Below are 72,089 nucleotides of genomic sequence, written 5' to 3'. Positions count from 1 at the left end.
TCAAATGGATGTGAAAAGTGCATTCCTCAATGGTAAGCTTGAGGAAGAAGTATATGTTGCTCAGCCTCCAGGTTTTGAGGATCCAAAGAATCCAGACAAAGTCTTCAGACTCAAAAAGGCTCTGTATGGCCTCAAGCAAGCCCCTCGGGCATGGTATGATACATTGAAGGAATTCCTCATGAAGAAAGGCTTCAAACCTGGTTCACTCAATCCAACTCTTTTCACAAAATCCTATGATAATGAGCTGTTTGTATGTCAAATATATGTTGATGATATCATATTTGGCTGTACTGACAAAAGATACAGTGATGAATTTGCCAACATGATGAGTGAAGAATATAAGATGTCCATGATGGGGGAGCTGAAATTCTTCTTAGGTCTTCAAATTCGTCAACAAAGCAATGGAATCTTCATATCACAGGAGAAATACCTCAAGGATGTTCTGAGGAAATTCGACATGCACGAATGCAAAGGTGCCAAGACTCCAATGCCTACCAACGGCCACCTCGGCACTGATGAAAATGGTAAAGATTTCGATCAGCAGGTATACCGTTCTATGATTGGCTCCTTATTGTATCTATGTGCATCTAGGCCAGATATAATGCTTAGTGTTTGCATGTGTGCACGTTTTCAAGCAAAACCGAAGGAATCACACCATAAGGCTGTGAAACATATTCTTCGATACTTAGCTCACACACCAACACTAGGATTATGGTATCCCAAGGGCTCCAATCTTAATCTGGTAGGGTATTCTGATTCAGACTATGCTGGTGACCGTGTGGATCGCAAGTCAACTTCTGGCACATGCCATTTCCTCGGAAGATCACTAGTTTGCTGGTCCTCAAAGAAGCAGAACTGCGTATCACTCTCCACTGCCGAAGCTGAGTACATTGCTGCTGGTTCTTGCTGTGCTCAATTACTGTGGATGAAGCAAACTCTCAAGGACTACGGCATCAACATGAAGAATGTGCCTCTCTATTGTGACAATGAGAGTGCTATCAAGATTGCATACAACCCAGTACAGCACTCGAAGACCAAGCACATCCAGATTCGTCATCATTTTCTTCGGGACCATGTCCTCAAGGGCAATATCCACATCGACCATGTGAAGACTGATGATCAACTGGCAGATATCTTCACTAAGCCCTTGGATGAGAAAAGGTTTTGCAAGTTGCGGTGTGAGCTAAATATCTTAGAGTCTTCAAATGTTTTGTAAAAACATGCACACATCCTAACACTTATGCAAAGTTGATGACTTAGATGTGCAACACATGATGAAACGATTTTCTTCAACTAATGAAGAAAGTCACTCTGAATGTGAAGAAATTAACGAAGAAATTGATTCTCAGGGCCCTACGACAATTGTACGTGGCGTCTGTAATCAACATTCTTATATGGTGGGTAACGCCACCGCCCAATGTGAAATTCCTCAAGTTGATTTTCTTCAAATGATCAATTTCCTCACAATGCATTTTTCTTCAAAACAACTGTTCTTCATTGTGATGATCTATTACAAAAGCTTCAAAAACACTTGATGACTTTCATTTGCCTAGGTAGACTGTGATTTCTAGTCCTCAACAGCATTCACTTATTGCTATTTCTTCAAGTTGATGTTTCTGCTAAGTGAATGTGATCGGACCCTACTTTCCCTCTATGCTATACTTATCCAGTCTATTCAATTCTTCATATGCGTTCTACTTGAAACTTAGTTCAAAATCCTCACTGCATCCTTGTCAGCTGATGATTTTGTAACGAAAATCCTCAAATCTTCAAAATTTGTTTTCTTTAAAGGCACAGTAACTGAACCCCCACTTCCCATGATCGGATAACCACGATCTCCACTATCTGCACCGCATCGTACGGGAGCTACACGTGTCCTGCGGAGACATAGAGGCAGGGGCTATTTGGTCCGAAACTTTCGCGCCAAACAGTAACTTTCGGGCTATAAATATGTCCTTATCCCCCTCGGTATCCTCTTCTTCGCCTCATCGCTCTCCTGCCATCGCACACTCCACCAAACCCTAGCGCCACCGCTGGTAGTCTTGTCGCCGGTAAGTAAGAGCTTCACTGCCTCGACCTTTTCGTCGCCAGGATCACGCCGGAGTCGGACCATCTACGTCCGCCGCCGCCGTAGACGTCCTCTGCCTCCAAGTTAGGGTGCATTGGACACTCGACCGAAGAGCCTCTCCAACACTACTTTCTGTGTTCTTCGTTCGCACCTTCCAGGGTAAATATATCCCATTTTTACAGCAAATTAGATCTGAAATTTTACCTCTTCTATGTGAAATCTGTTTTTCCTCAAGATATGATGCGCACATGATTCCTCAAACACTACCTATCACCGCAATCATTGATGAACTAGCTAAGCATCTAAGATTTTCACGAGATTCCTCAATTGTGCGAATTTTCGGATCTGTACAACTCTGGAACCCAAGAACAGTATGCTTAGGCAAATTCCTCAAACCACTGGTTATATTCCTCAAACTGTCAAACTTTTTCATTTTCTTCAAATCTGAGAACGCATATGACCTCTCCAAATTCCTCGCAGATATACTCTGTTCACAGGTACACACATGTCAGCTGATGAATCTCTCGGTTCTCATCACATTAACTCATTTGTAGCGTTTCTGGAAGAAACTCTTCAAGGCTCATCAGAATCCTCAAGAGTTCAAAATCATCAGCAAAGTCCTCAACTGAAGAAAATGGAGGAAGAGAGAAAACAGAAGGGAGGAAAGAAACTGGAGCAGAACACAGCTGCTGATATTCCTGAGGACATATACTTGTACTATTGTACGCCTGATGAAGAACATGAGACAATGGCCAAGAGAAAGATAAGGATGCAGAAGATTGAACGCACATGGGCGAAGGAATGGAAGGAGTACAGATTTGTGACTCCAAAATATGTGAAGAAATTCGCTTTGAAGCCTCCTGGCAGAAGGGCCCCACTTGAGGATCATCAAGTAGCTCATCCATCTAGCCTCATGACAATTGATGACTAAGCAGATGAGAAAGAAAAACATCTGGCCAAGCTCAGGAAGCAAGCAGAAGCTGCAGTGAGGAAATTTAATGAATCCTCAGTTGCTGCCTCCGGTGCTGCAAATTCCTCAGCGGTAGAAACCTCAGGCTCAGAAATTCCTCACACGCAGTCTGTGCCAACAAAGAAAAGGGCTCCAAAGCCTCAAGAGAAGTCTGTTCAGGCTTCTGTCACAAAACACTCAGCTCCAAAACCCTCAGCTCCAAAACCCTCAGTTCCAAAACCTTCAACACCAAAACCATCAGCGCCAAAACCCTCAGCACCAATCTCCTCTGCACCAAAATCCTCAGCTCCACCTCCAAAGCCTCAAGAAAAACCAGTACAGAAGCATGTCGTGAAGCCGACGACCGCCAGCTCCAGCTCCTCACTCTCAGCTGCAACTAGCTCGGAGACAAAGTCTTCAACACCACTTGTGAAGACTTTGACAACTGCTCAACCTGCACCTCTGCCCAGCCCCAGCAAAATCATCGCATGCCCGTCTGCATCAGAGGGAAGTGATGACTATGATGATGAAACCCTGCAAGCCATCATCAGAAACAAGCAAGAAAGGGTAGCACAAGCATCAGGCAGTGCTATTCCTCTGGCCATGGACCCCAAGGTCCTCCTCGACTACATCAATATATGGTATGAGGACCCAAACACCCCCATTGATGATTTGAAACTTCCTCCTGGCATCAGCCACATGGTGGCCACCTTCATAAATGAAGCCAAGTGGAAGGAACAGCAGGCCAGGCAGGCAAAGGTTGCAAAGGCCAAAAAGGAGAAATTCCTCAAGCAGAATCTCCTCAAGCTGACTCCTGATGCATTGGTGCCAACCCAGGCAGAGCTGCAAGTACTAACTGACAAGTGTGACAAACTTTCAGATCGCAAAAGCATCAAGCGCAATTTCATCAAGCTAGCCACTAGTGCTGTTGATGACTACAACAAGAGAACCGCACAACCAGCACCAACTCCTCAGCCCCTGGTTGAGCAGCCTGCAGATGCATCTCCTGATGAGGAAGAAACTCCTCAAGCTGAGGAAGAACACCAAGAGCGTCGTGCTGATGAACCGGCCATTGAAGAAATCATCACGGAGACTGCAACTGATGAAATTGCAACCACTGATGAGACTGCTCCTCATCCAGCTGCTTCATCAAAGCAGGCTGATGACTCTGTTCCAGCTGGTACCTCACTATCAGCTGAAGAATCTGCAGAAAGAACACCTTCACCAAAAGCTTCAAAGGTGAAGAAGATAATTCCGTCTGCATCAGACGCGAAGAAGACAAGGGCTGCTGAAAAGGAAATGAAGGATGTCGCCTCTGAGGAACACACTGATGAGGAAATCCAGATTGATGACAGTCCTCAACCCCTCATTCCTCACACAGAGACCGCTCAAGCATCAGCTGCAGCAGCTGATGAGACTCCTTCTGCCACAAAGCCAGCTGAAGAAAAACAAGCTGAGGAAAATGTACATTCTGAGCAGACTCCTCAAGATGAGGAACAGGCTGACCCAACTCCTCAAGCTGAGAAAGAAGCAGAAATTCCTTAGCCTGAAGCTCAGCCAGAACAAGCATCATCTCCCTAGCAAGGAGCACTAGCTGATGAAATTCCTCAACTTGAAGAAAAAGTTGAAAAAAATGTACCCGCCCAAGACAATGAATTCATTGTGCTCAACCCAGAGACTGCCATGGTTGTCTCCCCTCCCATTCCTCAGCCGAATCTTAAGCCAGTTTAGCGCCAGCCATTCTCCAAGCGTCCAAAGTTTCAGAAAGAAGATTTCTTTGAAGAACGCATGTATTTCATCAGAGAGAATCCGTATGAAAAGCCTCAAATGAGGCATCTGAAGTTTTGGACAAGGACTCAGATGAACTACTATTCCTCAGTGCTCTGTGGCCGCAACAAGATATTCCAGCACAGGCACATTCCTCATGTTGAGCTTGAAGCAATACCCTGCCTGGAACCAGTCCTCAGTGTACTCCACGATGCAGGTTTGCTCCCTATGTGCTCAGACATATCAGACTGGAATAGTGAGCTCATTCTTCAGTTCTATGCAACTCTGCACATCTCTGGCAACGCTGATGACATCAACACTTGGGTGTTCGACTGGATGTCCCAAAATACTCACTACAAAGCTCCGGCTTCTGAACTCCTCAGAGAACTGCCCGTACCAATTCCCTCAGATGGGGCAGTGAAGCTTTATGGTGAGCGTGAGCTGCCAAATGGAATGATGGAAGTCCTCATGAAGCCTTTGGCTGCAGGAAAACCCTCAAGAACCACATTCCTCGTCCATGAGCTCAAGTACGCACCCAGGTCTGTCTACCGAATTCTCTGCAGTGTGCTCGCGCCAATCAAAGGCCATGACGATGAAGAAGATGTTGTAGGCCTCATGAAGAATATCCTCTTCAACATCATTCACGGTCCTATTAATATCCATGATTTCTTCTTGAGGACTTTGGCTGACAATGCCATGTGCCCCTATGATCACAAGATTTATGCCCCATGGATCATGAGATTCATCAGGACAAGGACACGCATCAACTTCCACACTGATTTCCAAAACCACATGGGTTATATGCCTCCTATCCGGGTAAACAAGAAGACTTTCGAGCCCATCGAAGGAAAAGGAAAACCTGTGATTGAAGAAGGCAGCAGGCCCCTTGATGGCCAGTTCAAAGAGCCAGAAGCATATTCTTCATGGGACGATACTGAGACTCGTCCAGCAAGCCCTGTTCCTCCTCGCGTGCTAACCACCAGAGAGCTTCTCCTCAGTCTTCACCAGAAGGTGGATCACAACCACAAATGGGTTAAACACCAGTTTGGTGCCATTGTGAAAACCCTCACTGAAACCCAGAACTCTGTGAAGATTAATCATCACTATCTGCATGAGGTTTTTGATCGCACCTGGGCTACACTTGCACATCTGAAGACTCAGACTGAGCATGAAGAAATGAACTTTGAGCAGGACTTTGACTGGTCGTGGCCTCCCAAGAGGAAGTTCAGGCCCATTCCAGTGCCAGACCTTGAAGATAGCTCATTTCTTCATTCCGCACTGCTGAATCTGATGAGGAACAACTCGACACAGCAACCGGCCCAAGGAAGAAGCGTCAAGGCTCTTCATCAACCGCCAAGAAATGAAGTCTTCACGGGCGTTAGTCCTCAGTTTGTCCCTTTTTGTCACTTGATGACAAACGGGGAGAAACTCGAGAGTTAGTCTTCAAGCGGGATATTTTTGGGCTTATGAACTATATTTAAGTTACAAACTCTTAGCTCTTCTGAAGTTTTTATGTAATGAGTTGTAACTTAAGCCCGATGGTACTCTGACGCTTTTGAACGTTTTTCTTCGCATGCTTATTCCTCAAGTTTTAATGCACGCATGATGGAATTCGTCAGATACCATTTGCCATCATGCATCTTCATATTCTTCATATTATATGTTATATGTATGCATGATTTACAAGACTCAGGGGGAGATCTCCATGATATAAATCATCAATGTGCATCTGCTATAAAAGCAAAATCCTCAAGGTATGCACATCTTCAGGGGGAGCCTCTCTGAATCTTGTTTTCAAATTCCTCAAATCAGTATTTACACTTCATATTTTTGATCCCTGTTGAAGACTTAACCTAATTGTCATCAACCACCAAAAAGGGGGAGATTGTAAGTGCATCTAGTGCCCCTTAGTGATTTTGGTGGTTTGAAGACTTATAGGTTAAGTATCTAATGTGTTTATAAGTGTACACAGGATCTATAAGTCATTGAGGAGATTGAGATATTTGAAGAATATCGACCCCTAAAATGTATATCTTCAGTTGAAGAAATTGGTCTGAAGCTGAAGAAATGAATCGCGAGGAATCTGCGATGAAATTGATATTCCTCGAAGATACTGATATTGAGAAGACCGGTGGTTCCTGAAGAAAATCATTCTGAAGAAATTGAAGCGTGAAGATTTAAGTTTTCTGTTTTACTTTCTTCGCATTTGATGAATAGGAACACCGTACTGTTAAAGGGGGTCAAAGTAACACTATGGAATGGATTTCCTCATGATGTTCAACCCAAGCCAAATCCTACCAAAAGCCTCAAGTGAGGAATATGAGTGACATGAGGACTCTCACAGTTGAGGGTCCCGGCCGTTTCAATAATCACGCCAAGTCACTGGTCTTATCCACTCCAACGGTCATATTATTTAAGCGCATTAGTGTCAAATCATGTCGGGATGCTCCCAGGCTATAAATAGCCGCCCCCCACAACCACTAGCTGGTTGGCTGCTCCGTTAGAAACTGACACTTGTCATAAGAGCGACCCAAATTCCTCAGAGCCTTCGAGAGTAATTCATCAGTGAGGAAATACACCACCCACCGAAACCACAAACCAAACCTGGTGATTGAGCATCACTGAAGAAGTTGTTCCTGTGTGGGACTGAAGCCTTTTACCTTTGAGGACTGTGCATCCTCCAGACAGTTAGGCGTCATGGTCTAGAGCAATCCAGCAGTCAATTGTGGATCGCCGGGTGACCGAGTTTGTGAGGGTTTGGAAGTCTGCCCTGAAGACTTACCACGAGTGTTGGGCGAGGACTGTGTGTCCTTAGCTCAAGGAGAATACGGTAGGGACTGTGTGTCCTGGGACTGGGTGTCCTTTGGTTTCAATACCAAGCCGCTCCAAACCAGATGTACAACTGTCACAGCAGTTGGAACTGGGTCATCAACGACTCTCGTCTCTGAGAATCGGGTTCTAATTCCTCAACTCTTTACTTTCTTTGTATTATGTGTTGATGACTTTCATTGTGACTGTTTGAAGAATTTGTTGAAGACTTTCTCTGAATTTCCTCAACCCCAAATTCTTCACAATAGTTAATCATCATCCTCAACCCCAAATTTGTTTGAAGAATTTGTTGAAGACTTATAATTAACCCCTCTCGCAAGAATTCTCTACTACGAAAGAAGAATTAAGACAAAGTCTAACCATAGCATTAAACTAGTGGATCCAAATCAGCCCCTTATGAAGCAACGCATAAACTATGGTTTAAGCTTCTATCACTCTAGCAACCCATCATCTACTTATTACTTCCCAATGCCTTCCTCTAGGCCCAAATAATGGTGAAGTGTCATCTAGTCGACGTTCACATAACACCAGTAGAGGAGAGACAACATACAACACATCAAAATATCGAACGAATACCAAATTCACATGACTACTTATAGCAAGACATATCCCATGTCCTCGGGAACAAAAGTGACTACTCACAAAGCATAATTATGTTCATGACCAGAGAGGTATTGAATAGCATCAAGGATCTGAACATATAATCTTCCACCGAGTAATCCAACTAGCATCAACTACAAAGAGTAATTAACACTACTAACAACCTTACAAGTACCAATCGGAGTCGTGAGACGGAGATTGGTTACAAGAGATGAACTAGGGTTTGGATATGAGATGGTGTTGATGAATATGTTGATGGTGATGAGTCCCCTACGATGAGAGGAGTGTTGGTGATGACGATGGCGATGATTTCCCCCTCCGGGAGGGAAGTTTCCCCGACAGGACGGCCCTGCCGGAGCTCTAGATTGGTTCTGCTCAAGTTCCACCTCGTGGCGGCGGCGATTCCTCCCGAAAGCCTCCTCCTGATTTTTTTTGTGGAACGAAACCCTCCTTATAGAAAAAGATGGGAGCCAGAGGGGCAACAGGGGCCCACAAGCCCCCTAGGCGCGGCAAGGGGGTAGGACGCGCCTAGCAGGCTTGTGGCCTCGTGGTGGCTCCCCTCTGGTACTTCTTCCGCCCAGTATTTTTTATAAATTCCAAAATAATTCCTCGTTGATTTTCATGGCTTTTGGAGTTGCGCATAATAGGTATCTCAAACTTGCTCCTTTTTCAGGCCAGAATTCCAACTGCCGGCATTCTCCCTCTTCATGTAAACCTTGTAAAATAGGAGAGAAAAGGCATAAGTATTGTACCGTGAAGTGTAATAACAGCTCATAAAGCGATAAATATCAACATAAAAGCATGATGCAAAATGGACATATCAGTGGACAAAGCCAAGGTTGATGCAATTTAAAAAATGCCATGTCCTAAAGATATCAAAGGTATTCGTAGTTTCCTTGGTCATGCTGGTTTCTATAGGAGGTTTATCAAAGACTTTTCTAAAATTTCTAGGCCTCTTACAAATATTTTGCAAAATAATATTCCTTTTGTGTTTGATGATGATTGTTTGGAAGCCTTCAAAACACTAAAGAAAGTCTTAGTTACTACACCTGTTGTTCAACCAGCTGATTGGAATTTGCCTTTTGAGACTATGTGTGATGCCAGTGATTATGTTGTTGGTTCTGTTCTAGGACAAAGAGTTGATAAGAAATTGAATGTTATCCATTATGCTAGTAAAACTCTGGATAGTGCTCATCAAAATTCTGCTACTACTGAAAAAGAATTCTTAGCAGTAGTGTTTGCTTGTGATAAATTCAGACCATATATTGTTGTTCTAAAGTTATTGTTCACAGTGATCATGTTATTATTAAATATCTTATGGAAAAGAAAGATGCTAAACCTAGACTCATTAGGTGGGTTCTTCTGTTACAAGAATTTGATTTGCATATCAATGATAGGAAAGGAGCAGAGAACCCCATAGCTGATAACTTGTCTAGGCTTGAAAATATTCTTGATGACCCACAACCTATTGATGATAGCTTTCCTGATGAATAATTAGCTGCAATAAATGTTTCTAATAGTACACCTTGGTATGCTGATTATGCTAATTATATTGCTGCTAAATACATACCACCTAGCTTCACATACCAACAAAACAAAAAAAAGGTTCTATGATTTAAGACATTACTTTTGGGATGACCCACATCTTTATAAAGGAGTAGGTGGTATTATTAGACGTTGTGTACCTGAGCATGAACAGGAACAAAGGCTACGGAAATGTCACTCCGAAGCTTATGGAGGGCATCACGCGGGAGACAGAACTGCTCATAAGGTATTGCAATCTGGTTTTTATTGGCCTACTCTCTTCAAGGATGCTCGTAAGTTTGTCTCATCTTGTGATGAATGTCAAAGAATAGGTAATATCGGTAAGCATCAAGAAATGCCTATGAATTATTCACTTGTTGTTGAACCATTTGATTTTGGGGATTTGATTTCATGGGACCTTTTCCTTCCTCTAATGGGTATACACATATTTTGGTTGTTGTTGATTATGTTACTAAGTGGGTAGAAGCTATTCCAACTAGTAGTGTTGATCACAACACCTCTATTAAAATGCTTAAGGAAGTTATTTTCCCAAGGTTTGGAGTCCCTAGATATTTAATGACTGATGGTGGTTCACACTTTATTCATGGTGATTTCCGTAAAATGCTTGCTAAGTATGATGTTGACCATAGAATTGCATCACCTTATCATCCTCAGTCTAGTGGTCAAGTTGAACTTAGCAATAGAGAAATAAAACTAATCTTACAAAAGACTGTCAATAGGTCCCGGAAGAATTGGTCTAAGAAATTAGATGATGCACTTTGGGATTATAGAACAACATATAAAAATCCTATGGGTATGTCTCCTTATAAAATGGTTTATGGAAAAGCTTGTCATTTGCCTCTTGAGTTAGAACATAAAGCATATTGGGCAATCAAAGAACTCAACTATGATTTCAAACATGCTGGTGAAAAGAGGTTATTTGATATTAGCTCATTAGATGAATGGAGAATCCAAGCTTATGAAAATGCAAAGTTATTTAAAGAAAAAGTTAAAAGATGGCATGACAAAAGAATCAAAAAGTGTGAGTTCAAAGTTGGAGAATATGTTCTTTTGTACAACTCTCATTTCAGATTCTTTGCAGGAAAACTCCTCTCCAAATGGGAAGGACCCTATGTTATGGAGGAGGTCTATCGATCTGGAGCTATCAAAATAAATAATGCCGAAGGTACTAACCCAAAGGTTGTCAATGGGAAACGAATAAAACATTATATCTCAGGTACGTCCATTAATGTTGAAAGTAATATTATCCAAACTATGACACCGGAAGAACACATAAAAGAAACCTTCTGTAGCACTCCAGAATCGTGAAAAAGGGAGGTACGTGATACGGTAAGTAAACGGACTCCGAAAAACCCGCAAAAAAATTGTCAGTTTTGGAATATTTAAAAAATTAGGAAAATAACAAACTTCCACGAAAGTGTCCCAGGTGGGCACGATACACCAGGGCACGTCTGGCTTGCCAGGCATGCCTCGGTGGGTTGTGCCCACCTCAATTACTTTTTGGACTCCGTTTATCTTCTGTTATGCTTGTTCCCCAAGATAAAAAAATCTTTATATACCCCCCGAACCTTTTGACCTCCGTATCACGGAGAAATCTCATGTTTTCTTTTCTTGTTGTTTTCTGTCAGATCCAATCCACCATGGCCGCTTCAAGCTCCTCCAAGGAAAAGTTCTTCGACAACGTCATCAACCCATATCTACAGTAAATGAGCAGCACCCTCAAACTATCCAGATGCACGATGGTGTGTTGCACATCCGCGATGTGCAAGGACCCAATGGGACTGGAAACGTGGAGGCCAGGCTTGAAGCTATGGAGAAGGAAGTCTTCCGATGCAAGGGGATGGTGGAACGTGGGATCAATGCCAATCACCTCATGATCGCGGACTACACCCATGATCTCAAGGTGGATGGCAAGTCCATGAAGGACATCGTCTTCACCCTCAACGAGAAAATCAACTTCCTCCATAGCCAGATCCACGACCTTCAAAGCCAAGTCTTTGAATATGAGGGAAGGTTTAAAGGTATGAGTTTGGCTGCGTGTTGTAGGATCCGAGAGACTCACTCTTCCTCTTATGATGGTGAGCCTCTGCCATGGAAACCGGAGGACAAGATTGCTTCTATTTCATCACCACCACCTCCTTCTTCATCATCAAAATAAAATTGAGTATCGGGTATGGGCACTCCCCTTGGCTTTCTCCAAGCTTGGGGGAGGTGCCCCAGTATCGTATCATCTCCACTACCTTTTGCCTTTACTTTTCTTAGTTCGATCCATGGTTATCTTTTGCTTTAGATGAATAAAAGTTTAGTTCGATCCTTCTTTCCAAGAGTTTGCTTAGTGATCAATTTATGCAATCGTGTGCGAGATATATATTAAAGTTTAGTTTGAGTTTTTTATTCTTTACTTTCTTGTTTCAATAAAAAAGAAAGGAAATAAATGAACAAGATCATATGCTAATCTTATGGTAAGTGATGACATTACACAAGGAAAAGTATAAGTAGAAAATTTTATTGTAGATTGACAAACATAGCATTGGTCAATGATGCAACTCATGAAAGAATTAATAAGGGATGAGAAGATTCACATGCAAATACACTATCCTGGAAATCTTTTGTGATTGTGAGCACCCATCAAAATATTATATGCCAAAATTGTTGACGTTGGACAAGGAAGACAACATAATGAATTATGTTTATTCATATTCACAGAGAAGTTATATTGTCATGGATCCTTCAACATGTGGTGCTTGCCCCTATCTTTGCTAGCCAAAAACTCCGCACTAAGTAGAGATACTACTTGTGCATCCAAAACCCTTAAACCCAAATCTTGTTTGAGAGCCCACCATACCTACCTATTGATTAAGATCCTTCAAGTAAGTTGTCATCGGTGCAAAAAGGGCAATAAAAATTGCTTCTAAAAGTGTAAGATCATTTAGTGTAAGGGAAAATTGAGTGTTGTACGAACTTGTGATGGTGAAGAATAAAAGCGACAGACTGCATAATAAAGGTTGCCATCATGTGATGTTCTCTTGCACTAAGGGGTTGAGCATACAAACAAAAAGTGCATGGCAACCTATGCTTGCCTCTGCGAACGGCCTATCATTTACTTTTTATGTATTTACTTTCATGCAAGAGTCAAAGTTTTTCTCTCTATTCCTTTTTATGTTCTCCTTTGGCAAGCATCATGTGGTGAGGAAAGATCTAGGCACATATATCCAGTTGAATATGGGTATCATGAGTTATTATTGTTGACATCACCCTTGAGGTGAATTCGTTGGGAGTCGAAACTATAAGCCCCTATTTTTCTATGTGTCCAGTTGAAACGTTTTGCTCATGTGTATAGTGTACGTGGTGAGTGTTAGCAATCAGAGAAGACTAAATGATGGTTGAGTATGTGGACTTACCTAAAGGCTCCGATATGTGACCCTTCGTGAAAAGATGATGAATTGTAGTTGCAAACTTGACTGAGAACTTAGTTTGTTGGTTTCCAATAGAGTTCATGCTTTATATTTCGATGTTGTGATGAATTATCACTTATTCATGAGAAGGCTATGATAAAAGTTTTATGTTAAAGTTTGTTGTTGTTATAATAAGTTAGATGATGCTACTATGTATGTATTTTTGTTTTTATCGACACCTCTCTCTCTAAGCATGTGGACATGTTTCTCGATTTTGGTTTTCGCTTGAGGACAAGCGAGGACTAAGCTTGGTGGAGTTGATATGTCCATTTTGCATCATGTTTACCTACTGTTATTTATGTTGTTTTATTGAATAATGATGCTTTTTGGACTAATTCTAATGCCTTTTCTCTCATAATATGCAAGGTATACACAAAGGGGGGAGAATTCTGGCAGCTGGAAATCTGGACCTGAAAAAGCTACGTCAGGCTACCTATTCTGCACAACTCCAAATGAGTTGAAACTTTACGAGGAAATTTTTATGGAATATTTGAGGAATATTCGAGAAAATAAGTACCATAGGGGGCCCACCGGGTGGGCACAACCCACGTGGGCGAGGCATGGAGCCCCGGCGCGCCCCGGTGGGTTGTGCTCACCCAGGCCCACCTCCGGTGCCCCTCTTCTGGTATATAAATCATTTTGACCTAGAAAAAAGTAGGAGAGGACTTCCGGGACTAAGCGCCACCGTCTCGAGGCGGAACTTGGGCAGGACCACTTTTGCCCTCCGATGGAGCGATTCCGCCGGGGGGACTTCCCTCACGGAGGGGGAAATCATCGTCATCATCATCACCAACAACTCTCCCATCTTGGGGAGGGCTATCTTCATCAACATCTTCAACAGCACCAACTCCTCTCAAACCCTAGTTCATCTCTTGTGTTCAATCTTTGTACCAGAACTATAGATTGGTGCTTGTGGGTGACTAGTAGTGTTAATTACATCTTGTAGTTGATTACTACATGGTTTATTTGGTAGAAGATCATAAGTTCAGATCCATTATGCTTTTTAATACCCCTCTGATCTTGAGCATGATTATCATTTGTGAGTAGTTACTTTTGTTCTTGAGGTCACGGGATAAATCATGTTGCAAGTAATCATGTGAACTTGATATGTGTTTGATATTTTGATGATATGTATGTTGTGATTCCCTTAGTGGTGTCATGTGAATGTCGACTACATGACACTTTACCATATTTGGGCCTAATGGAATGCATTGTGTAGTAGTTATTAGATGATGGGTTGCGAGAGTGACAGAAGCTTAAACCTTGTTTATGCGCTATTCCATAAGGGACCGATTGGATCCAAAAGTTTAATGCTATGGTTAGAATTTATTATTAATACTTTTCTTGTAGTTGCGGATGCTTGCGAGTGGGTTAATCATAAGTAGGAGGTTTGTTCAAGTAAGAACGGCACCTAATCACTGGTCCACCCACATACCAAATTATCAAAGTAGCGAACATGAATTAAGCCAACATGATCAAAGTGACTAGATGAAATTTCCATGTACCCTCAAGAACACTTTGCTTATCATAAGAGACAGTTTTGGTCAGTCCTTTTCCTCAAAATGATTGGGCTACCTTGCTGCACTTTTTTTACTACTTTTGTTACTTGCTCGATACAAATTATCTTGCTATCAAACTACTATGCTACTTACAATTTTAGCACTTGCACACATTACCTTGCTGAAAACCACTTGTCATTTCCTTTTGCTCCTCGTTGGGTTCGACACCCTTAATTATCAAAAATGCTACAATTGACCCCATATACTTGTGGGTCATCAGTGTGCGGTGTCTTCCCAGCAGGGAGCCAGTAATCTGCCACCTCTGTCTCGCAGCGCTTGACGTACCAATCTGCCTCTTGCTGGCGAACGAGCATGAATGATCTTGCCATTTGGTTGGACGCCCACATGAGCTCCTCGTCGGTGGCACGCTGGAGCTTATCGTCCCACCTCCATGCAGTGATGAGACACCTAGCGCCTTTGACTTTCCTTGCGAAGTACCCATCTGCGTACAGCTCCTCCGCTCGACGACGCGCCCATCGCCAGAGCTCCACCGCCTCCTTTTTCCATGCAGCCTCACGGGCTTCACATGCCGCCTCATACTTGACTTTATTCTCCACCATATCCTTCTTGAATGCCACTTGCTTGTCTTTCTCAGCCGGCGGTAGCGACTTCCACAGCCAAAGATCGTACCGGCCCCAAAACAACTCCAAAGTTGGGGGGTCCGATGCAACCTCATCCGACTGTCTGTAGGAGTCCTCCTCGTTGCTGCTCTTTGAGTGAACGTCCTCGGCACATGGGCATATAGGAGGCGCCATGGCATAGATTTTAGAGTGAGAGGGCAAGCGATGGGAGGATTTAGATGAGAATGCACGCGGGACGACATGAGCAAGGTAGTATTTACTAGTGGCCGGAATCTAGATCGATGGGATTAGCACACATGATGGTCGCCAAAATTTACAAGTACTATAGTTTGAATGGCACACAATTCCCGCAGAAAAAGGTGTATGCGAACTTAATAGCTAACGATTTCCAATACAGAACCGCATCTTATTAATAACCCGCGCCACACACCTTCAAAACCTCGAGGCACGAAATAGTGTCAATCCTGTGGGTCCCGGTTGTCTTGCCACATATTTACATTTTGTTTCCTCATATAAGGCACAAATTCTTATTTTCCGTTAGCATGGCACTCCATGCATGTGTCCAAGCCATGACACCAATATGTTTGAAAATTACTTCGAGTTTACTGCACGTGGAATTAACTCGCACACAATAAGCACACATATATGACTTTTTAAACTGTTATGGTTAGCTGTTGCATGTACATGTAATTCAAATTGGAATTAAGGTCATTAAATGGATAGAAAATCACTTAAATGTCTTAAAAGGTCAAATGACCCTTAAATTTTTCTAAATTTTGAGATGACAGTTGTATCACTACACATTAACTGTAAAACAATTGAAGGCCATAAGAGCAAGCTATCGTTAGTTCACCATCAAACATGCATTGTTCCCTCTCGAAACCACGAGCCTTCTAGTGAGTTGCTCCGGTTTGTGAGGGGTGTGTGTCCAAAATTTTGTCAAACGTGCCAAAAAATTTACCATAACATCTTGGTGGCATGCCATTACATAAAGTAAGTTTTCATGTATTTCCGATCATTTTTTTTTCATTTTTTGGAATTTAGATGACATGGCACTCGATGTGTCCAAGCCATGACACCAATATATTTGAAAGTCCTTCCAATTTACTGCACATGGAATCAACTCGCACACAAGTACACAAGATATGACTTTTCAAACCGTTATGGTTAGCTGTTGCATGTACATGTAGTTCAAATTTGAATTATTGTCATTAAATGGCTAGAAAATCACTTAAATGTCTTAGAAAGGTCAAATGACCCCTGAAATTTTCCAATTTTTACATGAAGTTGTATTAGTGCATGTTAATTCTTGAAAAAAATTGAAGGCCATAAGAGGAAGGTATCGTCGATTCCACATCAAACATGCATTATGCCCTCTCGAAACCACGAGCCTTTTAGTGAGTTTGCTCCGGTTTGTGAGGAGTGTGTGTCCGAACTTTTGTCAAACATGCCAATTTTTTTACCACGACATCTTGGTGGCATGCCACTACGTCAAGCAAGGTTTCATGTGTTTTTGATCATTTTTTTTTTGGAATTTAAATACCATGGCACTCGATGTGTCCAAGCCATGACACCAACATGTTTGAAAATCCTTTCAATTTACTGCACATGGAATTAACTCACACACAAGTACACAAATATAATTTTTCAAACCGTTATGGTTATCTGTTGTATGTACAAGTAGTTCAAATTTGAATTACTGTCATTAAATGGCTAGAAAATCACTTAAATGTCTTTAAAAGGTTAAATAGCCCGTGAAATTTTCCAATTTTTGACATGACAGTTGTATTAGTGCACGTTAACTGAAGAAAACTTTTGAAGGCCACAAGTGGAAGCTATCGTAGGTTCATCATCAAAGATGCATTGTGCCCTTTTGGAACCACAAGCCTTCTAGTGAGTAGCTCCGGTTTGTGAGGGGTGTGTGTCCAAAGTTTTGTCAAACACGCAAAAAATTTGCCACAACATCTTGACGGCATGACATTACGTCAAGCTAGGTTTCATGTATTTCTCATCATTACTGAATTTTTTAGAATTTAAATGTCATGTCACTCCTTGCTTTGTGTCCAAGCCATGACGCCAATATGTTTCAAAATTCCTTCTGATTTACTCCACATGGAAGTAACTCGCACACAAGTACACAAATATGATTTTTCAAACCATTATGGTTAGTTGTTGCATATACATGTAGCTCAAATTTGAATTGCGATCATTAGCTGGCTAGAAAATTAATTTAATGTCTTAAAAAGGTCAAATGACTCCTAGAATTTTCCAGAATTTGACATGACAGTTGTATCAATGCACGTTTATTGTAGAAACATTTTGAAGGCCATAAGGGGAAGCTAACGTTGGTTCATCATCATACATGCATTGTGCCCCCTCGGAACCACGAGCCTTCTAGTGAGTTGCTCCGATTCGTGAGGGGTGTGTGTCCAAACTTCTGTCAAATACACCATCTGCATGCCATGCCATTACGTCAAACAAGATTTCATGTGTTTCTGGTCATTTTTGAATTTTTTGGAATTTCAATGCCAGGGCATGCACTCAATGCTTTGTGTCCAGGCTGTGACACCAATATGTTTGAAAATCCTTCCAATTTACTACATATGAAATTAACTCGCACACAAGTATACAAATATGGTTTTCCAAACATTTATGGTTAGTTGTTGCATGTACATGTAGTTCAAATTTGAATTATAGTCATTAAATGGTTAGAAAATCACTTAAATGTCTTTAAAAGATCAAATGACCCCTGGAATTTTCCAAATTTGCCATGATAGTTGTATTAGTGCATGTTAACTGTAGAAAAAAATTGAAGACCATAACGGGAAGCTATAGCCGGTTCGTCATCAAACATGCATTATGCCCTCTCGAAACCACGAGCCTTCTAGTGAATAGCTTTGATTTGTGAGGGTATATGACCAAAGTTCCGTCAAACAGGCCAATTAGTTTTACCACGACATCTTGGTGGCATGCCATTATGTCAATTAAGGTTTCATATGCTTTTGATCATTTTTGAATTTTTTGGAATGTAAATGTCCTGGCACTCGATGCTTTGTGTCCAAGTCGTGACACCAATATGTTTGAAAATTTCGTCGAATTTACTGCACATGGAATTAACTCGCACACAAGTATACAAATAAGACTTTTCAAATCATTATGGTTAGCTAGTGCATTTACATGTGGTTCAAATTTGAATTATGGTAATTAAATAGCTAGAAAATCACTTAATTTTTTAAAAAGTTCAAATGACCCCTCAAATTTTCCAAATTTTTACATGGTAGTTGTATTAGTACTCCAAATTTGCTCATACATTTAAAACACCACCCGTTGCCATTATACTCCAAATTCGTCTTTCATGGCTAATACATAGTTTGTTGTAGGAACTGTTTGCGGTGAAAATTTGCGGATCTACTTAAGTCTTCTTCCATAAGCTTCACTAACTTCGTTTGCTCTCGTGTCGCTCACCGCCAAATCCACGAATCCCCGATCCCCATCGTAACCCCTTCTTGCAAAGAATGACGTTGTGGAAACGCTTTCTTGGGGGGGGCGTATGGTGGTCGCATCCTCCCTAAGTGACACCGACTACACCGAGAGCGCGGTCGTCTACGCCCAGAGTGCAGCCGCATCTGCATTGAGCATGGTCGCCTGCGCCGAGAGCGCGGCCGCATACGTCGAGAGGGTGGCCGCATCCGCATTGAGCACGGCCACATCCGCCGAGAGGGAACCTACAATAGCCGACAGGGCAGCTGCAGCAGCCGAGACGGCTGCAGCACTTGCTACTATGGTGGTTGCAAACGCTCAGAGCGCTCGAGGTGTCGTCCGTGCTGCCGATGTCACCCTCGTCGGGGTCGAGGCCATCCACGCCAAGATCGAGCATGCACATGCCAAGATATTCTGGGCCACCTCGGAATCCAGCATGCAACCCACGTCCGAAAAGGCGGCGGGGGCCATGGAGCACCTGCTTCCTCATTAGGTCGCCGAGCAGGAGCTAGAGTTGCAGGAGGCGGCGGAGATCGAGGAGCGCCGAGAGGACGACTTGCGTGTGGCTGAGGACCAGGTAGAGAAGAGCTTATCCGTCGAGGAATCGCCGGTGGAGTACCAACGCGAGCTCTGGCGCGACCACTACTACGAGTACTACAACCTTGACGGCGGCGTTGAGGACGAGGACGAGGACGACGATGCAGTCGACTTCAGCCGGTGGGACGTGCAGTCCATTAATGGCGGCATGTCTCCACGACAAGTCCTTGACGTCTCACCTTACACCGGTGAGGCATAGGGCGGCCCGACAGCGGCTTTAGTAAAACTATGCGTACTTAGCATTTGTTTATAATGCTGGTATTTTGTTAGAGCAATGTTTAGGTCAATTGGCTCTGTTTAATCACTAAAATTTCTCAATTCAGTAAGTGTGGTCTGTGTGTTGTAGGCTCTTTTGTGTGTCCAAATTAGCAAGCAATATTAAATTATGCAATGACGTGGATGAGGACAGTACCGAGGGAAATTTCCACCAAAATTTGAATGACCAAACTCATCGCATGTGCGTAAAGTAGAAGAATCGTTTGCGATTCACACATTCGTTCAAAGTGAATGGTGTCCGACAGCACCGCACGCAAAGTTTCCCTCCACCTTTCGAAATTTTTGGCCTACCTCCGAAATATCTAACTCCCCCTCCCCACCCCCCTTTTTCCCCAACCATAAGTCACATTTCCCCCCCTTTTCCTCCTTCCTTCTTTTCCAAGCTATAGCCGCTTCCTTGATTGTTTCCTCGGTTTTGCCGTCTCTCATCCGACCGTCGCGGTCTCCATGGTCTTCTTCAGTGACCTCGCCAGTGGTTCCTCCTCCGACGATGACTCTTTCACTACCGGGTGTGCCTCTCTTCTCTCTCTCGGGTTATGATTTGAAATGAAGGATTTTAACCGACGGCCGACTTGAGTCATGTCTTCCTCTTGTAGCTCCCTAGGACCATCAGTGGCAACGAATGGTGCGGGGTGGCTGAAGATCTGCATGCTTGTTGTCACCGTCAATCTCCATTTGCAAAGTTAGTTGCGTTTAAATCTATGGGCAGTGGGAGGAAGTTTCTAGCATGTGCAGAGAACGTTAGCCCCACTTTCGTTTACAAATCATTTGTTAGATGTGATTCACACACTGTCACTGTGCTATGTTATTCTGGAAATGATTAAGACAGTGTCACAGTTTCTACCTAGTATCTAAAAATGTTGCCATCTCATCAACGATGCCATTATAAAATTATTTGGTACCACTTCAGCAGTTTGTGCATCCAACTTTGGTCCACACATCCGAGACACCAAGTAGTAAAATACTAAAACTTTATGACACGATGGAACTAGGCATCGGAGCAACTAGGTGCTCCGGAGTCCGGTTCCCTGATTTTTCCTCTACATCGGCTTTCAAGTGCAGGGCACCGGTGCCAAATGTAGCACAGTTGTCTTGACACCGGTTTTGGCATACATAGTGGGTGGCCTTAGTGTTATTATTCTATGTTACTAAATTTGTGCATGTACACACATGTTAGTATCAATTTGATTTCATCCAAACACTATCGCTATGTTGTTGCAGTTATATTTAGCTTCCTCATAAAATGTTCAGTTTGTTATTTATAGTACATGACTAAGAACTTGTAGTGTTGTTGCGGTTAATTAAAGCTTCTGATGTTTCTGAATTTGGTTGTTGTCTCAATAACAATTAATTCATTTGCACATTGATCTTTTTGAGAAGATATGTCACAATTAACTTGTTTCTTCAGTTTTTCAAAATATGTATTTGGGGATTTTCTATGTTGCTAGAAACCCATTTTCCCTACAATTGTTACTGGTTTAGTTTTAAATATTATAGGATGAACGAAAGTGTTCTTACATGGAGTGGGTTGATCAAGAGTGGCCACGGTCTTTGAAGATGTGCCTAGCATAGCTCTGGAACATGTATGAGGAAGAGAAGAGAGATAGGCTTAGAGAAAGTGTTGCCGACACTGAAGAATATTTCAAGATGCGGGGAAAAAGAGGAAGATGGAGAATGAGCTCAGTTTTTTTAAATTAGACTATGCTAAGATGGTGTCGGTCAGTGCAAAACAGGTTCTTACTGAGCTGAAAGCACTGGTGGAGAAGATAAACCTGGCTGATCATGCATCGGTCGATTAGGAAAATGAATATATTGTTTTTATATATGAAGGTGAACTAGCTATATGTTGTATTGTGTTGTTTTCAAGTAGCTATCGTACTATGGTGTTAAAATATATTTATGTGCCTCATACAAAATTGAAAAACAGTTGTTAGATATGAAATGTGATACTGCAATTATTAATTATTTATTAATAAACCTGCTAAATGTGTCATGGAACTTTTCAACCGGTTCTAGTAGTAAAAGCGGTTGTGATGGATAGCCCAATGTCATACAGTTTTCTTCATCAAATCGTGTGTGGCATAGTTGAATAAGGCAAACGGTTAACAGAGGCACGACATGTGTGATCGTTACACCTATCAAACACGAGGCTATACATAAAACTGTGTGGGGTGTATATACGAACAGAAACGTTCGTCTAGGATTCACTGTGTGGGATGTGCACACGAACGAAAACATTTTTCTGGGATTCAATGTGTGGGAAGTACACACGAACGGAAACATTTCTCGTGGATTGGCTATGTGGGTTGTGCAGACGAAGGGAAACATTTCTCTTGGAATCACTGTGTGGGATGTACCTACGAACGGAAACGATGGCTAGCCCGATCGCACACGAGCTCATTTTATGCAGCGTGTGTGACCGGAGGGCCTATCCCCGACGGTTTCTGGGTCATGTGGGAAGGACCCCCCTATCACCCAAACTCACTAGGCGATAGATTAAAATATCACCGCGGAAAGGGGTGAAAACCGTTTGTATAACACATCGATGCACGAGTGATGATTTGATAGAGGCCATAGATTATGAAACTGTTCGCAGGATTCATCTATAATGGTTGCTGCCTAGGTGTCAACTGAATGAAGATGGTGCCAGGTTGCTATCAAATGATGAAGAAATAGAGAGCATTGTGAGAGTGGTAAAGAATGGGAACAGATTCTTATTGTTTTATGTGGATCATGAGGATAGCTACAATGATGATGGAGGAATAGATTGTGATGATGCAATTGCTAATCCCATAGCTTAGCTACCACTTGTTTTCGGTCCTAAGATGGCAAGCATTGGCACTGTTATTATTAAACAGGAAAGCACAACCGATTGCAGTTATGTTGAGGATAACGACGGGATTGCAAACATTGAACTTGAAAGCAATGAACAAGTGGGAGTTAGGGTTAGGCCAAGAGGAAAGAAGGACGAAACTGGTGAAAAAGAGGATTGGCACAATGATGATGATTCTGATGATAGTGACTATTTGTCGGAAATAGTGGACAATGACTTTGACATGGAGGCTGGGATGAGGACTCGCGCAAGATCAATTGTGTTATGTCAGTGACAAGAAAGGCAAGCAGGTTGTAGAAGATTGTAACGCTGCAGATGAAAAACAAGAAGCTCCAGATTCAGATGAATATGAAATGAAGTTCAATTTCAAAGCCTTTTCACCAGAAGATATGCATGACCCTAAATTTCATGTGGGGCAGTTGTTCTCATCGGTTGATCTTCTCAGAATGGGAATTGGAGAAATGGTGTTACGGAGAGAGTGGACATCACATTTCCGAAGATTGACCGAACAAGGCTTGGAGCTAAGTGTACAGAGCATGGATGCCCCTGGTATATGTATGCATCTTTGGACAATAGGACCATTTCAGTTATGGTGAAGACATTTAATGGTGTTCATAACTGTAGCAAGAAGTGGCACTAACATCAAACAACCTTGCCCAGAACAAGAGTGAATATGTATTACTATGTATGAACTGCGACCTTCACATCGCGTCAATTGCTCAGCTCCAACGATTGAACTGGATCCACTAGTGGAAACACTTCAATTTCACGGACACCTACAGAACACAGGTGCACTTCTCTGGAGTTCACAAACACAGCCACAGGTCATGAAGTGGGCACGCGACCTGGATGCACACTTCGGACGGAAGGACGCTTGATGACGACCAGGTGTGCGTCCGACGTCACCACATCACTGCCATCTCCGACCACCGTCGCCATCAGCACCTGCCTGTCTCCTCCATCACAACCATGGAGGGCGTCTGCGTGAGGAGCAGTTGCCCCGTCACCAGACGGAGACATGGTTCTCCCCGCCGCCACAATCCCTGCTGAAACCATTGCCGAAGCAAGCTGCGCCTCCGGACACCGGGCGCGACGGGAGGGGACAAGGGCGACTGGGATGCCACCGATGATGGGAGGGAGAGGCGCGATGGGAAGTGAAGAGGCGCTGATGCAGCCGCCGTCGCCGTTGACCGAACTGTCCGTCGCGCTCGCGCTGGCGGCACCCATCGTTCTCGATGCGGGGGTGTGAGGATGCGGGAGTGGGGTGGATTGCGATTTGGGGATTTTGACCAGGGGAGACGATCGACTTGTTTTTACTGCGGGGCCTCTATGTCGACGTGGCAGACATGGCCGTATGCCCAGGACTGGTTGTGTTAGAATTTAATTAATTATGTAATTAGTTAAGTAATTTCTACTACCTCCGTCCAAGTATATAGGGCATGCGTTTAGTTCTAGGTTATCAATTTAACTAATTTAATATATATTATATGCGATAAAAATTATATATTCAGGAACTACATCCCCACATGAATCTAATGGTATGTTATTTATTACATATAATACATATTTAAATAGTTAAATTAACAATCTAGAACTACGCGTATGCCCTATACACCTAGACAAAGGGAGTACTTGTAACCGCACGTGGATCCCTCCCACGATGCGGAACCGACATATCCTTCCTGAAGCGTCGCCTTCAGGAACCGCCTTTCCCCTGGCATATAAGTGTTCATCATCAAGGAATAAAACATACAGTTGATTCATTTGCATCTCCCTCTCGTTTAGATTACAACACGTTATCACCACTGCTCTTCCAGAGCGCTTTCGACGAGATCGAGGAGATAGACAGGAAGAAAGAAAAGCTTTCTACGGGGACAATCCGATGAAAGAGGAATTATGCCTTGTGGACAGTGCTACCACAAACTCCATACTGAAGTAGTTGAAATATTTTCAGACTCTGAAAAAGATGAATGAAGATATTTTGACAATCGCTGGACGCGATACAGTAATTGTTGGCACTGGACGTGCCATATTTACCCTCCCAGGTGGTACACAAGTGACAATTGAGGATGCCTTGCTGTATCCCGATTCATCCCGTACCCTCATCAGTTTTCGAGATATCCGTAAAAATGGTTTTCACATTGAAACTCATGATGACAACAACGAAGAGTTTCTACTCTTTACAAAAGATTACGGATATGGCAAGCAAGTACTTGAAAAAATTCCTTCGCTATCGTCCGGACTGTACTGTACGTACATCAAGCCCGTAGAACATGTTGCTTACAAGGTAATTTTTCAGAATGTTAATGCATTTCAAACTTGGCATGATCGCCTTGGTCACCCCAGTGTTGGGATGATGAGGAAAATTACTAGCAATTCAATTGGTCATAATTTGCTTGAGTCAAAGTTTCCTCAGTCATCAGACTTTGTGTGCGCATCCTGCGCCACAGGGAAACTAATTCTGAGGCCATCAACCTTAAAATACAAGCTGAACCACTTCAGTTCCTTGAACGCATTCAAGGTGACATTTGTGGTCCTATCCAACCATTATCTGGACCATTTCGGTATTTCATGGTTCTGATTGATGCATCTACACGATGGTCACACGTGTGCCTTCTATCCACACGAAACCATGCATTTCCCAAGATAATGCGGGAAGTAATTAAGTTACAGGCCCATTATCCAGAAAGTCGGATTAAATCAATTCGCATGGACAATGCTGCAGAATTCTCTTCACGTGCTTTCAATGACTATTGCATGGCCTTGGGGATAGAAGTTCAGCACTCTGTCCCATACGTCCATACTTAAAATGGTTTGGCCGAATCTCTAATTAAAAGGATCAAACTCATTGCAAGACCTTTGTTAATGAATTGCAGCTTGCCAACTTCGTGTTGGGGTCATGCAATTTTACACGCCGCTGACTTAATCCAATTGCGACCTACTGCATATCACAGTACTTCCCCTCTGCAATTGGTACGTGGAAATCCTCCCAGCATTTCCCATCTGCGTAAGTTCGGATGTGCTACGTACGTCCCAATCTCACCACCACAGCGGACATCCATGGACCCACACAGGAAACTTGGGATCTATGTGGGGTACAAATCACCGTCGATTATCAAGTACCTGGAACCCCTTACTGGAGATCTATTCACAGCCCGTCACGCTGATTGCATTTTTGACGAGGAACATTTTGCGGCATTAGGGGGAGATTTCAAGTACCAGAAAGAATGCCCGGAAATTGATTGGAATGCCATTGCCATTTCAACCTCTGATCCACGTACTCAAGAGACCGAACTACAAGTTCGGAAAATTATCAATTTGCAACATCTTGCAAATAATCTGCCATATTCATTTACTGATCTAAAAGGTGTTACAAAATCCTTGATTCCAGCCAGGAATGCGCTCGAAAGAGTGGAGGTACCAACTAAAACCACTCAACTCCCTGTTCCTAAAAAGAGAGGGAGTAGTACGGCCTCTGACCCGGAACCTGCTTTTCGCAAGCAGCAAAGGAGAGAGAGGAGAAAATCTTCAAAATCAGTAAATGCAAGTCAACTCAACGTTGATGAACACCTTATGGGTAGTTTACACCCAGTGGAAGGGCAACCTTCACAACCCAGCTCCAGTGTGCACAAACTAGCTGGAACATCGGAACACCTAGACTCAATCGTATTGGGAAATAACGAAGAGTCTCTAGGGGTGCAAGAAATTTCCATCAACTATGTTGATTCTGGAGAATCATTTGACCGCAAGTCTACGACTGTCGACATATATTTTGCTGAAAAGATTGCAGATATCCTTATCACTGATCATGATCCAAAGTCTATCGTCGAGTGCCAAAGGCACTCCGACTGGCCTAAATGGAAGGATGCAATCCAAGCAGAAATTGCCTCGCTTAACAAAAGGAAGGTATTCACTGAAGCAATACCTACACCTCCCAATGTTTTCCCTGTGGGATTCAAATGGGTTTTCCTCCGGAAACGGAATGAGAACAATGAGGTGGTGAGATATAAAGCAAGGCTCGTAGCACAAGGTTTTACGCAGAAACCCGGCATTGATTTCAATGAGACATACTCTCCAGTAATGAGTGGAACAACTTTTCGATATCTTATATCTATGGCAGTACAAAATCGTCTATCCATGCAGTTGATGGACGTCGTGACCGCATATCTTTACGGGTCAATAGATTCGGACATATATATGAAGGTTCCTGACGGAATCTCTGTCCCGAGTAACAATGCAAAACGCAACATGTATTGTGTAAAGCTGAATAAGTCATTGTATGGCTTAAAACAGTCGGGGCGGATGTGGTACAACCGACTAAGTGAGTTCCTTCTTCAGAAAGGTTACTCCAATAGTGATGATTGCCCATGTGTCTTCATCAAGAAGTCCTCTACAGGATTTTGCATCATTTCTGTGTATTTGATGATCTCAACATCATCGGCAGTGCACCAGATATTGATAAAGCACGCAATCACCTAAAGATGGAATTTGAGATGAAGGATTTGGGTCAAACCAAATTTTTCTTGGGTCTCCAACTCGAGCACCTTACCTCAGGAATAATGGTACACCAAGCTGCCTATATCCAGAAAATATTGGAGAAATTCAATATGGACAAATCCTACCCATCTAAAACGTCCATGGTGGTTCGATCTCTAGACATAGAGAAAGATCCGTTCAGACCAAGGGATGATGGTGAAGAGATTTTGGGACCCGAGGTTCCATATCTCAGTGCTGTTGGAGCGCTGATGTATCTTGCAAATTGCACAAGACGTGATATTGCATTTGCAGTAAATCTACTTGCTAGACACAGCGCAGCTCCCACCAAACGCCATTGGTCGAGAGTCAAGAATGTCTTTCGATATCTCCAAGGCACAAAGGATCTTGGCCTATTCTTTCAGTTCCAGAAAAAACTGGACTGTGGTATAATTGGATATACAGATGCTGGCTATTTATCTAATCCCCATAATGCCAGATCGCAGACCGGCTTTGTGTTCCTACATGGTGGAACTGCTATATCATGGAAGTCTTCGAAACATACCCTAGTTGCAACATCTACCAATCATTCTGAAATAATTGCTTTATACGAGGCATCGCGTGAATGCACGTGGCTTCGCAGAATGATAAACCACATACAACAGTCATGTGGAATTGGTTCTATCGAATCACCTACCATTATCTATGAAGATAATGCGGCTTGTGTTGCACAGATGCAAACAGGATACATAAAGAGCAATATCACTAAGCATATTGCCCCTAAGTTGTTTTATCCCCATGAACTCCAGAAAAGTGGTGAAATCAACATCTTGCAAGTCAAGTCATGTGATAATCTCGCTGATCTTTTCACAAAGTCTCTACCAGCTTCAACATTCTAGAAATACATTCATGGAATTGGTATGCGACGGCTCCGATATTTGCAAGAGTCAGGGGGAGTATCCTCCTGAACTGTTCCTGTTCAAAGCCTCATATTACACTCTTTTTCCCTTTATGAGTTTACTTTATAGGTTCTCATCGAGGTTTTTAATGAGGTAATATCAACATAAGATCATATGTCATACTATCTGTTTTCCCCACCGGGGGTTTTAGGAAAGTATATACGACATATTTATTGTCCTCTTATTCTATGGATACATTTCATATAGAGTTAACGGAGGCAATAACCATTATATGCGGTATCATTTTCTCCTTATTTTCCCACAGGGTTTGAAGGAGTTTTAGCTGCATATACTACACCACTCCTTATATTTTTCCCACAGGGTTTTTGGAGGAGACTATTTCAAGATGATGAACACGCTCAAGGACAAGTATAGATTAGGGGGTGTTAGAATTTAATTAATTATGTAATTAGTTAAGTAATCTCTACTTGTAACCGCACGTGGATCCCTCCCACGATGCGGAACCGACATATCCTTCGTGGAGCGTCGCCTCCAGGAACCGCCTTTCCCCTAGCATATAAGTGTTCATCATCAAGGAATAAAGGGCTTGACTAGGCAGCGGCGCCGCATGTAGGTCTTGTCGTGCGGCGGCTCGACTAAAAGCAAAGAACACGCGCACCAAATGCAGAAAAAAGGGTAAGCCCGTAGGCTGGCGCACACATGCATCCCAATCCCGATTCCACACTTCTGTGACGGGTCACGACCACCACTTCTCTCCTGCTCCTTTCATCCCCAACGTGAGGTACTTCTTCCAGAAAGCATGACTCCTCATACCAGGTTATAGATTGCACAGTTGCCTTTAGAAAACACCAAGGAGCGACAATAAAAAAAGGACGCAAAAATGTCTGTAGTCGAGCAGAAAACAAGATCTGATATTCAGACAATGCATGATTTGACCGTGCATGAATCAAGTCTAGTTGTCAGATTAGTAGTAATTGGCTGTACATGTCTATTTCCTCTGGTTTCCATATCAGCTCCATCAGTTTTCAAATTAAATTGCCTCAAGTTGTCAAAGATGGATTTGCTATACTTATGTATCATTTCCTGGTTAGTTGTCTCTAATTGCCAAATTAGATGTATCAATTTCCAAATTAATTGTCTCAAGTTGTCACAGATAGATTTGCTGCACACCTAGTCTCCTGATTAGTTCTCTAGTTACCAGATTAATTATCTCTAATTGCTAGATTAGTTGTAAGAGTTTTCGAAATGAATTGTCTCAAGTTGTCAAAGATGCTTATCTGTACTCACCTACACCTACTTTTCAAATTATTCGTCTCTAATTTCTAGATTAGTTGTATCAGTTGCCATGCACCATTCTGATACCCTACTCCCCATTTCGAAAATCCCTTCTGTTTGCATACATGTGAGATGTGACGCAAAACTACGAGAAATCTAGTGGCACCTCCTGAAGACCCATGCCCCATTCCATCCGCTTGTCGTCCAGCTGGCTGGCGAATCGCATCAGCCATGAAGCCGGCAAAAAAAACACCGTGAAACAAATGATGCAAAACTAAGAAGGAGCGTGGATGGGGTAGCGCTCGCCGGAAGCCGGGGACACCCTCGCGTCGGACGGTCGGAGCAGGCCGGCGACATGGGGCAGCACGAGAAGGAGCTGTGTCGTTGAAGAGGGAAAGAGGAGGATCAGCCTCGCTCAAATGGATAGAGGAGAGAGAAGGGGGAGGATAGAGAGGGCGATGTCAAAGAAAATGCTAGATACCCAATATACTGTGGGCCACACCCATGCGATGCACCCCGCACGGATCACAGCTCCCCGCCACACGGGAGGACGAGGATGCGCACGCCATTCGTTAGATTTTCCCGGGAATAAAACATACAGTTGATTCATTTGCATCTCCCTCTCGTTTAGATTACAACAGGTTGCACGAGTTCAAGGACTGTATTCTACCATGCTGACAACGATGCGGTTTTCTACTAGGAGGCCGTGTTCGAGTCGGATGCTGGCAACCCCAGCTGGTGATATAATGAAGAACGGGAAGAGTGCATCACGTCTGCGGGAGAAGATTGAGGAACTCGAATAGACTCGGCGGCGAGACTAGAAGTAGTACTCCTATAAGTTAGATCGGCGAGATCTGCGACTGAATAATCCTCTCCGATGGCGGCGGCATCCGTAAGGTTTGCTGCGAGGAAGATCTTCGGTCGCGCCCTTGAGCGACCACAGGCGTTCTTTTACCACGGCCGCTTCAGCGGCCGTCAAGGAGGAGATGAGGCGGGTGCGGCCAAGGTTTGGCCATGGCGGGGGTTCACTTCGCCGGTTCACCTCCTCCTCATCACCAAACGTTCCTAATGATAAGGTACGCACACTTTTCACAGGCCGGGGATATCAGATCTAGTTCCATTATCAAATTTTGTTTGTCACTGTTTGCAGTTAACAGCAAAATCCGTGCATCTGAATTTCTTTGCAGCATGTAGGCAAATCTGGTCCCCCAAGTGCCCCCCCAAGCGAGCCCTTGCCGCCTGATTCGACTGAGTTAATCGGTAATCTTCACCCTGACACTCTAGTGATGGTCCCTATATCACTTGGTACATGGTACGTACTGATTAAGTATTATGCACTTCACATGTTTCCTAATGATTTTGTGGAAATGTTCTTGATCCTTCTCTTTTGTAATTGTAGGTCAGCAAGCAACCCCCGGATTTTATTCAATTTTCTCAAACTAGCTGTTGGGACGACTGTGTTTTGCGCTGCAGCAGTCTACTTGGAGGTCAAGTATATACGTGAAAGGCAAGCAGCATCAAAAGAACAAAAGGATGATTGAGTGTCAGATGTGTCTTTAGTTTCCGTGAGCAATCGTTATTATGATTGCTATGTCTCGTAGCTTGTATCTGTATCGACTTTGTGTAAGTATGCAATGCTCGTGGCGATTTACGACATTTTCTCGGCAGTGATCTGCGCTGGTCTAAATTTAAGCGGTCACATCCTATGCGTCGGATTTGACCTTTCTTGGCCGTCAGATCTCTCTCTATTCTCTCCTCACCTTATCATCAACCTCGCGCATGGAAGGAAAAGGAGAGGAAGGAGAGAGCCGCCCCCACACGCACCAACCGCCTTGCTTTGCGTTTTCATCTGCTTCACCGTCGGTCGTCGCTGGTTGTCGCCCTCGTAGTCCGTTTGCGTCGCCGGGCAAGGCTCTTCCCGTCGTCCTCGCCGCCACCAGCTCCACCCTGCACCATGTGGTTGCATCTCCATGCGGTTGCGGTTGTAGCTCCGATTGCGACGGCAACTGCTCGCCGACGCACTCGCCGTTGCTCATGTCCGTCGGTCGCTCCTCACCCCTTGTGTTGCAAATGTTGGACAAAAAGCTTCAATCATCAGATGAAAAAAGCTTCAACCAGCACTGCAAATCAGGGAAAGATACAACCGATGGCACAAAATGTTTTTAACCTTAGATGAAAAAGTTTCAATCACATGATAGAGAGAGCTTTAACCAAGCGCTGCTCAAAAACGAAAAAAGTTTCAAACATTTTAAGAAAAGCTTCAAGCATGTATGCAAAAAGGTTCAACCGCGTATATAAAAGCTTCAACCGTTAAGAAAAAAAAAAGCTTTAATCAAACATTGTAAGGAAAAAAGCTACAAACTTTGACAAAAAAAGCTTCAATTGTATATGAAAAAAAGCTTCAGTCGGCTACCGACAAAGGAAAAGTTGTGACTGCAGCGCGCGGTCACCTCGGTCATCGTCGTCACACAACCCGGTCGTCGTGGGGTTGCAGCACGTGGACGTCATGATGGTAGCACTCCGTCACCCCCGATGAAGTTCCATCAGGCGAGAGAGGGTGGCGCTGGTGGAGTCCTCGCCAGAGCGCCAGAAAAGGTGCGACGCTCGCCGACATCGCCAGAGAAGATGCGATGCTCACCGACAGCGCCTGAGGTTGCCGGGGGAGGAAGAAGAAGATAAGGCAAAAAAAAGTGAGGGGAGGACGTGAAGACGTTAGATCTACTACGATCGAACGCGAGCCACACGACCGGCCCAACGTTTCGGCCGGCGCGCTGGTGTAAAAGTGTTTCCCTTATTTTTTGAGTGGAAATTGCTGCTATATTCATCAAGATACAATTTGAGGCAACAAGCTCGCAAACTCAGGGGTACCTGGAACAAGTCTTGCATATCTTATTCAAGCTGACTTCCCTAGCAAAAGTGTGTGCAACTTTATTCGCTTACCGTCGCACCCATCTAACCCTGACTCCTCAAACGTGCCAAGGAGTTCTTTTACCTGCTCCATGATAGAACCGTTTCCGGACAAATCCCTGGTTCCATTGCTTATCTTGCACCGCTAGCTGGGAGTCTGATTCCAGATAATTTTTGGAGTCCCTGCCTTCGTAGCTAACTGAAGAACTTGCCTACAAGCCAGGAGTTCTGTTTTGCTCCTCCTCGATAGTGTGTGGAGAAAAAATGTCCACTACAGGTTTGGCGCCAGGATCCTGCATCTCGTGCTTGCTTGGGTGGTCACACTCCAGTGTTCAACCCCTCTGCTGCTGTTTCCATGTCCCCTAGGCGCACGATTTTGGATCAGCAGTAGCCAGTTCATCGCTGGGAGGCCTTTGGCATTTCCTATTTCGCGCCACAGGCGCCAGTTAACGTGCACTTTTGTTAACTGGCGCCTGTGGCGTTCGAAGTGGGCCGGCCCTTCTAGGTGTTTGTAACGTTTTGAAAAAACTATAAACTTACTTGAATATTGATGAATTTTTTTACATTCCAACGAATACTTTTTCAGATTGATGAACTTTTTTAAATATTGATAAAGCTTTTTTGAAATTTGATGCACATCTTTTTAAAAAGGATGATTTTTTTACTATTTATGAACTTTTTTAGTTTAATGAACATTTTTTAGAATAGATGATTGTTTTTTGAATTTTTTTGAACTTTTTCAAATTTATTGAATTTTTTAAAATTTTAATGAAATTTTCCTAAATTGGATAAACTTTTTTTCATTTTGAATGAACTTTTTTTCAAATTGATGAACCTTTTTTAAAGATATGATTTTTTTTCAAATGGATAAACCTTTTTCTTTAAATTTGTAAATTGTTTTATTTTATATATTTTTCATAACAAAAAAAAGAAAAAAGAAAAAACTGGACAACACTCTAGTGGGCTGGCCCATGCGAACAGCGCCGCATGCGTCGGATTGTTAACGGGCACTTGCAGCGCTGCATAGGAGCTCCCGAGGCATTCGTCCCTCAAACACTAGCCATTGATTTCTCTAGGATCAAGGGGCCAACATACGGCCCATTGGATGCTCAGCCTCACAAGGAGATTGTTTTCGGTCTCGGGCGCACATGCACTCACACACGGCCACCGATGATGGGCCATTGATGCGTCCTGATGTGTAGCTGATGCGCCACAAGGATTTCTTTAAACTTAGAGCAGAATTTTGCAGCAAGAGATATCTCTCATAGCCATTGTGCAATCAGCTCAACAATGTAAATTTAGAGCGAGATTTTATCAAACTGAATCTTGCTCAATAGATTTAGTTATGTTGCTAAAAATTCGGTATTGTATACTGCTATGAATATAAAAGCCATGTTTGACAGCTCTCCGTTCTGCACCTCCGCTCATGAAGCGGCCGGAGCGGAGTGGCCTGTAGCCTATTTCCGTGGAGTCGTGAAAGTGGTGCCCCGTCTGCTCCCGTATTTTATGAAGCTCAATGGTTGCCGAAGAGGCTCAAAGTGTACCGCTTATTGCAAGCAAGTCTAGAATCCAGTCTATAAATCAGTTAACTGCATTTTGACACAGTAGTTAACTGAATTTGCTGTCATCTTTACCAAATGTTGTTTGCCCGTTTGTTCTGCTTCTCACATTCTCCTATGTTTGCTAAGAGATGATTAACTTCCTTCTGTAATTATTCACATGTTAGATGCGCCAACTTCCTTTCGCAAAAATTTGCCACCTTCACCAACATTTTGACGGACTTATTGCTTAGTTATTTTTCTAACCAACCAACGATGCATGGAAATCTGCTAGATAACCCCAAGTCCACAGCAAAGGAGGAAGAAAGTGAAACATGAAGTTGATCAGCTTATCCATCAGCTAGATAACCCCAAGTGCAATTAGGTTCACGGCTAATGGAGGAAAAAGACAAATAATTGGATTGTTGTTCTCAACAATGGGTGTTGATGTTTGCATGATCGGTGTTAGTCCAAGCTAATCCAAGTACTGAATTACTCCTTATTGGAGTACCGTCATTTAACAGTAAACTGCATTACTGTCATTTAACAATAAACTGAATTTTAAATTTGGTATGTACTGAACTTGCTAGAGTACAAATTTATGCATTACTCCATATTTTCTGAACTACCGTCGTTTACTCCATACTCCAAATTTTCTCCAAATTTATGCATTACTCCTTGCTGGAGTATTTTTTAAATACTCCTACTGTTAAAATGGTCATGTTATATAAAGTTCATATGTATATGTGCTGAAAATTCAATTATATTGACATATTGAAAACTTTAGTGAAAAATTCAATTAAAATTTAGTCACCATTCTGAATTTTGATATTGCTTCATACAACTCCATCTAACTTCATACAGCTCAAGGCGACTGATTTTTTTGAATTCTTCGGGACACAAGCAGTTGAAGAGGATATCATAGGCTTGAGCATTGAATTGAAGCATCTTTAGTTCTTCCACCGCCGCATCATGATCCCGTTCTTTTCCTTCTCCGAAAAATCACCTTGCACGCCAACACGAACAAGAGCCCAAACGGCAGGATTATGACCAAGAATATGCATGTTCATCTTATGCTTCGAACTAGCGAAATTAGTACCATCGAAATATGGACCTCTACTCTGATAATTTCTCTCACTAGACGTCATACTCTCCTAGGTTATGAAACCAATGCAATGAACACCAAAGCTCTGATACCACTTGTAAGATCGAAAGTATGTCTAGAAGGAGGTGATTAAACTACTTGACAAGATAAAAACTTAGCCATTTCCCTATTTTAGTTGTGGGCTAGTTTTACCAATTATGACTAGTCAAGTACACCCTATACATGCACATCTAAGAGTATAGCAACGGAAAGTAAGACATGCAAATGTAAAGTAGAGAGTAAGGTAGGAAGATCAAACGCAAAGGTTAACACGGCGATTTTTGGCATGGTTCCGATAGGTGGCGCTATCATATGTCCATGTTAGTGGAGACTTCAACCCACGGAGGATAACGGGTGCGAGAGTCCACGGAGGGTTCCACCCACAAGGGGTTCACGAAGAAGAGGCCTTGTTTATTCCACCACGGCTTCCGTCCATACAGTACTAGCCTCACTCACGGTAGATCTTCACGAAGTAGGCGACCTCCTTGCCCTTATAAACATCTTGGTTCTGTTGGGGAACGTCGCATGGGAAACAAAAAATTTCCTACGCGCACGAAGACCTATCATGGTGATGTCCATCTACGAGAGGGGATGAGTGATCTACGTACCCTTGTAGATCGTACAGCAGAAGCGATTAGAGATCGCGGTTGATGTAGTGGAACGTCCTCACGTCCCTCGATCCGCCCCGCGAACAATCCCGCGATCAGTCCCACGATCTAGTACCGAACGGACGGCACCTCCGCGTTCAGCACACGTACAACTCGACGATGATCTCGGCCTTCTTGATCCAGCAAGAGAGACGGAGAGGTAGAAGAGTTCTCCGGCAGCGTAACGGCGCTCCGGAGGTTGGTGATGATCTTGTCTCAGCAGGGCTCCGCCCGAGCTCCGCAGAAACACGATCTAGAGGAAAAACTATGGAGGTATGTGGTCGGGCAGCCGTGAGAAAGTCGTCTCAAATCTGCCCTAAAAGCCCCATATATATAGGAGGTGGGAGGGAGACCTTGCCTTGGGGTCCAAGGGAACCCCAAGGGGTCGGCCGAGCCAGGGGGGAGGACTCTCCCCCCCAAACCGAGTCCTACTTGGTTTGGTGGGAGGGAGTCCTTCCCCCTTCCCACCTCTCCCTTTTTTTTTCTCTCCTTTGATATTTTCTCTTCCTTGGCGCATAGGATTTGGTGGGCTGTCCCACCAGCCCACTAAGGGCTGGTGTGACCCCCCCAAATACCTATGGGCTTCCCCGGAGTGGGTTGCCCCCCTCCGGTGAACCCCCGGAACCCATTCGTCATTCCCGGTACATTCCCGGTAACTCCGAAAACCTTCCGGTAATCAAATGAGGTCATCCTATATATCAATCTTCGTTTCCGGACCATTCCGGAAACCCTCGTGACGTCCGTGATCTCATCCGGGACTCCGAACAACATTCGGTAACCAACCATATAACTCAAATACGCATAAAACAACGTCGAACCTTAAGTGTGCAGACCCTGCGGGTTCGAGAACTATGTAGACATGACCCGAGAGACTCCTCGGTCAATATCCAATAGCGGGACCTGGATGCCCATATTGGATCCTACATATTCTACGAAGATCTTATCGTTTGAACCTCAGTGCCAAGGATTCGTATAATCCCGTATGTCATTCCCTTTGTCCTTCGGTATGTTACTTGCCCGAGATTCGATCGTTAGTATCCGCATACCTATTTCAATCTCGTTTACCGGCAAGTCTCTTTACTCGTTCCGTAATACAAGATCCCGCAACTTACACTAAGGTACATTGCTTGCAAGGCTTGTGTGTGATGTTGTATTACCGAGTGGGCCCCGAGATACCTCTCCGTCACACGGAGTGACAAATCCCAGTCTTGATCCATACTAACTCAACTAACACCTTCGGGGATACCTGTAGAGCATCTTTATAGTCACCCAGTTACGTTGCGACGTTTGATACACACAAAGCATTCCTCCGGTGTCAGTGAGTTATATGAGCTCATGGTCATAGGAATAAATACTTGACACGCAGAAAACAGTAGCAACAAAATGACACGATCAACATGCTACGTCTATTAGTTTGGGTCTAGTCCATCACGTGATTCTCCCAATGACGTGATCCAGTTATCAAGCAACAACACCTTGTTCATAATCAGAAGACATTGACTATCATTGATCAACTGGCTAGCCAACTAGAGGCATGCTAGGGACGGTGTTTTGTCTATGTATCCACACATGTAAATGAGTCTTCATTCAATACAATTATAGCATGGATAATAAACTATTATCTTGATACAGGAATTATAATAATAACTATACATTTATTATTGCCTCTAGGGCATAATTCCAACAGTCTCCCACTTGCACTAGAGTCAATAATCTAGCCCTCACATCACCATGTGAATTACATTGTAATAAATCTAACACCCATACAGTTCTGGTGTCGATCATGTTTTGGCCGTGGAAGAGGTTTAGTCAGCGGGTCTGCTACATTCAGATCCGTGTGCACTTTGCATATATTTACGTCCTCCTCCTCGACGTAGTCGCGGATGAGGTTGAAGCGTCGTTTGATGTGTCTGGTCTTCTTGTGAAACCTTGGTTCCTTTGCTAAGGCAATGGCACCAGTGTTGTCACAGAACAAGGTTATTGGATCCAGTGCACTTGGCACCACTCCAAGATCCGTCATGAACTGCTTCATCCAGACACCCTCCTTAGCCGCCTCCGAGGCAGCCATGTACTCCGCTTCACATGTGGAATCTGCTACGACGCTTTGCTTGGAACTGCACCAGCTTACTGCACCCCCATTAAGAATAAATACGTATCCGGTTTGCGACTTAGAGTCGTCCGGATCTGTGTCAAAGCTTGCATCAACGTAAACTTTTACGGCGAGCTCTTCGTCACCTCCATACACGAGAAACATCTCCTTAGTCCTTTTCAGGTACTTCAGGATATTCTTGACCGCCGTCCAGTGATCCACTCCTGGATTACTCTGGAACCTGCCTGCCATACTTATGGCCAGGCTAACATCCGGTCTAGTGCACAGCATCGCATACATGATAGAGCCTATGGCTGAAGCATAGGGGACGGAGCGCATATGCTCTCTATCTTCATCAGTTGCTGGGCACTGAGTCTTACTCAATCTCGTACCTTGTAACACTGGCAAGAACCCTTTCTTGGACTGTTCCATTTTGAACCTCTTCAAAACTTTATCAAGGTATGTGCTTTGTGAAAGTCCTATCAGGCGTTTTGATCTATCCCTATAGATCTTAATGCCTAGAATGTAAGCAGCTTCTCCTAGGTCCTTCATAGAGAAACTTTTATTCAAGTAACCTTTTATGCTCTCCAAAAGCTCTACGTTGTTTCCAATCAGCAATATGTCATCCACATATAATATTAGAAACGCCACAGAGCTCCCACTCACTTTCTTGTAAATACAAGATTCTCCAACCACTTGTATAAACCCGAATGCTTTGATCACCTCATCAAAGCGTTTGTTCCAACTCCGAGATGCTTGCACCAGTCCATAAATGGATCGCTGGAGCTTGCACACCTTGTCAGCATTTTTAGGATCGACAAAACCTTCGGGTTGCATCATATACAACTCTTCCTTAAGGAAACCGTTAAGGAACGCCGTTTTGACATCCATCTGCCAAATTTCATAATCGAAAAATGCAGCTATTGCTAACATGATTCTGACGGACTTAAGCATCGCTACGGGAGAGAAAGTCTCATCGTAGTCAATTCCTGGAACTTGTGAAAAACCCTTTGCCACAAGTCGAGCTTTATAAACGGTCACATTACCGTCAGCGTCCGTCTTCTTCTTAAAGATCCATTTGTTTCGAATAGCCTTGCGGCCCTCAGGTAGTATCTCCAAAGTCCACACTTTGTTCTCATACATGGATCCTATCTCGGATTTCATGGCTTCTAGCCATTTGTTGGAATCTGGCCCCACCATTGCTTCTTCATAATTTGCAGGTTCATTGTTGTTTAACAACATGATTGATAAGACGGGATTACCGTACCACTCTGGAGCAGCGCGTGATCTCGTCGACCTACGTGGTTCAACAGAAACTTGAACTGGAGTTTCATGATCATCATCATTAACTTCCTCCTCAACCGGCGTCGCAATGACAGAGGTTTCCCCTGCCCTGCGCCACCATCCAGAGGGATGAGAGGTTCGACAACCTCGTCAAGTTCTATCTTCCTCCCACTCAATTCTCTCGAGAGAAACTCCTTCTCGAGAAAAGTTCCGTTCTTAGCAACAAACACTTTGCCTTCGGATTTGAGATAGAAGGTGTACCCAACCGTCTCTTTTGGGTAACCTATGAAGACGCAATTTTCCGCTTTGGGTTCCAGCTTTTCAGGCTGAAGCTTTTTGACATAAGCATCACATCCCCAAACTTTAAGAAACGACAACTTTGGCCTTTTGCCACACCACAATTCGTATGGTGTCGTCTCAACGGATTTCGATGGTGCCCTATTTAAAGTGAATGCAGCTGTTTCTAATGCATAACCCCAAAACGATAACGGCAAATCAGTAAGAGACATCATAGATCGCACCATTTCTAATAAAGTACGATTACGACGTTCGGACACACCATTACGCTGTGGTGTTCCAGGCGGTGTTAACTGCGAAACAATTCCACATTGTCTTAAGTGAGTACTGTTGGGGAACGTCGCATGGGAAACAAAAATTTTCCTACGCGCACGAAGACCTATCATGGTGATGTCCATCTACGAGAGGGGATGAGTGATCTACGTACCCTCGTAGATCGTACAGCAGAAGCGTTAGAGAACGCGGTTGATGTAGTGGAACGTCCTCACGTCCCTCGATCCACCCCGCGAACAATCCCGCGATCAGTCCCACGATCTAGTACCGAAAGGACGGCACCTCCGCGTTCAGCACACGTACAGCTCGACGATGATCTCGGCCTTCTTGATCCAGCAAGAGAGACGGAGAGGTAGAAGAGTTCTCCGGCAGCGTGACGGCGCTCCGGAGGTTGGTGATGATCTTGTCTCAGCAGGGCTCCGCCCGAGCTCCGCAGAAACGCGATCTAGAGGAAAAACTATGGAGGTATGTGGTCGGGAAGCCGTGAGAAAGTCGTCTCAAATCAGCCCTAAAACCTCCGTATATATAGGTGGGAGGGAGGGGAGGAGGCAGCCTCAAAACCTAAAGGTTTGGCCGAAATTGGAGGTGGAGGAGTCCTACTCCGATCCTACTTGGAGTAGGATTCCACCTTCCCACTTGGAAACTCTTTCCACCTTGTGTTTTTTCCTTCTCAAACCTTATGGGCCTTAGTGGGAACTTATTCCAGCCCACTAGGGGCTGGTTTATCTCTTCCCATAGCCCATGAGACCCCTTGGGGCGTGACACCCCTCCCGATGGTCCCCGGCACCCCTCCCGGCACTCCCGGTACACTACCGATGAGCCCGAAACTTTTCCGGTAATGCACGAAAACCTTCCGGTAACCAAATGAGGTCATCCTATATATCAATCTTCGTTTCCGGACCATTCCGGAAACCCTCGTGACGTCCGTGATCTCATCCGGGACTCCGAACAACATTCGGTAACCAACCATATAACTCAAATACGCATAAAACAACGTCGAACCTTAAGTGTGCAGACCCTGCGGGTTCGAGAACTATGTAGACATGACCCGAGAGACTCCTCGGTCAATATCCAATAGCGGGACCTGGATGCCCATATTGGATCCTACATATTCTACGAAGATCTTATCGTTTGAACCTCAGTGCCAAGGATTCGTATAATCCCGTATGTCATTCCCTTTGTCCTTCGGTATGTTACTTGCCCGAGATTCGATCGTCAGTATCCGCATACCTATTTCAATCTCGTTTACCGGCAAGTCTCTTTACTCGTTCCGTAATACAAGATCCCGCAACTTACACTAAGTTACATTGCTTGCAAGGCTTGTGTGTGATGTTGTATTACCGAGTGGGCCCCGAGATACCTCTCCGTCACACGGAGTGACAAATCCCAGTCTTGATCCATACTAACTCAACTAACACCTTCGGAGATACCTGTAGAGCATCTTTATAGTCACCCAGTTACGTTGCGACGTTTGATACACACAAAGCATTCCTCCGGTGTCAGTGAGTTATATGATCTCATGGTCATAGGAATAAATACTTGACACGCAGAAAACAGTAGCAACAAAATGACACGATCAACATGCTACGTCTATTAGTTTGGGTCTAGTCCATCACATGATTCTCCTAATGATGTGATCCCGTTATCAAGTGACAACACTTGCCTATGGCCAGGAAACCTTGACCATCTTTGATCAACGAGCTAGTCAACTAGAGGCTTACTAGGGACAGTGTTTTGTCTATGTATCCACACAAGTATTGTGTTTCCAATCAATACAATTATAGCATGGATAATAAACGATTATCATGAACTAAGAAATATAATAATAACTAATTTATTATTGCCTCTAGGGCATATTTCCAACAGTCTCCCACTTGCACTAGAGTCAATAATCTAGTTCACATCACCATGTGATTCCAACGAATCCAACACCCATATAGTTATGGGGTCTGATCATGTCTTGCTTGTGAGAGAGGTTTTAGTCAACGGTTCTGAAACTTTCAGATCCGTGCGTTCTTTACAAATCTTTATGTCATCTTATAGATGCTGCTACTACGTGCTATTCGGAAATGCTCCAAATATCCACTCTACTATATGAATCCGTTTCACTACTCATAGTTATTCAGATTAGTGTCAAAGCTTGCATCGACGTAACCCTTTACGACGAACTCTTTAACCACCTCCATAATCGAGAAAAATTCCTTAGTCCATTTGTTACTAAGGATAAATTTTGACCGCTGCTAGTGATTCAATCATGGATCACTCTCTGTACCCTCAACAGACTTTGAGTCAAGGCACACATCAGGTGCGGTACACAGCATGGCATACTTTAGATTCTACGGCTAAGGCATAGAAGACGACCTTCGTCTATTCTCTTTATTCTGCCGTGGTCGGGTTTTGAGTCTTACTCAAATTCACACCTCACAACGCAACCAAGAACTCCTTCTTTGCTGGTCTATTTTGAACTCTTTCAAAAAACTTGTCAAGGCATGCATCTTGTTGAAACTTCTATTAAGCGCTTTCGATCTATCTCCATAGATCTTTGATGCTCAACGTTCAAGTAGCGTAATCCAGGTACTCCTTTGAAAACTTCTTTCAAACAACCTTGTATGCTTTACAGAAATTCTACATTACTTCGGATCCACAATATGTCAACCACATATACCTATCAGAAATTCTATAGTGCTCCCACTCACTTCTTCGGAAATACAAGTTTCTCATAAACCTTGTACACACCCAAAATCTTTGATCATCTCATCAAAGTGCTTATTCCAACTCCGAGATGCTTGCACCAGTCCATTGAAGGATCACTGGAGCTTGCATACTTGCTAGTATCTTTAGGATCGACAAAACCTTCTGGCTGTATCACATACAATGTTTGCTCAAGGAAACCGTCGAGGGAACAACGTTTTGACATCCTACGTGCAATATTTCATAAATAATGCAGCAACTACTAACACAATTCTAACAGACCTTTAGCATCGCTACGAGTGAGAAAGACTCATCATAGTCAACTGTTTGATCTTGTCGAAAACATCTTTGCGACAAGTCGAGCTTTTCTTAATAGTGACTTATCACCATCATCGTCTGTCTTCCTTTAAAGATCCATTTTACCCAATAGTCCCATGACCATCAAGTAGTTCTACCAAAGTCTACACTTTGTTTTCACACATGGATCCTCTCTCGGATTTCATGGCTTCCAGCCATTTGTCGGAATCTGGGCCCACCATCGCTTTCTCCATAACTCGTAGGTTCACTGTTGCTCAACAACATGACCTCCAAGACAGGGTTACCGTACTACTCTGCAGCAGTACGCGACCTTGTCGACCTACGAGGTTTGTAGTAACTTGATTCGAAGCTCAATGATCACCATCATCAGCTTCCACTTCAATTAGTGTAGGCGCCACAGGAACAACTTCCTATGCCCTGCTACACACTGGTTGAAGTGATGGTTTTAATAACCTCATCAAGTTCTACTACCCTCCCACTCAATTCTTTCGAGAGAAACCTTTTCTCGAGAAAGGATCCGTTTCTAGAAGCAAACACTTTGCTTTTGGATCTGAGATAGGAGATGTACCCAACTGTTTTGGATATCCTATGAAGATGCATTTATCCGCTTTGGGTTCGAGCTTATCAGACTGAAACTCTTTCACATAAGTTTCGAAGCCCCAAACTTTCAAGAAACGACAGTTTAGATTTCTCTAAACCCCAGTCTATACTGTGTCATCTCAACGGAAATACGCGGTGCCCTATTTAAAGTGAATATGGTTGTCTCTAATGCATAACCCATAAACGATAGTGGTAATTTGATAAGAGACATCACAGCATGCACCATACTAAATAGTGCGTGGCTATGACGTTCAGACACATCATCACACCATGATGTTCCAGGTGGCACGAACTGTGAAACAATTTCCACATTGTCTTAACTGTGTACCAAAAACTCGCAACTCAGATATTCATTTCTATGATCATATCGTAGACAGTTTATCCTCTTGTTACGACGAACTTCACTCTGAAACAGAATTGAACTTTTCAATATTTCAGACTTGTGATTCATTAAGTAAATACTCCTGTATCTACTCAAGTCGTCAGTGAAGTAAGAACATAATGATATCCACTGCGTGCCTCAGCACTCACTGGACTGCATACATCAAAATGTATCACTTCCAACAAGTTACTATCTTGTTTCATCTCAATGAAAACAAGGCCTTGCTCATGTGGTATGATTTGCATGTCACTAGTGATTCGAAATCAGGTGAGTAAAGATCCATCAGCATGGAGCCTCTTCATGCAATTTATATACTAACATGACTCAAGCGGCAGTGCCACAAGTAAGTGGTACTATCATCATTTAACTCGTATCTTTTGGCACCAATGTGTAACACTACAATCGAGATTCAATAAACCATTGAAGGTGATTATTCAAGCAAATAGAGTAACCATTATTCTCTTTGAATGAATGATCGTATTGCAATAAACACGATCCAATCATGTTCATGCTTAACGCAAGCACCAAATAACAATTATTTAGGTTCAACACCAATCCCGATGGTAGAGGGGGCGTGTGACGTTTGATCATATCAACCTTGGAAACACTTCCAACACGTATCGTCACCTCGCCTTTAGCTAGTCTCCGCCTATGCCGTAGCTTTCATTTCGCGTTACTAATCACTTAGCAACCGAACCGGTATCCAATACCCTCGTGCTACTAGGAGTACTAGTAAAGTACACATCAACATTATGTATATCAAATATACTTCTCTCGACTTTTGCCAGCCTTCTTATCTCCCAAGTATCTAGAGTTGCTCCGCCTCAGTGACTGTTCCCCTTATTACAGAAGCACTTAGTCTCGGGTTTGGGTTCAATCTTGGGTCTCTTCATTAGCGCAGCAACTGTTTTGCCGTTTCACGAAGTATCCCTTCTAGCCCTCCCCTTTCTTGAAACTTAGTGGTTTTTCAAACCATCAACTATTGATGCTCCTTCTTGATTTCTACTTTCGCAGTGTCAAACGTCGCGAATAGCTCAAGGATCATTGTATCTATCCTTGATATGTTATAGTTCATCACGAAGCTCTCAAAGCTTGGTGGCAGTGATTTTGGAGAACCATCACTATCTCATCTGGAAGATTAGCTCCCACTCGATTCGAGTGATTGTCGTATTCAGATAATCTGAGCACACGCTCAACGATTGAGCTTTTCTCCTTTACTTTGTGGTCAAAGAATCTTGTTGGAGGTCTCGTACCTCTTAACAAGGGCACAAGCATGAAATCACAATTTCATCTCTTTAGAACATCACTTATGTTCCATGACGTTTTAAAACGTTTTCGGTGCCTTGCTTCTAAGCCATTAAGTACTTTGCACTGAACTATCGTGTAGTCATCAGAAACGTGTATGTCGGATGTTCACAGCATCCACAGACGACGCTCGAGGTGCAGCACACCGAGTGGTGCATTAAGGACATAAGCCTTCTGCGCAGCAACGAGGACAATCCTCGGTTTTACAGACTCAGTCTGCAAAGGTTGCTACTATCAATTTTCAACTAAATTTTCTCTAGGAACATAAAAAAACAGTAGAGCTATAGCGCAAGCTACATCGTAATTCGCAAAGACCATTAGACTATGTTCATGACAATTAGTTCAATTAATCATATTACTTAAGAACTCCCACTCAAAAAGTACATCTCTCTAGTCATTTGAGTGGTACATGATCCAAATCCACTATTTCAAGTCCGATCATCACGTGAGTCGAGAATAGTTTCAGTGGTAAGCATCCCTATGCTAATCATATCAACTATACGATTCATGCTCGACCTTTCGGTCTCACGTGTTCCGAGGCCATGTCTGCACATGCTAGGCTCGTCAAGCTTAACCCGAGTGTTCTGCGTGTGCAACTGTTTTGCACCCGTTGTATGTGAACGTTGAGTCTATCACACCCGATCATCACGTGGTGTCTCGAAACGAAGAACTGTCGCAACGGTGCACAGTCGGGGAGAACACAATTTCGTCTTGAAATTTTAGTGAGAGATCACCTCATAATGCTACCGTCGTTCTAAGCAAAACAAGGCGCATAAAAGGATTAACATCACATGCAATTCATAAGTGACATGATATGGCCATCATCACGTGCTTCTTGATCTCCATCACCAAAGCACCGGCACGATCTTCTTGTCACCGGCGCCACACCATGATCATCCATCAACGTGTTGCCATCGGGGTTGTCGTGCTACCTATGCTATTACTACTAAAGCTACATCCTAGCAAAATAGTAAACGCATCTGCAAGCACATATGTTAGTATAAAGATAACCCTATGGCTCCTGCCGGTTGCCGTACCATCGACGTGCAAGTCGATATTTCTATTACAACATGATCATCTCATACATCCAATATATCACATCACATCGTTGGCCATATCACATCACAATCATACCCTGCAAAAACAAGTTAGACGTCCTCTAATTTTGTTGTTGCATGTTTTACGTGGTGACCAAGGGTATCTAGTAGGATCGCATCTTACTTACGCAAACACCACAACGGAGATATATGAGTTGCTATTTAACCTCATCCAAGGACCTCCTCGGTCAAATCCGATTCAACTAAAGTTGGAGAAACCGTCACTTGCCAGTCATCTTTGAGCAAAGGGGGTTACTCGTAACGATGAAACCAGTCTCTCGTAAGCGTACGAGTAATGTCGGTCCAAGCCGCTTCAATCCAACAATACCGCGGAATCAAGAAAAGACTAAGGAGGGCAGCAAAACGCACATCACCGCCCACAAAAACTTTTGTGTTCTACTCGAGAAGACATCTACGCATGAACCTAGCTCATGATGCCACTGTTGGGGAACGTCGCATGGGAAACAAAAATTTTCCTACGCGCACGAAGACCTATCATGGTGATGTCCATCTACGAGAGGGGATGAGTGATCTACGTACCCTCGTAGATCGTACAGCAGAAGCGTTAGAGAACGCGGTTGATGTAGTGGAACGTCCTCACGTCCCTCGATCCGCCCCGCGAACAATCCCGCGATCAGTCCCACGATCTAGTACCGAACGGACGGCACCTCCGCGTTCAGCACACGTACAGCTCGACGATGATCTCGGCCTTCTTGATCCAGCAAGAGAGACGGAGAGGTAGAAGAGTTCTCCGGCAGTGTGACGGCGCTCCGGAGGTTGGTGATGATCTTGTCTCAGCAGGGCTCCGCCCGAGCTCCGCAGAAACGCGATCTAGAGGAAAAACTATGGAGGTATGTGGTCGGGAAGCCGTGAGAAAGTCGTCTCAAATCAGCCCTAAAACCTCCGTATATATAGGTGGGAGGGAGGGGAGGAGGCAGCCTCAAAACCTAAAGGTTTGGCCGAAATTGGAGGTGGAGGAGTCCTACTCCGATCCTACTTGGAGTAGGATTCCACCTTCCCACTTGGAAACTCTTTCCACCTTGTGTTTTTTCCTTCTCAAACCTTATGGGCCTTAGTGGGAACTTATTCCAGCCCACTAGGGGCTGGTTTATCTCTTCCCATAGCCCATGAGACCCCTTGGGGCGTGACACCCCTCCCCATGGTCCCCGGCACCCCTCCCGGCACTCCCGGTACACTACCGATGAGCCCGAAACTTTTCCGGTAATGCACGAAAACCTTCCGGTAACCAAATGAGGTCATCCTATATATCAATCTTCGTTTCCGGACCATTCCGGAAACCCTCGTGACGTCCGTGATCTCATCCGAGACTCCGAACAACATTCGGTAACCAACCATATAACTCAAATACGCATAAAACAACGTCGAACCTTAAGTGTGCAGACCCTGCGGGTTCGAGAACTATGTAGACATGACCCGAGAGACTCCTCGGTCAATATCCAATAGCGGGACCTGGATGCCCATATTGGATCCTACATATTCTACGAAGATCTTATCGTTTGAACCTCAGTGCCAAGGATTCGTATAATCCCGTATGTCATTCCCTTTGTCCTTCGGTATGTTACTTGCCCGAGATTCGATCGTCAGTATCCGCATACCTATTTCAATCTCGTTTATCGGCAAGTCTCTTTACTCGTTCCGTAATACAAGATCCCGCAACTTACACTAAGTTACATTGCTTGCAAGGCTTGTGTGTGATGTTGTATTACCGAGTGGGCCCCGAGATACCTCTCCGTCACACGGAGTGACAAATCCCAGTCTTGATCCATACTAACTCAACTAACACCTTCGGAGATACCTGTAGAGCATCTTTATAGTCACCCAGTTACGTTGCGACGTTTGATACACACAAAGCATTCCTCCGGTGTCAGTGAGTTATATGATCTCATGGTCATAGGAATAAATACTTGACACGCAGAAAACAGTAGCAACAAAATGACACGATCAACATGCTACGTCTATTAGTTTGGGTCTAGTCCATCACATGATTCTCCTAATGATGTGATCCCGTTATCAAGTGACAACACTTGCCTATGGCCAGGAAACCTTGACCATCTTTGATCAACGAGCTAGTCAACTAGAGGCTTACTAGGGACAGTGTTTTGTCTATGTATCCACACAAGTATTGTGTTTCCAATCAATACAATTATAGCATGGATAATAAACGATTATCATGAACTAAGAAATATAATAATAACTAATTTATTATTGCCTCTAGGGCATATTTCCAACAAGTACCAAACTCGAAACTCAGATACTCACCCCCACGATCAGACCGTAGGAACTTGATCTTCTTGTTACGATGATTTTCCACTTCACTCTGAAATTGCTTGAACTTTTCAAATGTTTCAGACTTGTGCTTCATCAACTAGACATAACCATATCTAGTTAGATCGTCAGTGAAGGTGAGAAAATAACGATATCCGCCGCGTGCCTCCACGCTCATTGGACCACATACATCGGTATGTATGATTTCCAACAAGTCACTTGCACGCTCCATTGTTCCGGAGAACGGAGTCTTAGTCATCTTGCCCATGAGGCATGGTTCGCACGTGTCAAGTGAATCAAAGTCAAGTGACTCCAAAAGTCCATCAGCATGGAGTTTCTTCATGCGCTTTACACCAATATGACCTAAGCGGCAGTGCCACAAAAATATGGTGCTATCATTGTTTACTCTAACTCTTTTGGTCTCAATGTTATGTATATGTGTATCTCTATCAAGATTCAATATGAACAATCCTCTCACATTCGGTGCATGACCATAAAAGATGTTACTCATAGAAATATAACAACCATTATTCTCAGACTTAAAAGAGTAACCGTCTCGCAATAAACAAGATCCAGATATAACGTTCATGCTCAACGCAGGCACTAAATAACAATGATTTAAGTTCATCACTAATCCTGATGGTAGTTGAAGTGACACGGTGCCGACGGCGATTGCATCAACCTTGGAACCGTTTCCTACGTGCATCGTCACTTCGTCTTTCGCCAGCTTCCGTCTATTCCGCAGTTCCTGTTTCGAGTTGCAAATGTGAGCAACAGAACCGGTATCGAATACCCAGGCACTACTACGAGAGCCGGTTAAGTACACATCAATAACATGTATATCAAATATACCTGATTTTTCTTTGCCCGCCTTCTTATCTGCCAGATACTTGGGGCAATTGCGCTTCCAGTGACCCATACCCTTGCAATAGAAGCACTCTGTTTCAGGCTTAGGTCCAGCCTTGGGTTTCTTCGGCGGATTGGCAACAGGCTTGCCGCTCTTCTTCGAATTGCCCTTCTTGCCTTTGCCGTTTCTCTTGAAACTAGTGGTCTTGCTCACCATCAACACTTGATGCTCTTTACGGAGTTCAGACTCTGCGACTTTCAGCATCGCAAACAACTCGCCGGGAGACTTGTTCATCCCTTGCATGTTGTAGTTCAACACAAAGCCTTTATAGCTTGGCGGCAGTGATTGGAGGATTCTGTCAGTGATAGCTTCTTGCGGGAGTTCAATCCCTAGCTCAGCTAGACGGTTTGAGTACCCAGACATTTTGAGCACATGTTCACTGACAAACGAGCTTTCCTCCATCTTGCAAGCATAGAATTTATCGGAGGTCTCATACCTCTCGATCCGGGCGTTCTTCTGAAAGATAAACTTCAACTCCTGGAACATCTCAAATGCTCCATGACGCTCAAAGCGACGTTGAAGTCCCGGCTCTAAGCCATACAAGACTGCACATTGAACTATTGAGTAGTCCTCCTTACGTGCTAGCCAAGCGTTCTTAACATCCTGATCAGCCGTAGCGGGTGGTTCATCTCCTAGCGCAGCATTAAGGACATAATCCTTCTTTCCAGCTTGTAAGATTAGCTTAAGATTACGAGCCCAGTCTACAAAGTTGCTTCCATCATCTTTCAACTTAGCTTTCTCTAGGAACGTATTAAAATTGAGGATGACACTTGCGTGAGCCATGATCTACAACACAAATATATTTAAAGTGGACTTAGACTATGTTCAAGATAATTAGAGTTCAACTTAATCAAATTATGTGCTAAACTCCCACTCAAAAAGTACATCTCTCTAGTCATTTGAGTGGTTCATGATTCACTTACACTATCCCAAGTCCGATCATCACGTGAGTCGAGAGTAGTTTCAGTGGTAAGCATCCCTATGCTAATCATATCAACTATATGATTCATGATCGACCTTTCGGTCTCATGTGTTCCGAGGCCATGTCTGCACATGCTAGGCTCGTCAAGCTTAACCCGAGTGTTCCGCGTGCGCAACTGTTTTGCACCCGTTGTATGTGAACGTTGAGTCTATCACACCCGATCATCACGTGGTGTCTCGAAACGACGAACTGTAGCAACGGTGCACAGTCGGGGAGAACACAATTTTGTCTTGAAATTTTAGTGAGAGATCACCTCATAATGCTACCGTCGTTCTAAGCAAAATAAGGTGCATAAAAGGATTAACATCACATGCAATTCATAAGTGACATGATATGGCCATCATCACGTGCTTCTTGATCTCCATCACCAAAGCACCGGCACGATCTTCTTGTCACCGGCGCCACACCATGATCATCCATCAACGTGTTGCCATCGGGGTTGTCGTGCTACCTATGCTATTACTACTAAAGCTACATCCTAGCAAAATAGTAAACGCATCTGCAAGCACATATGTTAGTATAAAGACAACCCTATGGCTCCTGCCGGTTGCCGTACCATCGACGTGCAAGTCGATATTTCTATTACAACATGATCATCTCATACATCCAATATATCACATCACATCATTGGCCATATCACATCACAATCATACCCTGCAAAAACAAGTTAGACGTCCTCTAATTTTGTTGTTGCATGTTTTACGTGGTGACCAAGGGTATCTAGTAGGATCGCATCTTACTTACGCAAACACCACAACGGAGATATATGAGTTGCTATTTAACCTCATCCAAGGACCTCCTCGGTCAAATCCGATTCAACTAAAGTTGGAGAAACCGTCACTTGCCAGTCATCTTTGAGCAAAGGGGGTTACTCGTAACGATGAAACCAGTCTCTCGTAAGCGTACGAGTAATGTCGGTCCAAGCCGCTTCAATCCAACAATACCGCGGAATCAAGAAAAGACTAAGGAGGGCAGCAAAACGCACATCACCGCCCACAAAACCTTTTGTGTTCTACTCGAGAAGACATCTACGCATGAACCTAGCTCATGATGCCACTGTTGGGGAACGTCGCATGGGAAACAAAAATTTTCCTACGCGCACGAAGACCTATCATGGTGATGTCCATCTACGAGAGGGGATGAGTGATCTACGTACCCTTGTAGATCGTACAGCAGAAGCGATTAGAGATCGCGGTTGATGTAGTGGAACGTCCTCACGTCCCTCGATCCGCCCCGCGAACAATCCCGCGATCAGTCCCACGATCTAGTACCGAACGGACGGCACCTCCGCGTTCAGCACACGTACAGCTCGACGATGATCTCGGCCTTCTTGATCCAGCAAGAGAGACGGAGAGGTAGAAGAGTCCTCCGGCAGCGTAACGGCGCTCCGGAGGTTGGTGATGATCTTGTCTCAGCAGGGCTCCGCCCGAGCTCCGCAGAAACACGATCTAGAGGAAAAACTATGGAGGTATGTGGTCGGGCAGCCGTGAGAAAGTCGTCTCAAATGTGCCCTAAAAGCCCCATATATATAGGAGGAGGGAGGGAGACCTTGCCTTGGGGTCCAAGGGAACCCCAAGGGGTCGGCCGAGCCAGGGGGGAGGACTCTCCCCCCCCAAACCGAGTCCTACTTGGTTTGGTAGGAGGGAGTCCTTCCCCCTTCCCACCTCTCCCTTTTTTTTTTCTTTCCTTTGATATTTTCTCTTCCTTGGCGCATAGGATTTGGTGGGCTGTCCCACCAGCCCACTAAGGGCTGGTGTGACCCCCCCAAATACCTATGGGCTTCCCCGGAGTGGGTTGCCCCCCTCCGGTGAACCCCCGGAACCCATTCGTCATTCCCGGTACATTCCCGGTAACTCCGAAAACCTTCCGGTAATCAAATGAGGTCATCCTATATATCAATCTTCGTTTTCGGACCATTCCGGAAACCCTCGTGACGTCCGTGATCTCATCCGGGACTCCGAACAACATTCGGTAACCAACCATATAACTCAAATACGCATAAAACAACGTCGAACGTTAAGTGTGCAGACCCTGCGGGTTCGAGAACTATGTAGACATGACCCGAGAGACTCCTCGGTCAATATCCAATAGCGGGACCTGGATGCCCATATTGGATCCTACATATCCTACGAAGATCTTATCGTTTGAACCTCAGTGCCAAGGATTCGTATAATCCCGTATGTCATTCCCTTTGTCCTTCGGTATGTTACTTGCCCGAGATTTGATCGTTAGTATCCGCATACCTATTTCAATCTCGTTTACCGGCAAGTCTCTTTACTCGTTCCGTAATACAAGATCCCGCAACTTACACTAAGTTACATTGCTTGCAAGGCTTGTGTGTGATGTTGTATTACCGAGTGGGCCCCGAGATACCTCTCCGTCACACGGAGTGACAAATCCCAGTCTTGATCCATACTAACTCAACTAACACCTTCGGGGATACCTGTAGAGCATCTTTATAGTCACCCAGTTACGTTGCGACGTTTGATACACACAAAGCATTCCTCCGGTGTCAGTGAGTTATATGAGCTCATGGTCATAGGAATAAATACTTGACACGCAGAAAACAGTAGCAACAAAATGACACGATCAACATGCTACGTCTATTAGTTTGGGTCTAGTCCATCACGTGATTCTCCCAATGACGTGATCCAGTTATCAAGCAACAACACCTTGTTCATAATCAGAAGACACTGACTATCATTGATCAACTGGCTAGCCAACTAGAGGCATGCTAGGGACGGTGTTTTGTCTATGTATCCACACATGTAAATAAGTCTTCATTCAATACAATTATAGCATGGATAATAAACTATTATCTTGATACAGGAATTATAATAATAACTATACATTTATTATTGCCTCTAGGGCATAATTCCAACAGGTTCAACGCCACAGCACGAAGTAGGAGACACCCAAGCGACACCTAACCAATCTAGAAGGCACCACCCTCCAAAAGGTATTAGATGTGGTAGAACGATGAACTCCTTGCTCTTGTGATTCAAAAGGTAGTCTCCTCAACACTCAACCACCCTCTCTCAGATTTGGCAGGGGTAGAAGAGATTGATCTTGTGGAACGCAACTTGGGGAGGATAGAAATCAAGGTTTAAATGGTTGGAATGGAATCTCTTGATCTCAACACATGAGTAGGTGGCTCTCTCTTAGAAAAATGGATCTGGCAAGTGTAAGTGTGTTCTGAGTGCATCCTCTGCGAATGAGAGGTAGGTGGAGGGGTATATATAGGCATCCCCCAAAATCGAACCGTTACAACATTATTGCCCAACTCGGTGACACCGAAATGAATCTCGATGGTACTGAGTTGCACTAGATGTGGCAACTTTTGAATTCTTGGTGAGACCGATATAGGAATCTCGGTGATACTGATAGGATAACCTGGAACAGTTTCAAAATCTCGGTGAGACCAATTTCAAACTCAGAAATTCCGAATCTTGAAATCTTCTCAACAGAAAGTTAGTCACTAAGTCTCGACGGCACCGATGTGAAAGTTGGTGGTACCGAGATGGTAGGGTTTGGCATAGGATTTGTTAAGTGTAAAATTGGTAGGGCCGAATGGAAATAGTTGGTGGCACCTATTTTGCAGGTTTGGGTTTGGACAGAGATATTTTGTGGGAGAATGGCTGAGTATTTTTCGCGGCTACCTCTAAGCACTTGAGCAACCAATTCATCATAATATCTCACCCCCTTTTAATAGTATTGGCTTTCCTATGGACTCAAAGTGATTTCTCATAAATGTAAAATGTAGAGTCTTCTTGCTTGAATCTTGAGCCAATCCTATTATTTTCCTTGCATCAAGAGGCATCTCCTCACAATCTTATAGCCAAGGCATCTCTGGACTTATCTGAAATATACTTGGATAAGATCATTAGTCCAATGATGCATATGTTGTGATTAATTACCAAAACCACCTTAGGGAGCAATTTATGCTTTCAAAGGATGTAGAGAAGTGGAAGACCCATGATGACCAAGAGGAGAGCAAGAAAAGCAAGGCGGGTATTGATTTGGATGATGGGGAGGAGGAGGAGGCATCACGTGATGATGGCAAGTGGAGCCCTACACCAAACTCGGTTACCTACTCCAAGCCAAAAAGACCAAATGGAAGTAACAAAGATGCAAAAGAAAAGAAGAAGAGGAGAGGAGATGATGAGTTCAAGAATGTTATGGATGCTTTTTTGGAGGCAAGAAAGGAAGCAACCAAGGTGAGGAGGATGGCAAGGAGCCAAGATGCGGTAGCCGAGGAGAGGAGGTTGGCGGCCGAGGAGAGGAGGGTGGCGGCCAAGGAGAGGAAGGTGGCATTGGAGGAGAAGAAATTGACCATCGAGGAGCGAGCTAGATTATTGAAAAGGGAGAAGCACTTGTTCTTCACGGACACATCTACCTTCGATAATATGCAAAAGGAGTTCATCAATCTTTCCCGTGATGAAGTTTTGGCCCAAAAAAGATCCATGGCCATGGGAGGCTTTAGAGGCATAGGAGCTACCATAGGAGGATTGGAAACAAGCATATGGAAGGCATGGGGCGCTTTGGAGCTACCATGGACGGAATGGAAGGCATGGGAGGCATGAGAGCATCTACGGGAGGCATTGATGGCTTCAGAGCTTTTGGTTCTCTCACGGGGGGCATGGGAGCATCTCGAGGTGACATGGGTGGACGCATGGTTTTTGATGTGCCTCGCATAGCTTTCCATGATGCCATTGAAGATGGTCACATGAATGGATGCATGGCTCGCAATAAGGACACGGACGAAGAATCGTCTTCTTCCGAGGATGAAGAAGAGGAAGAAGAAAGTGAGACATGATTGTTCATGTGTCATTTGTTTGCGTGAATTTTTATTTGTCATGAACTTGTTGGGTGATTTTGAATTACGCCATGCAATTAAACTAAGCTATGTAGCTCAAATACATATATTTTTTACGTTTGAAAAACGTCATAATGTCTTGTGGTTTCCGCGCTCGCCGCCAGACGTCTGGCTGCTCACGTGCTGCTTTTTGCAGCGCCTGCTGAAGCTGTTTCGTCGTGTCCATTTTTTAGACCCCTGCTGAAGCAAGCGCCATGCCGTACTAAAAAAAGCATTTTTTTTAGACCCCTGCTGAAGCAAGCGCCATGCCGTGCTAAAAAAAGGGAACTTTGCACCTGAAAAATATTTTAACGCGCCGAGTCACTACGCGTCTGTTGAAGTTGCTCTTACCTTCCATGCAGAGTGTACATGATCAGTCAACTTGTGCACTACAACTTTTGGAAAACAGGGTGGTCGAGCTGCAAAGGCTCGCAGGTTTCAACAAAAATGGAGGAGCAGCAAAGAAAACCATAGAGATAGTAGTGACGATCGCAAGGTAAAGACGTTAAATTATCATTCGTTTTGACAGTAATAACAGCCAATGAAATAGATAACAAGGAAACATGTTTTAGCCACAGAAATTACTCTGAATGGCAGGTTTTTCTAATGGTTTGCTCCATCCATCACAGATTTGTCTGCGAGATGAGGGACTCTCAAGGGTCTGATTCGTCCAGTCCCTTTCCAACAGTTTCGCAAAAGGGATGGTTAAAGGAAGAAATCGCTCTTCCGTTGCAAGGATCTAAGCAGAAACATCATAATGTCACTGGATCGCGGAAGCTATAGGTGATGGTCAGGCAGCCTTCCCGTGAACAATCCAGTGTGTCGCCGAAGCAGTCAGTTTGACACCACCCGATTTAAACGGGGCTTCACCGGGGTCTTGGAAGGGCTCACCCTGAACCACAATGCCACCAAGGTTAGCAAATACACAGATATCTGAATTTTGGGTAGGGAACATAAATGGATAGGAGTCAGGGGGTCATGCCTGACTGGCAGTGTGCCCAAAATCATCCCACTGCAATTCAGAGCCTGGATAGCACCCTCAGCCTGTAATTGCGAGTGTTTAAAATGACAAGTGACTGTCAAAACCCACATATGAAATGGCTTTCAAGGATGGGGAGATATGCCATGCAGTATTAAGACAAGAATGTACCATAAGAATATATTTCCTCTGTACCTAAATGATTGTAGTTGAGAAGAACTAGTCTAATTCGCCGCAACTACAATTATTTTGGTACAGAGGGAGTATAACTGAAAAGCAAGGGACAGTCAAAATATTGGAAATTACTCCCCCGATCCAAAATAAGGGTCGCACTTTTGAACTTGGGTTAGTTCAAAACTGCGACAGTAATTTTGGATCGGAGGTAGTACAAAATGCTCTTCAGTATTTAGCATGCTACTTATTCACTAGAGTGCAAATATAACACAATCAGACATGATCATGTTGTTGTGCAAGTGTTTTGTGGGGGAATGCCCATCAAATTCCGAATCATTTCTAACTCCAAGGAACTTCATGGAGTTATGTCACGGATCAGTCTTGGGGAGCTCACGCAAGCTTGTCTCCTGATTCTGGACAAACTACTTTTGAATGACGAAAGAACCATGGCACACGTTCATTTGCTTATAACCTCAAAACTTGGCAACATACCAATATACAATATCTGGCTAGTCTAAGGAAAATGGTGTTCAGGAAGGCATCCTACAGAACTTTCGAGCAAGTACTATAATGGCAATTGGTTAACACTCCAAAGGAAACAGTGGAATTAAATGGTTGAAAGTAGGAACAATGACTAATATTATTATAGTTTGTATTCATGTGAAAACATCAAACAGGAGTAGTGGGATACAGATGCTAGAATATGGGCCTGTTCTCAGAACATGCAAAAACTACAGGCGCTGGCCATGCACTTGGTTAACAAATATCACAGCTAGTAATTTCAAGTAATGATAATAACCTAGTAGGAAATCATTCAACTAAATCAGGAGTTAGGCTATGGATAAAAAGGCACTTAGTTCTTACATTGACAAACTCAACAAAAGCAATCCTTGTTGAATGTACATTGTCACCTAGAAGTCTCAAACGAGAGACCTGCAAAGATAACACATTTTACCAAGCAGCAATTATAACAACAGAAACATTAAGCAGCCACGATACTTGTTTAAAAGCTATGCACCAGGATGATTGGATTTGCACAATAGCTCACCTCGCCACAAAGTTCTTCAAAGAAACTCTTTACATCTAATTGGGTAACCTGCAGAAAAACAGGTAAAATGTAACAAAACATTTAATTTCATCGTCCTGTCTCAGTTATCTCACAGCTAAATTAAGAACCTCCATATAAAGAAACGTATGATGAGAAAATGAGCAAGTGAAAGACAATAAGATAACAAAGTAGAACATAGATGGGTACCTTCTTATCTATATTTGTACAATAAACCGTCCGTATGACCATTTCCTTCTCATCCTCCGTCTGGGCCAGGCAGAATAGGATACTATTATTAGTAACTGTGGATTACAGAATAGGTGTCACAGAAGGTGAAAACCAAACAACTTACCGCTGGAAGAAACTTTGGATTCACAGGTAAGATAGCTGTCTTTGAAGGCAAGACTCTAACAGGGTAGAACCCAAGCATTGTGCCACCAAGGTTAAGTGCAGCTCTAGCACCCTCTGCGCGAATGTACCATGTATCAAACCATCAATTAACTGCTGAGAAACGTAAATGTAGCACATGAAGATATAATACCTTCACCAGCGAACTCAATGAATGCAAACCTCATAACAGAGTTTGGATCACCACAGATTCTGCAGTCCACAACCTTCAGGACAGAGAAAAAAAATAGTTTCACATATTTGCAGATCGCCAGCATCAGAGTAACAGAGGAGATTATACAGATAGTTGCGTTACAAAATACTTTATACAGAAGTAAATCACAATGTGCTTGCAAGTAATTTTTCTTTTAACAATTCTTCCCCTATCTGACTTTTGATAACCAAAGATACGTAAAATCTACGAAACAGAAAACAGAGAAATCATGTTGATCGAATAAATTTATAACAAGTATATAACCACAATTACTAAAACCCATCCAAGTATTATTGTATCAAGCTGATTTGAGAAAGCAGCTAAATAGACTAACGTCTCTGTGTAGCATTTCTAGTTTCTAATTTCAGTACACCTCAATCCTTCAAGTTAAAGTTACTTACTTGCCCACAATTAGCAAAGATTTCAGCAAGTCTTTCCTCTGTCACCTAAAAGATGGTCAAAATTGTTAGATCTAACAGGCACTCAAGAATATAGCTGTGCAAACTAAAACAATCACCAATTACTCACAGTATGGTCGAGTTCGGAGACATAAACAGTTCGCCGGATGCTCTCTTCCCTGTCTGCACGCCTTGCCCTCTCGTTTGTCCTCCTCCTTCCATGATTGATATATCCATTCCTCCTCTCATTATCTACAAAATTCCTCCTCTAGCGGAAAGGAAAACACACATCACTTATTATTCCTGCTTGTGTCTTTTGCCTTTCCAATAGAATCATACTATCCAACCTTAACTATTACAAGCAGCTGGACTGGAGAAGAATCATACTATTATTAAACAACAGACATCTAAATCAAAATTACGGAAAAGTCTAGTCTCAAGTTTCGATATCTAAAAATGAATGGCTCTACCAAACTGAAAAGAAATCCTCATTCCAAATTATGTTTTCTCTGGACTGAATTGCTAGATTCAGAGACTACCTAATTATAGGAAGGTGTACGAGTAGATTAGATGACAGTTACAGATATGATATGTTTAATATTTGGATTTTTACATCTATCTGAATTTTTAAGTAAAATGATACGCTTACTTGTTTAGATAGGAGAATAACTTTCTAGAATGAGATCCTGCCACTGTAGAATCGTGTAATCATCATCTACAAAATACAGAACACTAGCACAGCATAGCTTTACAACTCACATGAACTGAGATGTTTTACCCAAAACAAACCGAATCGATAGTACTCTAAAACCCAGAATATTAATCAAACACACCGACGATCTAAGCAGCATAGAAAACACATCTCACAGATAGATAGTGCACTAGTCGTGACTCTGAAGCGACACCTCACTATAACCAAGGGAACCTCGGAAAGAAGAACAGGGCAAGGCTTTCACTAAAGAAGGCCAACAACCACCCCACGCAAACCACCAACCCCCGGTAACGCCACCCAACACAAATGAGGGGAAAAGATAACGTATCCAATCCTAACGTATCAACTAACGCAAAAAGCTAATCAAATCCCATCACAACGGAAGACCACCCGCAACGATCCGAGCCTTCCAACCCAATTAAGTCCAGCCCCTGAATGATTGATGCCGGTAAAGAGGCTGGTGCGGAATTTTACCATGCGCTGCTGGTACCCAATGTACCCGGCGTCGGCGCCGATCCCCCCGTTGCGGCCTCCGATCGAGCCGTAGTAGAACACGGGCGCGTCCGCCGACAGCCCCTTCCTGGGCGTCGCGGCCGCGGAGGACGGGACGAACTCCTTGGCGGCCGGATTCAGCTTGGACAGCAGGTCCACCAGCTTCTGCACGTCCTTGTGGTACTCCGCCTCCTTGGCCGCGGCTGCCGCCGCCGCTGCCGCGGAAGCCGCCTGCGCGGCCGCGGGCGAGCCCTCCGCCACCGCTGCCATCCGCGCGGCCGCCTCGACAGTCGACGCACACGCCACACGCCGACGAGCAGCGGGCACCGGCCCTGATCAAATCGCGGGGCGGATTGGTTGGTGGGAATGGGATTCTACAGAGGCGGGTGCAGGCTCAGGACTGGAGTGCGGGAGGGGAGGAGGAGGGGGGAAGGTTCGCGTGCGATGCGATGCGATGTGCCGCGCTCGTGCTCTCGCTAATGGCGTCGATTAGTCGCGGGTGGGTTTTGCTTTTACGGGGTTTTTGGCCATTTGCGGTGTGGAAAATATATGCCCGGAACCGAGGCGAAAAGGACGGGCGCGACGAAGCGGGGCTGGTTTTCCGCGTGGACGTAGTCTATGCGCTGGTGTAATGCGGACGTCGCGTAATTACAGAGGTAAAAAAAAACTGGAGGGGAAATTACAGAGGTAATTAAGTAGTACTACTATTGTTTAATGTGATTAATTAGACGGTACATTTGGATTGTACAGTGAGTAAGAGGGTGCTTGGATCCAAGGGACTAAGGTCCTGTTTTTTTAAAAAGTCCTAGGACTTTTTTAGTCCTAACTAAAAAGTCCCTAGTCCCTACCCGTTTCTTTTCAGGGACTAAACAGAGACTAAAAGTCATTAAATGACATGCAAAAAGACCATGTTACCCCTAATAATGTGCTAGAAGTTATTAAATGACATGCTAAAAGTAGGGACATTGTTGGAAAATGTGTCAAAAAAGTCCCTCTCATAGGGACTTCTTCCTTTAGTCCCAAACACCCCCTTTTAGTCCCTAAAAGTTCCTCCTGTTTCTTTCACATGGGACTAAAAGGGAATTTTTTTAGTCCCTAGAGCAAAAAGTCCTTGTAAAGAAACACCACCTAAAACTAGTCTGACTAAAACTAGTCTCTTTAAGAGGCTAAAGTTTCAAGCACCCCTGACTAAATAGAGGCTAAAACAAGTCTTGAGGCTAAAATATTTTAGTCACGGGTACCCGTACTAAAATGTGCATTAGTCATCTCTCTCCTCATTGAACTCTTCAGCAAGTTCTCGATTGGAGGGTTTGAAGGATAATAAATGCTTATTAACTTGATTTTAGTCTCTTTAGTATTTGGATCCAAGCATGGGTGGGACTAGCAAGTTTCAGTCTCATTACTTTTAATCATGGGACTAAAACGTATCCAAGCACCCTCTAACTGATATCTCCACGGGTCTTCGCTTCTAAATATACTCGGTCTTCAATGTTGACAATTACTGTTACTTGCTGTGCACGTTTAACAGATATATATTTCACGAACAAAATACACTCTGTCTACATATTCACCAAAGATGCGTTCGGTTATTTGCATTGTATTTAGACACATCGCATACTTGTCTCAGTTAGCTTTGATTGAGCTAATGCAGGACATCTATATATTAATTGATTGTCTTCATCACTTTAGTTTGCATGTATCCAAAAGGAAGGTACTCCCTCCGTCTCGGTGTATAGGCCGTCTTAGATTGTGCACCGTGATCAAGATGTAGAGGAAAACAAAAAATTTAATGTGATTTTGCTAATTAATACCATTGCATGCAATGAACTCACCACTGCATGTCGTGCTAATTAGTCTCAAGTCATTAAAAACATACGCGTCCCACGTCTCTTATTGATTGATTCATTTATTCATATCAAAAAACAAAAACAAGATGAAAGTTAATGCACCGTGCCTAAGTGTTTTGGGATTATTTGGTTTTCGTAAGATGACTTATAAACCGAAACGGAGCGAGTATGTTGTTTGGTTGTCTCGAGAAACACAAGTCCAGTTGTTTGATTATTACATGCAGAACAATTATCTGGTAACCTCATCGCATAATATAGCCTTAAATCAAACCAGGGAACTTGAGCTTTTAAGACGTTAAAGGTGAAGGCCTCGTCGTGCTTCTTACACTTTGATGACAACCTTCACGCCGTCGTCGTTGAAGGCGATCACCTTCGGGATGTCGGGAGTCGGCAACTTGAAGGTCACCATGTACCCCGTTCATGATCTCATGAACGGCGGTGAAGGGGGTCCAACCATGACCAAGAGTGACCCTGACATTAACCACACGGACCGTGACCCTCCATGCGCAATCAGTGTTCGTCTTCAGCCTGAACTCCGAAGAAACGACGGGAAAGTGCTTCGTGAAGTCTAGAGGCAAAGGCAGCTAGTCCAATTTCAGACCAAGAATCACCTTGCAAAAGTGGGTTGGCCCTGACTCCTCGTGGTAGTGCCCCTAGTTCCTACGCTTGTCGATGGGGCCTCCTGCACCACCACATAATTGTAAGAGCATAATCTTCCCTGAGTAGTTTTGCTGGTTGATGACAATACCTTTGCGGACTAATCGTGTGCTTTGAGCTTTCAGAGGTTATCAAGTGGCACGAGATGGTTATTCTACCCCTCGGGTGTTAAACGAGAAGGCGAAGTACTTCATATGATTTAGTGTTGGTGGACTTCAGTCATAGGATAATCCGTACTATCAAAAGGGGGTCCGCAATTGGAATTGTTGGGAGAATCTCTCATGTACACATTATTCTCCCTCTTTCCTCCCCAACACTTTGGAGCTATTTTTCTGTCCTTAATATCAGATGCACTTTCATAAGCGGTAGTGCCGCTACCATGGGCGGTAGTACCGCTCAAGCAGTAGTGCCACCCTGCAGTACCGGGACGTGTACCGCTTGTGTTCGTGCATCTGGTGGCTTCGGGCCTTTGCCTCCTGATAAGCGGAAGTACCGCTTGGGGTCGCGTGGTAGTACCACTTAAGCGGTACTGCCGCTCTCTACTATCGGCCCTACGTCCGCTTAGGTTTTCGTTTTTCGATTCTGTTTCGAATAGGTTTTGGGGCGGCACTACCGTACTGCTCCCCTCTGTCTTCTTCGGCTCGGTTGTCGGTCATCGCTAAGTGGAAGTACCGCTTGCAAGAGCGGTAGTATCGCTGCGGTGGAACTACCGCCCCCCTGACGCCTGTCAGAATGACTCTACTACCCGGTACTTCCGTGCAAGCGGAAGTACCGCTCCCGAGAGCGGTACTATCGCTTATGCACGGGTTGTAGGCAGAAAATTTTCAGATTTCTCCACCACTATATAAGTGGGTCTTATTCCCCGTGGAGACTTAGCTCTTATCCTCCAAAAGCTCCATTGTTGCCTCCAAGCTCATTCTTTCCCGATCTCCTTCCCTAGCCAACGATTCTTGTTGATTTTCTAGGGTTTGGAGGAGAAGGTCACAATCTAAACTTCCACCAAGAGATATTTGATTCCCCCCACTAACCCCTTGCGGATCTTGTTACTCTTGGGTGTTTGAGCACCCTAGATGGAAGAGGTCACCTCGAAGCAATATTCCATTTTGGTGAAGCTTCATGGTCTTGTTGGGAGCCTCCTATTAAGTTGTGGAGATTACCCCAACTTTGTTTGTAAAGGTTCGGTTGCCGCCTTCAAGGGCACGAATAGTGGAATCACGACACCTTGCATTGTGTGAGGGCGTGAGGAGAATACGGTGGCCTTAGTGGCATCTTGGGGAGCATTGTGCCTCCACACCGCTCCAACGAAGACGTACTTCCCCTCAAAGGGAAGGAACTTCGGTAACACATCCTCATCTCCAACGGTTCCACTTGTGGTTATTTCTAACCTTTATTTTGTGGAAAGTTATTTGTTGTTATTACTGTTGCTAGCATCATATAGGTTGCTCGCCTAGTTGCATATCTAGTCAACCTATTTGTTGCTAATTCTAAGAATTTATAGAAAAGCTTAAAATTTGGGTGTTGCCTATTCACCCCCACCCCCTAGTCAAACATATCGATCCTTTCAATCATCCTCCGATGGTGGCACGACCTCCTTGGCATTGTCCAATGGCGACATGGCCTCCTTGCCCTTGTCCAATGCCGACACGACCTCCTTGTTTACCTACATTATGGACAACACGAAGTTCAAATATCGACATTCATTTCCTACCGGCCTAACTCTCCTACGTATTTACCCACCCTACTTACCCATCACCACACTCAAACCCTCTATGCATATCCTCTTTCACCTCTCCGTTTAACCATCTCTCCATCGCCATGAACCCCAACCCAAACCTTTCCCCTGGGCATTGGATGGAGGGCTTTCTTCCTTAGGTGCTCGTTCGGTGACCGCACGAAATTCAAGAACACCATGGAAGTGTGCTCGAACTTCTACAGCATCGAACACATGGACAAGGAGGCAGACATCATTATAAAGAAGGCTACCACGAAGGAGTTGAAGACATTGATTTCTGACCCATTGAAGGACGCTATGTCAATGGAAAACATGCGCAGGGCGATGAATCAGGCAAACTCCGGCGTTATTAGATAGAGAGCAAGATGGGCCAAGTACATGGAGTACATGGCTCCTCAAGACGAGCGTATTGCAGTGTTTTGAACTAGGACGTTGGCGGCGCCGGAGGATGGCGATGATGCGGTGCATATGGTGGTTGGGACGCCGATGGCAGGCGACCATGCAAAACCCATTGTTCTTGGCAAAGACAATGAGGGCGAGATTTATAGCTGGTGTGGTGAAAGTGGTGGAGGAAGATAAAAACATGGCTACTGCCCCCCGCCGCTCGAAGCACCTACAAGGTCACCGCGATTAGGTGCTTGTAAACTAATTTTGCCCCCAATCCCAATCATCGATGTAATAAAAAAGGACAGTAAGAACCCTTGAATCTATCTAACCAAGTTGATGGGTTTGAGGGTTCATCGTCGTGTGTTCAGTCCCCCACCCTCAACGTGTTCAATGCCTCACCCCCGATGTGTTCAATCCCGTCCCAGACGCTTCAATCATGTCCGCAAATCAAATCTACCATGGCAACAACAAATCAAGAGATAGGGTAACGGCTTACCATCATGGCCGATGCGCTGGTTCATTCGGTGTTTGCCGCCTCCTAGGATTTTCTTGTAGTCAGTGGCCCGAGTGCTTGCCGTTGGTGGTGTGAGTGAGGAAGAGAGGAGAGAGAGCGGTGGAGGAAGGAAGGGGAGGGTTGATACATCTCCAACGTATCGATAATTTATGAAGTATCCATGCCTTATTTACCCATGTTTACAATATTTTTATATGGCTTTTATGCAATCTATATGATTTGATTGGAACTAACCCTGACTGACATTGTTTTTAGCAGAATTACCGTGGTGTTGTTTTTGTGTAGAAAATAAAAGTTCTTGGAATCGACCGATTTTTTTTTTACTTTTTATGGAAAATTTAAGAAATACTGGAGCAAAGAACCACCGGAGGAGGGCCACCAGTTGCCCACAAGAAACAAGGCACGCCGTGATGCCTTGTTAGCCCCTTGTGGCTCTGTTTCTCTTGATTCCAATGCTGAAAATCCTATATATACAGAAACCTTCGAAAGTTAACCTAGAACTTCCGCTCTGCCGCCACGCACCTCTGTTCCAAAGTGATCACATCTGTAGCCCTATTGTGTCGCCTTGCCGGAGGGGGCAATCATCACCGAAGACCATCTTTATCATTCCGGTGGTCTCCATGATGAGGAGGGAGCAGTTCACCCTCGGGGCTCGGGGTATGTATCAATAGCTATGTGTTTGATCTCTCTGTCTCTCTCTCTCGTGTTATTGAGATGTCACGATCTTGATGTATCATGGACTTGGTTAATATAGTTGGATCATACGATGTTCTTACCTTACTATCTTGATGTGATGAATTGAGTCTTTTCGTGTAAGGTTTTGTGATGTCGGGTTGAATATTGGATTTGAGATCACTTGATGTATGTCTTGCATGTGGATACCCATGGTGACAATAGGGTGTTCTATTGAATCAAATGACATATGTTTTAATACTCAACTTGCGGATTCCCCTCATGACAATGGGGTAATCTATGCATATGGGTTGATGCACGCTCTTTTCCCACTTTCTCCGATATAAATATTGGGGTACTCTTTGAAGTTCTTTGTGTTGGATTGAACGTGATGAATCCGAAATTGTTTGATGCATGTCGAATAATTAACCCACGGATACTTGTGGTGACATTGGAGTATCTAGGTGACATTAGGGTTGGTTGATGTGTATCATATGGTGTTGTTCTAGTACGAACTCTAGGGTTGTTTGTGACACTTATAGGAATAGTTCAATATATTGATCGGAAAGGATAACTTCTAGGTGGTTTTGCTACCTACAACAATTTCATCTTATGTTCTCTTCTAGATAGGGAACTTTGGAGCGATTTTTTCTAGCACATTGAGGGATGATCATATGATTCTATTATGTTAGCATTGTTGAGAGATTGCACTAGTGAAAGTATGACCCCTAGGCCTTGTATCTAAGCATTGCAATACCGTTTATACTCACTTTTACTACTTGCTACCTTGCTGTTTTTATATTTTCATATTACGAAAACCTATATCTACTATCCAATTGCACGTGTATCACTATCTCTTCGCCGAACTAGCGCACCTATACAATTTATCAATGTATTGGGTGTGTTGGGGACATAAGAGATTTCTTGTATTTGATTGCAGGGTTGTTTGAGAGAGACCATCTTCATCCTACACCTTCCATGGATTTATAAACCTTAGGTTATCCAGTTGAGGGAAATTTACTATTGTCCTACAAAACTTTGCACTTAAAGGCCAAACAACGTCTAGAAGAATAAAATTGTGTAGTAGAAATCAAGGGTAATTTATGACGTGTCTTTGAGAAATAACACGACTTATTGAGACCGCATCCACACGTGCAACCGCCCCACGCCCACGTGCCTCGGGTTTCGCCACCCGGGTTTGGCTCTGGAAAAACGGTCGATTCGGCCATTCCTCTAGAGGCATGCCTGATACTTGTGATCTGCGTTGGGTTTTCCTTGAAGAGGCACGGGTAATTGCACTACAATACGGGTAAGTATTTCCCTCCATTAAGAAACCAAGGTTTATCGAACCAATAGGAATATCAATCCTCAACCGTCTTCAGCGGTTGCACACAAAAGAACAAACAACTTGCACCCAACGCAGGCAAGAGGGTTGTCAATCCCTTGATCTCGTTATTTTCAAGCGAGTGAGGTGTGTAGATAATTGTAGAGAATTTTAACTTGCAAATCAAAATAAAATATAAATAATAACATCGAGGAGATTATAAGATTTCTGAATATATAAGTGAATAGACCCGGGGGCCATAGTGTTCTCTAGTAGCATCTCTCATGAAAGCAACATATGGTGGGTAAACAAATTATTGTTGGGCAATTGAAAGAACAACGGATAGTTATGCGATTTTCATGGCAATGATCATGTGTATATAGGCATCACATCCATAAGAAAATAGGCCAACTCCTGCCTGCACCTACTACAATTACTCCACCCATCGACCGCTATCCAGCATGCATCTAGAGTATTAAGTAAAGTAGAGTAATGCTTGGAGAACGATGGCATGATGTGGACAAAGTAAACTCAACCAATATGAATAAACCCCATCGTTTTATCCTTAGTGGCAGCAACACAAAGACACAACTTGTCCCCTTCTGTCACTGGGATATAGAAACTCGTCACGTTGAACCCACTACAACGCACCCCTCTCACTGAAGAAATACCAAACTACTTAGCCAAAGCAATTCAAAAGATAGGAGAGAATTACGAAGCTATGATGGTCATGCAATTAAGAATCATAATAATTTTAGAGAAGACTCATTTACTTTTCATGAATAATCTAAACATAAGCACACAATTCATCGGATCCCAACAAACACACCATACAAAAGAATTACATCGGATAGATCAAATCGAAGATGCGATGATCATTGTATTGAAGATCAAGATCAAGAGAGAGAGAGACATCTAGATACTAACTATTGACCCGTAGGTCTGTGGTGAACTACTCACACATCATCACGAGGGTGGCAATGTTCATGAAGAGGTACTCCGTGATCGATACCCCCTCTGGCAGGGTGCCGGAACGGAACTCCAGATGGTATCATCGTGGAACAAGACTTGTGGCGGTGGAAAAAGTCTTTCTCTCTGATATTTAGGGTTTTTAGAATATATGTTAATTTATAAGCCAGAGATTGGAAGATGTGGGGCCACCAGGGGGGACAAGCCATGAGGGTGCGCCCACCCCCCTGGTCACGCCCCGTTGTCTTGTGCCTCCCTCATGTGTCTTACGGCCTCCTCCTGAAGCTTCCAGGTCTTCTTTTGGTCCAGAAAAAATCATAAAAATTCAGAGCAATTGGACTTTGTTTGGTACAGTAAACTTGAAAAACAAAAAACATGCAGAAAACAACAACTGGCACTAGGCACTGGGTTAATAGGTTAGTGCTAAAAACAATATAAATTGGTGAAATATGACCCAAAAAGTATCCTAGAATGATAATATAACAGCATGGAACAAATAAAAATATGGATACGTTGAAGAAGTATCAAGCATCCCCAAGCTTAATTCATGCTCGTCCTCGAGTAAGTAAATGATAAAAACATAATTTTTGATGTGACATGCTACCCAATATGTAATGTTTTGCATGTATGCTAATTAAGAAACGATGAATTAACAAACATCAACAAAGTAATATTTATAAGCACAAGCAAGAAAATCATTAATTTTTCAAAGTATACGATCCTAAAAGAATGTTTACCCTCATTCATCTTGTTGGAAATATGCCCTAGAGGCAAAAATAAATTAGTTATTATTATATTTTCTTATTCATAATAATCGTTTATTATCCATGCTATAATTGTATTGGTTGGAAACACAAATACATGTGTGGATACATAGACAACACACTGTCCCTAGTGAGCCTCTAGTTGACTAGTTCGTTCATCAAAGATGGTCAAGGTTTCCTGACCATAGGCAAGTGTTGTCACTTGATAATGGGATCACATCATTAGGAGAATCATGTGATGGACAAGACCCAAACTATGAACGTAGCATATTGATCGTGTCGTTTTATTGCTATTGTTTTCTGCGTGTCAAGTATTTGTTCCTATGACCATGAGATCATATAACTCACTGGCACCGGAGGAATATCTTGTGTGCATCAAACGTCGCAACGTAACTGGGTGACTATAAAGGTGCTCTACAGGTATCTCCGAAGGTGTCCGTTGAGTTAGTATGGATCAAGACTCGGATTTGTCACTCCGTGTGACGGAGAGGTATCTCGGGGCCCACTCGGTAATACAACATCACACACAAGCCTTGCAAGCAATGTGACTAAGTGTAAGTCACGGGATCTTGTATTACAGAACGAGTAAAGAGACTTCCGGTAATGAGATTGAAATAGGCATGCGGATACCGACGATCAAATCTCGGGCAAGTAACATACCGAAGGACAAAGGGAATGACATACGGGATTATATGAATCCTTGACACTGAGGTTCAACCGATAAGATATTTGGAGAATATGTAGGATCCAATATGGGCATCGAGGTCCCGCTATTGGATATTGACCGAGGAGTGTCTCGGGTCATGTCTACATAGTTCTCGAACCCGCAGGGTCTGCACACTTAAGGTTCGGTGACGTTTCGGTATAGTTGAGTTATAGGTGTTGGTAACCTAAAGTTGTTCAGAGTCCTAGATGAGATCCAGGACATCACGAGGAGCTCCGGAATGGTCTGGAGGAAAAGATTGATATATAGGAAGTCCTGTTTTGGTCACCGGAAAAGTTTTGGGCTCATCGATAGTGTACCGGGAGTGTCGGGAGGGGTGCCGAGGACCATCAGGAGGGGTGTCACGCCCCAAGGGGTCTCATGGGCTATGGGAAGAGATAAACCAGCCCCTAGTGGGCTTGAATAAGTTTGCACTAAGGCCCATAAGGTTTGAGAAGGAAAAACATAAGGTGGAAAGAGTTTCCAAGTGGGAAGGTGGAATCCTACTCCAAGTAGGATTGGAGTAGGACTCCTCCACCTCCAATTTCGGCCAAACCTTGAGGGTTTGAGGCTGCCTCCTCCCTTCCCTCCCTCCTATATATACTAGAGGTATTGAGGGTTTTTGAGACACAACTTTGCCACGTGCTGCTCGACCCTATACCACGCAGTTTTTCCTCTAGATCGTATTTCTGCGGAGCTTAGGCGAAGCCGTGCCGGAGTAGATCATTGATACGTCTCAAACGTATCTATAATTTTTGATGGTTTCACGTTGTTATCTTGTCAACTTTGGATGTTTTGTTTACCTTTTATATCTTTTTTGGGACTAACTTATTAACTCAGTGCCAAGCGCCAGTTCGTGTTTTTTCTGTGTTTTTGACTCTTTTCAGATCTGATTTTGGAACGGAGTCCAAACGTAATAAAATCCCCAAAATGATTTTTTTCCAGAACGGAAGAAGATCAGGAGGCTTGAGGGCCAAGCAAGTGGCCCCACAGGGAGCCCACAAGCCATGTTGCCGCGGCCAGGGGGGAGGCCGCGACAACCAAGCTTGTGGCCTCCCTGGCGCTCCCCTGCCCTAGGTCTTTGGCCTATATATTCTCTAAAAATCCAGAAAAAATCAGGGCGTCCACGAAAACACATTTCCGCCGCCGCAAGCTTCCGTTTCCGCGAGATCTCATCTGGAGACCCTTCTCGGTGCCCTGCCGGAGGGGACTTTGGAGTTGGAGGGCTTCTTCATCAACATCATCGCCCCTCCAATGACTCGTGAATAGTTCACTTCAGACATACGGGTCCGTAGTTAGTAGCTAGATGGCTTCTTCTCTCTCTTGGATCTTCAATACAAAGTTCTCCATGTTCCTCATGGAGATTTATCCGATGTAATCCTCTTTGACGGTGTGTTTGTCGAGATCCGATGAATTGTGGATTTGTGATCAGATTATCTATGATATATATTTGAGTATTTGCTGATTTCTTATATGCATGATTTGATATCCTTGTAAGTCTCTTCGAGTCTTGGGTTTTGTTTGGCCAACTAGATCTATGATTCTTGTAATGGGAGAAGTGCTTGGTTTTGGGTTCTTACCGTGTGGTGACCTTTCCCAGTGACAGTAGGGGCAGCAAGGCACACATCGTGTAGTTGCCATCAAGCGTAACAAGGTGGGCTTTGTCGTAGATATGAGATTGTCCATCTACATCATGTCATCTTGCTTAAGGCGTTACTCTGTTCTTTTGGACTTAATACACTAGATGCATGCTGGATAGCGGTCGACGTGTGGAGTAATAGTAGTAGATGCAGAAAGTATCGGTCTACTTGTTTTGGACGTGATGCCTATAGATATAATCATTGCCATAGATGACGTCACGACTTTGCGCAGTTCTACCAATTGCTCGACAGTAATTCGTTCACCCACCGTCTACTTGCTTTCATGAGAGAAGCCACTAGTAAACACTACGGCCCCCGGGTCTATTCACACCTATCGTTTACACCTTAGCTTTTACTTTGCTTTGTTACTTTGTTGCTTTCAGTTCTCACTTGGCAAACAATCTATAAGGGATTGGCAACCCCTTCATAGTGTTGGGAGCAAGCTTTTTGTGTTTGTGCACGCACTTGTGATACTCCTTCACTGGATCGATACCTTGGTTCTCAAAACTGAGGGAAATACTTACCACCGCTGCGCTACATCACCCTTTCCGCTTCGAGGGAACACCAATTCAAGGCTCCAAGGCCACGGGGAAATCCTTTGCATATTTGCCTAGGAAGTCCCTAAAGGCGTAGCCGTAGAAGAAGGATTCCTGATGCTGTTGCTGAGGAGTATCAAGAACAGTCTCCTGTTAGCACGTGTTTCTGGTGCCGTTGGAAGGTCTTTTGTTGCATCAGCAATCATCAGCACCACCGGCGCGCCGTCACGCTGCCGGAGAACTCTTCTACCTCTCCGCCCCCTCTTGCTGGATCAAGAAGGTGGAGATCGTCATCGAGTTGTAAGTGTGCTGAATGCGGAGGTGCCGTCCGTTCAGCACTAGATCAAAATGGATCATGAGAAGAATCGCAAGACAGTTCGTGGGATGGATCGGGGGACGAATCGTGGGACGGATCACGGGACGGTTCATGGGACGGTTCGTGGGGAGGTTCGAGGGACGTGAATACGTTCCACTACATCAACCGCGTTTCTTAACGCTTCCTGTTGTGCGATCTACAAGGGTATGTAGATCCAAATCTCCTCTCGTAGATGGACATCACCATGATAGGTCTTCGTGTGCGTAGGAAATTTTTGTTTCCCATGCGACGTTCCCCAACACATCTTTCATATTAGCAAAGCATGGCTCCGTCTTCACCACATTAATAAAAATGTCAAGCACCACGGTGTCCAAGTCAGGCAATTGGATCATACTTTGTCAATGTGAATCAACTTTTTATTCTTCGCGCAAAACATGAGTGTGAACCATGGACATAACATAAGGTGGAATAGAATATGGTGGTAGGTATCAAAGGGGTAAAAAGTGGATAAGATAGTCTCACATCAACTAGGTGTACCGACTAGCTATGGAGATGCACATCGGTAGATGCCAATGCAAGGAGTAGGGATTGCCATGCAAATAATGCTCTAGAGCTATAAGTGTATGAAAGCTCAATGGAAGCTAAGTGGGGTGTGCATCCAACTTGCTTGCTCATGAAGACCTCGGGCAGTTGAGGAAGCCTGTCATCGGAATATGCAAGCCAAGTTTGTAAAAATAAAAATATGATTCCCACTAGCATATGAAAATGACATATCATGAGGCTCTCTATATGAGGAACAAGGTGCCACTCTGAGT

General features: G+C 43.8%; 2 protein-coding genes across 2 annotated transcripts; one reads left to right on the top strand and one right to left on the bottom strand.

Moving 5' to 3' along the window:
* Window positions 1-29,849: 29,849 nt before the first annotated feature.
* Window positions 29,850-30,874, top strand: LOC123439638. Its single transcript, XM_045116327.1, has 3 exons — window positions 29,850-30,283; window positions 30,395-30,519; window positions 30,607-30,874. The coding sequence occupies exons 1-3, from the start codon at window positions 30,194-30,196 to the stop codon at window positions 30,746-30,748; spliced, it is 357 nt and encodes a 118-aa protein (XP_044972262.1). The 5' UTR covers window positions 29,850-30,193; the 3' UTR covers window positions 30,749-30,874.
* Window positions 30,875-55,292: 24,418 nt separating this feature from the next.
* LOC123443168 (polyadenylate-binding protein-interacting protein 11-like) lies at window positions 55,293-59,737 on the bottom strand. The gene is made up of 10 exons (XM_045119460.1): window positions 59,196-59,737; window positions 58,140-58,277; window positions 58,013-58,057; window positions 57,552-57,624; window positions 57,363-57,475; window positions 57,218-57,277; window positions 57,011-57,058; window positions 56,827-56,895; window positions 55,792-55,853; window positions 55,293-55,701 (listed from the first exon to the last, which is right to left on the bottom strand). The coding sequence occupies exons 1-10, from the start codon at window positions 59,481-59,483 to the stop codon at window positions 55,644-55,646; spliced, it is 954 nt and encodes a 317-aa protein (XP_044975395.1). The 5' UTR covers window positions 59,484-59,737; the 3' UTR covers window positions 55,293-55,643.
* Window positions 59,738-72,089: the final 12,352 nt, after the last annotated feature.

Source organism: Hordeum vulgare, chromosome 3H, assembly GCF_904849725.1.
Source record: "Hordeum vulgare subsp. vulgare chromosome 3H, MorexV3_pseudomolecules_assembly, whole genome shotgun sequence".
Taxonomy (NCBI): domain Eukaryota; kingdom Viridiplantae; phylum Streptophyta; class Magnoliopsida; order Poales; family Poaceae; genus Hordeum; species Hordeum vulgare.
The sequence above is the reverse complement of the archived record's forward strand: the minus strand, read 5'-3'. Positions and strand labels throughout refer to the sequence as shown.

Excerpts from the sequence above, each read along its gene's own strand:
- LOC123439638 (XM_045116327.1), top strand. The coding sequence starts at position 30,194 with ATGAGGCGGGTGCGGCCAAGGTTTGGCCATGGCGGGGGTTCACTTCGC. Across the intron at positions 30,284-30,394 it reads CAAACGTTCCTAATGATAAG|CATGTAGGCAAATCTGGTCC; the intron begins GTACGCACACTT and ends ATTTCTTTGCAG. Across the intron at positions 30,520-30,606 it reads CCTATATCACTTGGTACATG|GTCAGCAAGCAACCCCCGGA; the intron begins GTACGTACTGAT and ends TTGTAATTGTAG.
- LOC123443168 (XM_045119460.1), bottom strand. The coding sequence starts at position 59,483 with ATGGCAGCGGTGGCGGAGGGCTCGCCCGCGGCCGCGCAGGCGGCTTCC. Across the intron at positions 57,476-57,551 it reads CATTGAGTTCGCTGGTGAAG|AGGGTGCTAGAGCTGCACTT; the intron begins GTATTATATCTT and ends ACATTCGCGCAG. Across the intron at positions 56,896-57,010 it reads TTGAAGAACTTTGTGGCGAG|GTCTCTCGTTTGAGACTTCT; the intron begins GTGAGCTATTGT and ends TTATCTTTGCAG.